This window comes from Phaseolus vulgaris, chromosome 11 (genome assembly GCF_051622355.1).
Source record: "Phaseolus vulgaris cultivar YP4 chromosome 11, ASM5162235v1, whole genome shotgun sequence".
Taxonomy (NCBI): Eukaryota; Viridiplantae; Streptophyta; class Magnoliopsida; order Fabales; family Fabaceae; genus Phaseolus; species Phaseolus vulgaris.
Window position 1 is genome coordinate 31,784,100 of NC_143508.1, and position 71,714 is coordinate 31,855,813.

Below are 71,714 nucleotides of genomic sequence, written 5' to 3' on the forward strand. Positions count from 1 at the left end.
ATCACGCTCCGACGCCCAAGTCAGAGACTGAACCACCAATTACTTAAGAGTAAAAACTCAAGAACTCTAAGGGACCGTGACTAGTTCTCTCTCAGCGTACTCAAGACTCGCAAGCGTAAAGAAACAATCTGAACGTGCGTACCTCAAAAGTTCGTTGGAAACTCTTATATACCTGGGCACTTTCTCTCTCCTGCCAGTTACACATCTGGACACGTGGCTCGCATCCAGCTGTACACGTGCCATCATCTGGAGCATCCTTGACTTGGGCGCTACTTCTTACTCTTCAGGTTTTTTGGCTAAGTTACTTATGCATGATACTACTGAGTGCATAGTTTCCTTGGAGCGTGATCTCTTCTGGGTGGTGAGTTCGGGTGCCTTCGTACACACCTTCCCTGTGGTCTCACCGGCCGCCTTCATGATCTGCCCTACCTGCTTTACCGTACATGTTCAAATAAGCTGTCTCCCGACCTCATCCTCTGGCCAGCTGGGAAATGACTATCTGCCTTCAACTTTGGCGATGTCCTTGTTTCGGCGATCTCTAATCACTTGGTCGCCTGGGTTCACATCTGGCGACTTCATCTTCAACCCGGTGACCGCCGAGGTATGCTGGAGATCGGAGCACACCAACTTAATAACTGGCGACTACACGAACCCCCCGACTTCCTTCCCTTCTGCCAGCCAGGTGTCCCATCCAACACGCCTATATAATAGCTCGACGCCACGTCAGTACTCCCGACTACCAGGTCGGTACATTTTGTTATGTAATTTTGTTTAGAATTTTTATTTGAGCTGATATTTTAAAAATAATATTTAATTAATTTTATTAAAATTTAAGAAATTACAAATATAGTTGACACATATTTTTTTAAATAAAAAACAAACCATTAATACAACTAATTATTTTTTAAACTGATAACTACCCGTGAATATCCAAAGTATGATCCTAGTATAGTTTTTTAAAATAAAAATGAATTATAATTATTATAATTATCAGTAAAATAAAGAATTACATTTAGTGATCAAAAGAAATTTGGTGGCTAAAAAATAAACATATTTGGTGGTTGATTCGGTGGCAAAAACTAAACAATTATATTTAGTGACCAAAACAAAATCGGTGGCTAAAAAATAAACAAATTTGGTGGCTGATTCGATGATAAAAATAAACAATTATATTTAGCGACGAAAACAAAATCGATGGCTAAAAATCAAACATATTCGATGACTAATTCGATAGCAAAAAATAAGCAATAATATTTACCGACCGAAATAAAATTGGTGGCTAAAACATCACATATTCGGTCGCTAATTCGGTCACAGATATCTTTTTCCCAATTTATTCAAAACAACCACCACTTTAGGGACCGATGATTTTGTCACTGTCATGTTCGGTTGCTGATTCGGTCTTAAAACTAACAAACATCATTAATAATTTAGTTGGTCGCTATTTCAATCGCATATTTGACATGACGGGTATTCGGTGGCTATTTCGGTTGCAAACTGCAACCACTTATTTTCTGTCAAGAAATTTGGTGACTAAATTGTTATTTTCTTGTAGTGTATGTTTGGAATTAAATCAACCACTTACTCAAACAACTTCTAATTTGATTTTAGCTCTTCACAATTAAAAGCAAAATAAGTAGAGTGGATTTAAGACTCCTAGAACACTAAGAACAAATTTTTTGACACAAAATAAAATTCAAAAAGCGGAATTTAAAGTGCTTAATGAATGAAAAGCGGAATTGTAAATGACAAGGAATTTAAAGGCGGATTGCTTGAAGGTAAAATCAAGAATTTAAATGTGCTGAAAATAAAGTGTCGAAATCAACTCAACGCAAATAAACACAAAATAACCTGGCTTTGATACCACATGATGTCAGTTAATTGTAGGATTGGACATTTTAATTTGTTGCTCTTGTTTTTGATTTTGAGATTAACAATTTAAGGTGAGAACCCTAAGAAGATTCCCACTTTACTACATTCAAAATCTAGGTGAAAATACATGAGGCAAGACACCCTATTTATAGGAAGGGGTGTCGTGGTGGGAAAGATGGGTGAAAGGTAGAAATGACAAGGGAGAGGGGTTGCCTAGGGTGTTGACCATGATCAAAACCGCACCTAGCTTGTAGAAGGTAGGTTAAAAACCCTAATTCTAGGTGCCTTGTCTTGAAAAATTGGGCTTAGTACAAGTCAATTTCGCTAAGTACACTCCCTTTTATGCTATGTGAATATGCTCTAGCCTATTTTGCTATTTGGACCCCAAAAGTGAGTCCAAATTATTTACAAACATGTTTTTGTCTTTTAAGAAGACCAAAAGAAAGAACAATTGACGTTCTGGTCTATGTCAAGTTCTTCTTCTAGTAAGGCCCGCCTGATATTTGGTGGGGTCTTGACTTGATTGCTTAGATGACTGTTCAAAGTATGAATTGTCTCTTGAGTCCTTGGTCATCTTCTTGGCTACTTGGATTGTATCACAAGATCACTCCAAAGATGGCATGTTTTCGTCCAACTCGCCTAGGCGAGTCCAATTACGCCTAGGCTAGAAGTCACTTAGCCTAAGCCTAACTAGGTTAAATATGAGGTGTGAGGCACAATCTTAGACATGAATTGGGAGAATAGAAGGAGATAGAAAACCCTAGAGGAGACAGTTGTCAAAGAGAAACATCCTAGATCTTCTTTTTGTGCTTTCCATGCTTGTAATGGCCAACATGAATGGCTAATTTTACCCTTTGAGATTCGGAGTAATTTGTTCAAACTCTTATTTATTGAGCTGGTATTTAAATATAATATTTTGTTCTTGATTGATGATTGGTATTGTCATTTTATTCTTAATGCTTGTTTATCATTATTTAGATCCTTAGATTTGACTGAAAAGTATCTTTAAGTTTCGGAACCAAATGATAATGCTTAACATATTTGAATTCTAGGAATAGATTTGAAATGTTAATTGCTATCAACATCGAATCGTAATGAAAAAGAGTTTTTATAAATATGCGAGGAATCGATATTCAGGAGACTCTCTTAATTTATATGCGAGGAATCAATATAAATGAATTTGATATGGGTATGAACATCAATCAAAGGATAAAATAGTACTATGTTTTTGAAAATAAGAAAGAGTAAGAAGGATGAACCCCAATTCTAATTTTCCCAATTGAACCAACAAGCTTTTTAACTTGCTTTCTTTAGAATTCTTGTAATCATAATCCAACAAAATATATTATTGTTTTATATTTATTGAATCTTATACTTGATAATTCAATTGTTTCTTGTGAATTAGATAACCATCATTAGGGAGAAATTATTACTTAAGGGTGCGGTACACTTGTCGTAAAGTAGTCATCATTCATATGGAGTGATCTTGCTTGGGCGAGTTTTCAATGTTCCAACTTTGCCTTTTCATCTTGTCTTTAACTTTTCCATTCTTCTTTAGCCATTTTACTTCCATTTCCCCTTAGATTCCTTAAATTTGGGAATAAATCGTTCATATTCATCTTAGAATCCAAAAATATATAAAATAGTTCAAATTCCTAAATTAGAGGTTGAATTATAACTATTTTATCGACTAAAGTCCTAAGTACCTATCTTTTTGTATGAAATATTACTAAATTATGACACTTATCACTATTCCTATTTTGGTTGTGGTAAATAAGAAAATATCAAGATTGAATGTCCAAATGTTTTGAGCAAAGAAAAAGGACCTGATAGGAAACAAGAGAAATGAGGGAAAGCAAGAAGAGCATACATAGGTTGGCAAGACAATGATGACAGTCTTCCTGCTATAGATCAAGGAATGATGAGGAAGAAAACTTGTTTTTGATGGCTGGACATGTATCTGAAACTAGATGTGTAAGTTCCTCTTCCTCTAAAATGTTTGAAAATTACAGTCAATTACTTGATGTTTTTAAAGAATCTCATGAGAAGGTTTTTTTTATCGAAAAAAAGAATAAATAAATAAATATGAACCACTTAAGGAGTGATCCAACCCGTATACATACTAACTACACTACTAAAAAAGAAAGACCCAATAACCTTTCCAGAACCAGGCAACACAAAAACAACGAAAACACTTAAACATAACACTAACACCAAGCCTTCAAACACAACCAAAAACTAACATAGACTTTAAATCGACATCAAACACGTAACCAAATCAAGACACCAATTAGAAAAGGAAAAACAAGCTGAAGCAAAATAAGAAGTAATCTAAGACCAAGCCTTTAATTGAGCTAAAGAAAATTATTCAGAATGATACGTCGTTTTGCCCTTGAAAATTATTCTTGTGCCTTCAAATCTCGCTAATGATTGCAACCCAAATGCTTCCCCAAGCAGCGTTTACATAGCCTAGAACATTGCACAAGATAAAGTGTAAGAAATGTGAACCAGAATCAAAATGATCTACCGACGCCATCCCAAGCCAAGCATAGCACTGACTCCAAACTAACCAAGCTATTTTGCATTCAAAAAAAACAAAGGCCTTGTAGTCTCAACTGTTAATCAAGAGTGATCAAGTGCTTTGTAAAATCCAAGTCCAATGACTTTGATGCAAGGTTGGTATTGTTGTTGTGTTTGGGAGGGATCTGGGTAAAATAGAATGTGATCCACTCCTTTGTTGAATCTAACACTGATGAGATTTAAAACCTTTTAGAAAATAAAGTGTTTTTCCAACTAAGTGAAAAACAACATGTTGTTTTGTCGAATCAACCGGTTGTTTTACTCTTAGGAGTTTTAAAAAAGTTGAAAACTATTTTAGTTTAGTTGACTTAACTGTCAAACCAAACAATCGGTTGTTTCGTGGTTTCAACTGAATGTTTCTTTGAAAATCCTAACAGAATTCTGTTTTGGTTGTTGAATGTGCTATAAATGATTTTCAACTGAATACGCTCCTTCATTAATTGCTTTGACCAATCTTTGGAAAATATAAATGGTTTGTTTATGTTTTCAAACAAGAAAGAGAAATAGATTTGAGTTTTTCAGTTGTGAAAAAGTTGATTCTAAGATTTGAACATTCACATCAAGTTTTGGGTTTTTCAAAGAGAGTGGAATAGGACTGCAATTGTATTGATTTTAGTTTGTACTGTGAACAAGTGTAATCCCTTCTCAACCTATTGTATTTCTTGTGTTGTGTTGCCAAAGAGTGTTATGTGCTCTTGAGGTGGTCAAGATCAATACTCTTGGTGTGTGTTGCCAAAGGGAGTGTGTTTCTTGAAGGGTTCTAGGTCACTACTTTGGTGGTTTGTGTGTTGTAATCTGGTTTGATTACTTAGTGGATTACCCAGTGGTTTTCTGGGGACTGGATGTAGCTCTTGGCTTAAGAGTGAACCAGTATAAATTGTTGGTGTATCTCTCTCTTACTCTAAACTCATTTAAATTTTGTTTTAAGCTTTACTGGTACAAACAACCGATTGTTTTTATGTTGCTTTGTTGTTTTATTGCTTATATTCTTGGCTAACTTGATTTTTGTTCTGGATTCACACAAAGAATTTTGTTAAACCTCAAAAAGTTTTCAAAATCCTCTCTTAAACAATTCACCCCACTCTCGTTTAAGGTCATATATTCTAACATCAACTTCATCCTGACACAAACAACAGGAGGAGCAATCAACTATAACCCCACGTCTAACCAAATTAGCCTTAGAAGCAATAGAATTACCCACCACTCTCCAAGCAGTAAAGAGAGTCGAAGGTAACACTTTAATCTTCTGAAAATCTTCGAACAAGGACGAACTTTCACTGATGCAAGACTTCCTTAAAATACTGTAGGCCAACGAACCGAGTACCCTAAATCCGCTTCATGCTTCCACACCCAAGTAATTAACTTCCCTACCTGAGACAAGATGCGAGCCTTGAAGCTCCTTCATAAGATGAAATTCCTTATCGTTTTCCCAATCGAACAAGCCTCTTCTCCACTTAAGAACCCAATTCCAAGAGTCAGAGATCCACTCCCAAAAGAATCCAAGCAAGCTTAATTGCTTAATAAAATCTATTGTAATGATAAAGATGTTTTATAAATATGCAAGGAATCGATATGTAGAAGAATCTCTTAATAATTTTGTATATGAAGAATTGGTATGAATGATTTTTACCTGGGCCGAGTTTTGAGTAGTCAAGATCGGAATGGATCACTAATGTTTGTTCGATGGCTGCCTCGAATCCTACAAGGTAGGATTGGGTAACATCTTGCTTGAAAGATTCCCAAGCCTTGGTGAGGTCCTCCCCTAAACGGGTTACCTCATTCTCCAACTCTTCAATTTTGGACAAGAGTTTGTCCTTCTCTTTTACTAAGCTCGTAGCTTCTTGAGCCTTCTCGGCCATAAGTCGCTTGGTTTCTTCTTGAATATTAGTAAGGCGTGTGGCTTCAACTTGGGCATGGTCGTTCAAACGGTTGATCTCGGCTCGTAGGTTTTTTACTTCACTTTGAAGCTCCACAACCCTTTGATCTTTAGCAGATTTCTGAATTCGTGCTTTAGAAACAACCAAGAAACCCATTGCAAAGGTTTGCCAAATTTGCTTCATGGTGTCGCGAAGCAAGTGGTCTTCGTCGAGGGCCATGAGCTTGTCCTTGTCATCCCTGTGCAAGAAGACGTGTTCACCATAAGTTGGGACGTCGGAGCTCGGTTCCCACAAGCTCTTACTCTTAGAGCTCTCCGCCTCGCCTTCTTGGATGACAATTACATCTCGGTGCGAGGCCTGGCCTTCTAAGGGAACAATGTCCTGATCGAGGGTTTGACCATCCAAGTGAGAATGCTCGGTAGGGGGAGCAGTTGCTTTCCTTTTTCTTTTAAAAGCAAGTCCCGAGGTGGTGTCCTCCTCCTGCTTAATCAAAGCTTGAGTAATGGTTACTGAAGCTTTCTTTTTCTAAGTTAAAGAATCCTTGAGCATGTTGGCAGCGACCCTCATTTTTTTAACCATCTTGGCTAGCTCCACCTTGCTAATATGGGTCAACATTCTTTTTGCAAAGTAAATAAGTAAATAATTAATAAGTAGTAGCAGCGTTATTTTCATCAAGAGTGGGAAATGAGGAGTACCAGTATAAGCTTTCAGAGTACTAGGAATGTACTCTTTGGTTATTAAGTAGAAGGTGTCGAAGACGACCTTCGAGCTCGACAAGAATTGGCAGATCCCTTGATCTTTTGGTGATAGATCCCCTACGCGCCGAGAACTCTGGAATCTGGGTTCAGGGGTCCAATATAGGGGAAATCCATCTAGAAGGGTTGGATCTCCTATTGAGGCATGATGCGAGTTGATTTTTAGATGTTTTCATTCATGGTGACACTTTTTTACTTAAGATTGGGATTTTAACAATTAAAGGTTAGGACCTAAGGAAGATTCCTATTGGACACGAACTTAACCAAGTGGTTATGTAAGTGTGAAGGTTCACTTCACAGAGTCAAAAAAGAAAAACAAGATATGGTTAGAATGAGATGCAATTGCGAAATTGAAAATGGGCATAAGGTTAACATCAATGGTGGTCATAGCCTCCCAAATGATGCACCATACTCATGATTATGAGTGAAACCCAAGAGCAACAAAGAAGAGAAACTAAGAGACAAACACATAAAATGGAATGGAGAAATGGAAGGAAACTGGAATGAGAAAACTTATGATGGTGGGTGAGAAATGTCACCCCACTTGGAGGGTGATGTGCTCCAAGATGAGTGTGTTGGCTGCCACTTGAGAGTTTCCTAATCACTCAAGATAAGACCTCAAACCTAAGAGGACATAAGCCTCACTAAGAGCTCACACAATTTGTGTAGAGTTTCTTTACTTCATTCAAATACAACTTGTAAAATACAATGAGGTAGGCCTCTTATTTATAGATGAAGGAGCCTTGGAGAACAAGCATGAAGGGTAGGATGAGAAACACTAAAAAGGGGGTAGAGTCAAACCCACACCCTAGACTTGTCCTTCTAGAAACCAGGTCAAAATGTCTTCCTAAAGGGTTAGGAACATACTAAAATGATAACTACACCCCCTATTATGTTAAAGGCACTTTATTCTAGCCTATCTTTGCTATTTGGACCCCTAAAGTGAGCCCAAATTATTTACAAACATATTCTATTTTTTAAGAAGACAAAAAGGAAGAACTTATGGTATTCTAGTTTATAGATTCTTCTTCTTTTCCTCATTCTTTCTCAAGGCTTGGTGAGGCCTGACTTTGTATCTTGAGATGACTGACCCTTTTGGGAAGTGCTTGTTGTGCCCTTAGTCATCTTTTGGTTTGTATCAAGGCTCGAACTTTAACGAATTTTCCTTTAAAATTCATATATGAAGACTAGAATAGGCAAAGCAGGGCTCTCCTAGGGGCACTATTTAGGGACACCCACAACTTACTACTTCTGTGTTTAGCTTCAAAAAAGTATAAAAAGACTTCAATAGACGACGAGATGCCAAATTAAGCACACAAAATAATAAAAACACATATGAATGCTCAAATATTAGGGTGTAGCTGGGCAGGGGTGACATTGAGCTCGGTCAAAAGCTGTTTTTCGAAGATGGACAAAGGGAGATGTAAGAGGACCTTTTTGAAAAAGGTAGGATAAAAGAAACAGAACAGACCTTCGTGGTCCGAGGACTCATCACAGCAGATGGGCTTGCCTTCTCTACAGTCTACGAGTTTTACATGACTCTCATATCTCTTACTCATGGTACAACCATTCTCTCTTAACTCTCTAAGACGTAGATGGGTGGTATAATAAGTGGTTTCTTTCAAAAGATCTTTTTTGGCCCAAGGGTACATAACATTGTAATCCATCACAGAGATAACTAGCACACAAACACAAACAAGAAACAAGCCAGGACAGAGAAAATGAATCCAGTGGAAATGACAGTTCAAACAAAGAAAGTGAGTCCAAATGAAATAACTGTTAAGACAAAGAAGGCGAATCGAAAGAAAATCCCAATTCAGAAAATGCAGTCAGTAAGGTGAATGAGTATTCGATAATAGAGATTATTTGAAGGAAAATACCTGGTCTGATAGTTGATTGGAAAGAAGAAGTGTGAAGGAAGTTTTCTAGTGAATGAGAGGTTTGAGAGTGCAAGAGTGTTGAGGTATGAAGGTTACGTGAAAAGTAAGTAGGGAAATGGGTTTTTTAGCGTTTAAAGAGGGAAATGATGCGACAATGCTTTCTGGACGTTGATGCCATGCCACGTGTATGCCCACGATCTAGTATGGTGAGACATCTCATCAGAAACGCTTCGACAACTGCGCCTCACCTACCCGCTGGGGAAAACATTGTGTCAGTCGCCAAATGCGGGTAAGCCTCTTCCTAGAAAAGCTTGACTCGAGCCTGGGGATCTTGTGTACTGGACAGGAGTGCTCGAGACCTATATCCAAATACTTTGGTATGGTCAACACGATTTTCGGTCCAACATGGGCCCAAAGGGTGGGCCAAGAGCTAGACCCAAGCACTAGAGTAAAATAACTTGAAAAATATAGTTAAAAATAAAAGGAATATTCTATTTGTTTATAGCACATACGGTAATTAAATGCAAATAAAATTTGTTGAGAATAATGTTGTTAGCACCCGAGAATAATGGTGCACATGTAAACAAAATACTGTTGTTAGCAACCGAAGATAACAGGTGCACGTGAACAAGTGATTTTTCTATTATGATTATATGACTTTCTGTTGAGATTATGTTCTTATTAGTAGAAGCTATTGAAGGGAAATCTATAAAAGGTGCTTGAGACCCCCGGTAAAGGTACGCTATTTCTGAATACTTAAGACTGAAACTGAATATTTATTTTGTATGCTCTCACTTAGTTGATTGTCGAAATGTGATCAATAGGTGGAGCCCCTCTGTTCCAGCGAAGAGTTGTTCCAGTACATCAAGAGGAGTCAGACCAGAAGCAGAGCTCTCCGTCCAGTCCAACCGAGATCAACCGGCGAGAACACAACCCACAATACTATCATTTTAATATTTTTTTCATAAGCATCATTTCCTTTTTTTTTTCATTTCATTTTTAGTGAATGATTGATTAGAGAATACAAGTGTAGGTAATTTATGAAGATTGGTGTACAAGTTATAATCATGTAGTAGGATAAGATGGCATCATAGCTATCCCACAGAGTCCTTCCGCAGCAGCCACAGCTCTTTGCATCCTAATGTAGCCTTCTTCACACCCATTCTGTTCCCCATGAGTTCTTTACCAACCAATACTTCCTCCCATCATCACTAACACCATATCCCACAGCAGTCACACCGTGATCCAACTCAGTTCCACACGAACCACTGAACACACCACTCTTGTAAAACTGAAAGTCAGATCCACTGGCATCAATTGCTAGAGAAACTGGTTGACTGCTAACAGCTTTCTCAAGGGCGCTCTCGTTGTTAACGGGGACATCTTCGCACCCATTAATGGTTGCACCATCCACCGCTTCTGCCTTTGCATTGCACTTTCCATCAATACCCTTATAGGGGTAATTCACTTCAGTGTTTATTCCATTATTTTTTTCTGATGAATTTGAAAGCATCATCCATAAAACCACCTTCACACCCTTGGTCCACACCTTTTGTGTCACAGTCAACAAGTTCTTGTTCTGACAAAGAGATCAATTTTCCAGAAGTCAGTGCATGGATTCCTTCAGTTGCTGCAACCGCTGAAAACGCCCAACAACATCCTACAAGATAAATTAATAGTTAGCAATCATTGAGTTTATAATTTGACATGGAAATGTGAATGAAGAATGAAGCATTTGCTTACCACATTGACCTTGGTCCTTCACGGGTGTAACTGCACCCTTCTGCCTCCAGTCCACTGTGGATGGAATTGCAGTCACATTTTCATACTTGAAAGTGGTTGTCCTTAGGATTGAGGAACACATGTGCCCCTTCAACCTGTTTCTGCCTGCTGTGAATTCCTCGTTGGTGAGGTCTGCAAATTGATTAGTGCCTAGCTGGTAAGGTTTATTGGCAGCATTGTTGAAGGTTTCAATATAATTCACATTTTCCTTGAATATCCTGAAACGCTTTTCCCTTTCCTCAGGGTCCTTGTACACTTTTCCATAACGAGTCATCCATTCTTCATGCCTCTCATACATTGAGACATCATCTTGGAGAGTGCGACATGTGACTTGAAAAGCCAAGAATCCCAATAAGAGAATGAAAAATTAGCTGACGGTATCTTTGAAGAGATCCTGGACCAAACCTTAATGTTCCTATGCCTCCAAATTTCACTAATCAACGCAATCCACACGTTGCCCATAATAAGATTAACTGAAGTGGGTGCATCCAGAATCTTGAAATGTTCAAAATGAGACCTAGGATCCATAAAATCGATTGATCTTACTCCTAACCAATCATAACAAAGATTCCAAATTAACCAAGCAACTCTGCATTCGCAAAACAAATTATTTGTTGACTCCTCGTACCTCCTACACAAGCAACTCAAATTACTCTCAATCCCAATTCCTCTTCTCTCCAGATTAACCTTACAAGCAACCTTGTTTTCCATCACTCTCCAAGCTGTGACATATGCTGAGGGAAGCGCCTTAATTTTTCAGAAAAAATTATATCTTCTTGAGACTTCCTCTCTTCCTTCTCCCCTTAAATACCCATAAGCGGACTTAACTGAAAATTTTGTTCACTCACTATCTTTCCATACCCATCTATCCACTGTTTCCACCTCAACCATCTTATTAGAGATCAACTCTAAGAGTTGACTTTCTTGCTCCTCTTCCCAGGCAAACAAACCTCTTCTCCACCTTAATTTCCACTCTCAGGACCCGTTCCCCCATATTCCACAATCACATAATCTTGCCTCCTTATTAACAGACAATGAAAATAACCTTGGAAATCTACTTTTAAGTTTTCTAAGTCTATCCAGTTGTCTGACCAAAACAATACCTCTCTCCCGTTACCAACTTCCAAAGACAAACGATCTTCAAACTTCCCTCCCCATTCCTCAGACCTCCAGACCTTCCTTAAATCTCTCCACCACAGAGAGACCTTACTATTAATATCTCGTTGCTCCTTCAAGCCTCTCTAACCTCCATACTTAGAATCTAATACATCCTTCCACAACCCCCCCGTTTCCGTGTTTAGGTGCCAAACCCATTTTCCCAACAAAGCCAAATTAATTTGCCTGATATTGATAATACCGAGCCCTCATGCATCCTTGGATTTACAAATCTTATCCCATGCCACCCATGCAACCTTCCTTCCATCTAACCTCCAACCCCACAAAAAATCCCTCTGCAGACACACAATCTTCTTTTAACACATTAGACGGTATCTTGAACAAAGACAAATAAAACAAAGGTATTGAAGACAAGACAGACTTAATTAAGCATATCCTCCCCGCCATCGAGATACATCTTCCTTTCCACCTTCCTAGCCTTTTCTTTACCCTGTTAACCACTTCATCCCAGAACTCACTCCTCTTATGACATCCCTCTACATGCATCCCCAAATATTTGAAAGGAATTCTCATCACTTCACAATTTAAAATAGTCGCAAAGTGAATAATTTCCGTCTGCTCCACCCCAATCCCACCAATTCTACTCTTGGAGAAATTCACCTTCAGACCAGATGCCAACTCAAAACAATTCAACATAACCTTTATATTAAATACACTTTTGCTCTTTGCCTTACAAAAGAACAAAGTGTCATCAGCATACTGGAGCATATTCACTTTTACCGATTTATTCCCAATCTCCAAGCTCTCAATCAAGTCTTTCTCAACCGCGGTCCTAGATACCCCAGCTAACCCTTCAGCCACTATAAGAAACAAGAAAGGAGCTAACGTATCACCTTGTCTCAATCCCTTCTTCGGAAAAAATTCCTTAGTAAGACTCCCGTTTACGAGTATTGACATCGACGCTGATTCCAAACAAGCTTTAATACAGGAAATCCACTTTTCTAGCATGTAATATATAAAATCCCACCTCACAGAGTCGTAAGCCTTCTCATAATCTACTTTGAAAAACACACAACTTGAAGATGTTTGATTTGTTGCAAATAATGCCTTTCGGATACCATCTAAACAAAACCCCATTGTGTTGATTTGGGATGAGAATGGTATACGAAAAGTCTTGAGAATAAGCTCTTGAGTTGGAATGTTCTAGGATGTGAATGATCTGTGTTGATCCTATAAATCAGCCATGAATATATAGAGAAATGAATAGATAAGACACCATTAGATGGTTAGATGGAAGGAGGGTTACACAATAGGAGTAATTGGACCAATTGAAAGACAAGGGCACATGGTGTTGTCTGATTAAGGTTTCGTAGTTGCTGTCTGTCACTGTGATACTATTTGATGATACATCCAAGAGATATATGTAGTTTTGAATGGAAATATATTTGATGATACACCATTAGATTAGCTTTATGGCAATGCATGGACAAACATGAGGCTACCAGGTACTAGTCCCTGAAAATGACTTCTGCGTCCATACCATGTGATGTTGTTTTCTTGAGTCATCTCATGGCCAACAGTGAACATTATATATAAGGTTTGGCTCTGTCCTATACCTTATAGCTCCACTGTGATCATAAGAGAACCAAAGTTGAATAATTGTCCATATCACAAGGCATTATGAACCACATTTTATGTACACCAAATTTTAAGAAACACAACATGAAATTTGAAAAACCCACCACCCTGAATAAGCTAGTGTCGATAAGAGCAAATTACACTTCTTTTTGGTAGATCCAAAAGGTGGGTCATTTCTATTATTTACATGCTAACATGATACGTTGATTATTAAGAAAGCCCTCAAAGACAACGCCATATGCCATGTCTCTCATTTGGTCCCATGAGTCCTATTTTATGTCCCTCCTTCACCAATAATTCAAGTAACGAATTAATAGTTTTTGCATAACCTTTTATCTGTATATATATTCACTTATTCAAGCATTTAGGATCAATACAAATCATTCACATCCGAAAGCATTCAAAGTTCTCAAGACTTATCCTAAATCCATTATCTTCTGAAATCAATACAACAATGGGTTTTCGTTTACCTGTTATCAGAAAGGCCTTATATGCAGCAAATCAAGCATCTTCTAAAGCAGTGGATACACAAAAGGACCATCTTGCAGTCTATGTTGGAGAGGAAATGAAACGGTTTGTGATCCCCGTAGCATACTTGAACCAACCTTCGTTCCAGGAGTTGTTGAGTCAAGCTGAGGAAGAGTTTGGATATGATCATCCCATGGGTGGTCTCACAATTCCTTGCAGCGAAGATGTCTTCCAACGTATAACTTCATGCTTCAATTGACCTTATATATCTCATTTTTTAGGAGACTAACAGATTGGTAGAGGCATTTGGCACAATACGGATCTTCTGAGCTTGTAAACATCTCCTTTTCTTGTAAAAGAGGGAGAGAAACCGAATTACAAAATCCTTGTATATGATTTTTTTTTAATTAAATTGAATTCAACCACTCAAGCGGCTCCTCCGTAGTTTCATTTTAAGTTTAAATCTGCACTTGAAGACCATGGTTCAATTCTGCTAAAAAGCAAGACTTTATACTGATAAGAAAAAATTAAAATTGTGCTTTACATGAACATTTCTTCTTTTATGAAAAATAGAGGTTTCCCACTCCTGTTACGAAAGCTTTCTCTTATATCATTCATGAATGCTATGCCTCATTGTAATCCTATGCCTTGAAACTATGTTCTTACAATGCAAGAAGCACAGGTTTAAAGTTATCAAACGAATAGATGGTTTTATAAGTATGTAATAAAAAAAAAGCAAAATTTTGGAATGATGGTGTTATAAGTATATAATAAAGAAAAAGCCATATGTACAAATCTTTCTTTAATCTATTTGTATCTCCATCAGCAAAATTTGCAGATCATTCAAAGTCACATCTCGCACTTTGCACTTGTTATTAATCAATTTATCCAATGGAAAAGAGTCACAGTTATAATTTAAAGATTTATACATTACAAATTAAATAGAAAAGTAATAATGAAGAGATCCAGAAAGAGAGTGGCAAATGAATTCCCTGCGAAAGAATTCTTACTCGGTTCAATGATGTATAGCGCTATATGTATCATTGACATAGTATTGTTAATTAATCAAGTAAATATATGCTATACGAAATATGAATTTGTGATTCTAAAGGTTTGTCCATAGAAAGGGAGATGTTTACATTTTGAGAAGACGCCCATTGTTAGTCTCCTAAATTGTGAAATTAGTTATCCATTAAGCAAAAAGTACAGACGGAAACTAAAACAGAAAATAGGTAGGAGCTGCTTTAGTGATTGAATTCATGGCATATAAACAAAAGAATTATACAATTTGATTTTGTCATTCTGTTTCTTTTCCCTCTTTCTCGAGTAAGGGAAAAAGGATTACAAGCTAGGAGATGCCTATTGTACAAAATTTGTCCACTAATCTATGTCAGTCTTCAAGAGTGAGATATATTGTCAATTCAAGAAAGAAGTTATACGTTGGAAGACGTCTTCGGTGCAAGGAATTGTGAGGCCACCCATGGGATGATCATATCCAAATTCATCTTCAGCCTGACTCAACAAGCCTTGAAATGAAGGTTGGTTCAAGTATGATATGGGAATCATAAACCGCTTTTGTTTTTCTCCAACATACACTGCAAGATAGCCCTTTGGGACTTCTGAAGATTTTGAAGCTGCTTGGCTAGCTGTGAATGATGCTCGTCGAATAGCAGGTAATCGGAAACCCATTTTTTGTGCTTGATTGAATGAAGTAGAAGAATCTCAAATCTTGAAGGAAGGAATCCAAGTGTTGAAGCTGGAGAGTTGCAATGGCATGTGTTGTTTGTGAAGACAAGGGATAGTGTATATATAGTTTTTAAGATTGTGTGGGAAGGAAACCCAAATCCCTGAGAAGAATAGTGTTAAAGGATATAGAGGGCATAGGCATGAGATATCACATGGTATTGTCTTCAGTGCCTCTATCAAGGATAGAGTTGAATGGACGTGTGAAACCCCACCTTATTAAACAATGATCAACATAAAAGTCTCCACCTATTGTTCATTCATTCATCGGTATTCCATAATTTTATAGACATGCTGTAAACATGTTTTCTCACATTATGTTGTTTGCAGCTGGAATGTATTTTGTTGGTGATGAATTATAAAGCAAGGGATACCGAAATATCATAGATCATTATATATGTTTCTATGGTTACATTTGTAGTTTCTCCAATGTTGTAGGTCATGAAGGTTTTTATTAGGAAGACTACAGGAGTGGAGGAAAATGAATGAAGAGATTATTTACATGCAAAAGAATAAGCCGCCATGGAGGGGTGTAACAACCTAAGGATAATCGGTTGGGGAAGTAGGAATGCAGACATGTTTCCGATTCAAATATTCTCAGTCTGAATGCTTCCCAAAGAGGTTTTTGCACGAGAATGGTTCATTCATTTGCGAAGAGTAGGATTGGAGGGACGGGGATGGACCAGGCCACACTTCAGAGATTTGCAGCGATTCTTAGTTGTGATACGATAGCCCCTCCGTTCATTTACTTGGGTCTGCCTGTCGGAGGGAGCCACAAGCGCGGTGCGTTTTGGAACAGGGTGATTGAGAAAGTGCAGGCTAGGTTAAGCAGGTGGAAGGGTAGAAGTTTTTTCGATGGCTAGGAGAATTTGTTTGATTAGGTCTGTGCTTTCTTCTATTTCGTTATTTTATATGTCTTTGTTCAGATTGCCTACTGGGGTGGCAAGGAAGTTGATCAAGTTGCAAAGGGATTTTCTTTGGGGATGGGGTGCAGAAGGGAGGAAGATTGCTTGGGCTTCCTGGAACCTGGTGTGTAAACCTCGTGAGTTTGGGGGGCTTGGAATAACAGACCTAAGATTGTTTAATTTGGCTTTGTTGGGAAAGTGGATATGGAGGTTGGGTTCGGTTGAGGTAGGTCTTTGGAAGGACATCATTTTCTCTAAGTACCGGGGGTGGAGAGATCTGGGGGTGGCAAGTAATGGTAATAGTTGTTCTCTTTGGTGGAAGGATTTGAAGGAAGTTTGGTATTCGAAGAGGAGGGGGAGATGTTTCGAAGACAGTTTTGAGTGGAAGGTTGGGAATGGGATGGACATTTGTTTCTGAAAGGATAGCTGGTTGATGGGTGAGGCGTTGAAGAATGTTTTTCCACGACTTTTCTCAATCAGCTCTAACAAACATGCAAAACTGTCGGATCTTGGGTCTTGTTCTGATGGGAGATGGGTTTGGGGATTTGATTGGAGAAGGCCTTTTTTCGAATGGGAGAAACCGGCGGCGGATCGTTTAAGTCAGCTCCTGCTTGGGGTTGAGGTTGTTCTTGGAGAGACTGATAGGTGGATTTGGAAGGGTGGGGGTTTTCAGTCTTACACCGTTAGCTCTGCTTACAACCTTATCAGGAAGGATATTGAGGCGGTTTCTTCGCAGGAGCTTAGGAAGTTGTGGAGGAGTAAAGCAATTCCTTCTGCAATGGTTTTGGCTTGGAGGGTGTTGAAAAACAAGCTTGCTACCAGGGTCAATCTTAGTAGAAGAGGGGTTCTATTAGAAAGCTTGAGGTGCGTGTTGTGCGGGAAGGAGGAGGAGTCGAGTAGCCATCTGTTCTTTGGTTGTTCGTTTGCTTGGCGAGTTTGGTGTTTATGTTTTAAGTGGCTAGGAATCCAGTTTGTGACTCATATTGAACCAAGGTGCAACTTTGATCAGTTTAGATTGTGCCCTTCGGAGACGGGTCTGGTTGCTTGGAACACGATCTGGGTTGGGGTGATAAGTGAGATTTGGAGCCACAGGAATCGTATAATTTTTAATAGAGGAGTGGCAGACGAGAAAGAGGTCTTTGCGTTGGCACAGGTAAAGGCTTGGTCTTGGGTTTTAACAAATTCCCGGTTAGTTTCGTTTTCTTATTTTGATTGGTGTTTGGCTCCTTTGGAGTGTACGAGGTTAGTTTCTTGAGGTTTTTTGCTTGGTTTTGTAAGGGGTAGAAGAGTTGGTTTGGTTTTTGGAAGGCGTTTGTTGGAGCTAGTTTAACTTTTTTTATGTATAAGGGTTGAACCACCCCTGAAGTGGTTCTATTTTATTTTATTTTTTATTACCGATAAAATAAAATTTATTACGGGATACATTGCTCGTTGGCACGACTTCACATCCAAGAAGTCATCCTAGGGGCACACGCCTTTCATTTAGTGGTCAACACAGACCCTTTGTCAAATCCACAATTTTGATTGAAATCAATTTGTATAAAAATAGTATGGAACTTAAACAACTTGATTAATTTTGGAATTTATGTTTAAGTAAAGTCCTGCTAAAATTGCATGACTTTAGTATAAAATTAATACAACTCTCACGCGCTGCGCTACAAACAATGCTTATTTACAAAAACTATGTTCTCACAATGCTACAATTATAATTTACATTTTAGAGTAAATGAGGAGGAAAAATCAGACCCTCAATTGCCTAATTATTGCACTAAGAAATCTCAAACATTCTTGATTTTGTAAATTAAAGTACCCCTTCCGTAATTCTATGATTCAGTTTGATTAAGGCTAGTCAAGTGCCTTATCTCATGCTTCAGACTCTTGCCAAAAGATGACATATTGGTTTAGGATTTTATTCATTATGTACTTAGATTGAGAATGAAGTTGTTACACACCAAGGCCTAACAGCATGCGAGGCACGTGAGCCCAAAAGACAACCAAATTCGATGGTGGATTTGGTAATAGGATAAGCCTGTCTGAGCCTAGTGTAATAAATCATAGGTTGTGTTGTTTAAGTTTAAGCATTGTAAGGCCCATTTCACTCCTATTAAAAGGATTGATACATATATGAAAAGGAGGTGAATTCTGAGTGTACCCTAGTATAAAATAGTTGATCTCCATAGCTAAGGGATTCTTAGAGTACAAGTAAATTGGTGTTTTCATTGCCTCCTCATGCCTCCCAAACCTCAATCAAAGGACGTGGAAGAGGTTTTGCACAAGATTGTTTGACTACCATTCAAGTCTAGATGGATGAAAATGTTGAACAAGGGCTTTGATGTCTCCAAATCCATGCATGAAGTTTGGTTAAAGGCTTAGTTGTAGCTTTTGTGTGTTGGTTATGGGTAGTTTGAATTTGTAATCCCCTATTGGTTAGAATCCAAATCTGATTTAAATCAAAACCTTTTTGAAAAAGAGTGTTTTCTAAAGAAGTGGAAAAACAACCTGTTGTTTTATTGTTTCAATCGGTTGTTTGACACTTGGTGGGTTTTGAAAAGGATTTGAAACTATTTGAATTTGGTTGACTTTGTTGTCAAACAAATTCAATCGGTTGTTTTAAGATTTCAACCGATTGTTCTTAGAAAATCCATAACAATATTTTGTTAAGTTTGGTAAATTTGTTTTAAATGTTTTAAAACTGAATAAGCTCCTTCTTTAAATGTTTTTAACAAACATTTGGAATATAAAAAGATTGTTTAACGCTCCTAAGGAATATACTACAGATTAGAGAATTCAAATTGAGCAAAGTGATTTCATTTTTCAAAGATTTACTTCAAGCTTTTGGGTTTTCTCAAAGAATGGAATAGGATTGTTATGTAATCTTTTTATTTGATTTTGATCAGGTGTAATCATTTCTCTTTCTCTCTTGTATTTCTGGAATACTTGTGGTGTGTGTAGAATCAGAGGTTGCTCTGAATTATGTGGTGTGGTTGCCAAAAGAAGTGTGTGTTCTTGAAGGGAAGATCACTTCTTTGGTGTGTGTGGATTGTAATATGTGATTGATTGCATAGTGGAATACTCAGTGGTTTTTGGGGACTGAATGTAGCTCTTGGAATAAGAGTGAACCAGTATAAATCTATTTATGTGCTTATCTCTTTCCCTGAACTCTTTAATATATGCTTTAAGTTGTTTTTATTCACTGCAAAAAATCAGTTGAATCGAAAAAACAACCGGTTGATTTTCTGGAAATCAACTAAAACAGTTTTGTTGTTTGGTTTCCTTAGTTTCTTATTTTGTGATTCTTCATTGACTTTCATTATACCTTCAAAATTTGCGAAAATCTTTCATAAACAATTCACCGCCCCTCTTGTTTAAGGCCATAAATTCTAACAGAAAATCTCACCTGCCAGACTACACTAGAAGCTTGGAGTGACAATCTCAAATCCAATCCCGCCATTCTCATGGACCAGGTATCTTCCGTTGCTTACCTAGACACAAAATTACCTCCATTGAGAAAAGCACTCTCACACCACCTCTTACTAGTGTTGTCCACCAGGCCAACCCTCACATAACACAATCCCACTTCCAATACCAACCCCGTCCACCCTCTACACTCACACCACCTAAACTGGCTTTACCTTTCTTTGATGGAAATGAACCATTTAACAATTATTTTTTTTAATAATGAAATTTCCTTGCATATTATTATTATGACTGCATATTGTTTTAATTTATGTAATATAATGATTATTAAAGTTTCGTTTCAAAATTGTTAAAAGACTATAAACTTTAGATGATACTTTGTTAACTTTTAAATGTTGATTATTAAATTTCATAATCACATTTTTCTTAACAACCTTAAATTGGAATGTTTGAGTAATAACAATTTTTACAACAAAAAAGTACTGGCACGTCATACAGTTTGTATATCAATAAGTTTATACAACATATAGACAATAAAACTATGAGTAATTCTTTTAGCTTCCAACTGGAATAACTTATATTCTTCTTTGGATATATGTTTATTTACTAGATACCTTCTTCTTCCCTGCACACGTTTAATATCATAGAATGATGTTCCAAGTGATATAAGAAAATATAAATGTTAGAAAATGAAAATAAACTGCTATTTTGTGCATATCAAATTATACCAACACATTAGCAATAACACAGTATATATGGAAAAATATAATCCTAATCATATATGTTAAAATTTACTACAAAGTAAAGAATAATAATGTGGTAAAAAGAACAAGATTTAAGTGTTAAGAATTTGTACAGTCAATTTATACCAACACATTAGCAATAACAGCGCATAGGAAAAATATAATCGTAATCATATGTTAAAAAATTAGTACAAAATAAAGAATAGTAACGTGGTAATAAGCACAAAATGAACAATATTTAAGTGTTAAGAATTAGTAGAGATAAATAATACTTAATGCTATACCAACAATAGAAGGAATTTATATGAACAGTAATAAGGTTTGATATACCGACCACTATAGAGTGTTGAGCACATATAAATATGCAACACATTGAGTTGTAGTTAAATAATGCAGTATGTATAAAATTCTTTTGTAAAGCTAATACAAAAAGTGTCTTTAATATGAAGGCGATCTTACTCTGCTTTGAGCTTGCTTCTGATCTTAAGGTCAATTTTGTGAAGAGTACTATTGGTGGGTTGGGGTTGGATCAGAGCTTGCTTCAGAGTTTTGCGGCTATTCTAAATTGTAAAGTGATGGTAACTCCTTTTGTTTATTTAGGGTTGCCAATAGGAGGGTGTCACAAACGGGGTGCGTTTTGGAGTAGGGTGATAGAGAGAGTTCAGGGTAAATTGTCAAGATGGAGAGGCAGGTGTCTGTCGTTGGCTGGGAGGATTTGCTTGTTAAAATCAGTTCTTTCCTCAATCCCGTTATTTTTTATGTCATTGTTTAAGTTACCTTCTTTGGTGGCAGAGAAGTTAGTTCGAATACAAAGGAATTTCCTTTGGGGATGGGGTTTAGATGGTAGGAAGATCGTTTGGGCCTCTTGGAAAAAGGTTTGTGAGCCTCGTGACTATGGAGGTCTAGGTATTATTGACCTAAGGTTGTTTAATTTGGCTCTATTAGGTAAGTGGATCTGGAGGTTGGGTACGGATAAGGGCGGTCTGTGGAAAGAGATCCTTGTTTCTAAGTATGGGGGGTGGAGAAGCTTGAGAGAGGAAGGTAAAGTTGGTAGGGGATCTCTTTGGTGGAAAGATTTGAAGGAGGTGTGGGCTTCAGAGGGTTGGGGAAGAAGTTTTGAAGATGGGTTTGAGTGGGAAGTTGGTGAGGGGAGGGCTATCCTTTTTTGGGAGGACAGTTGGTTGAGTTGTGGCGCGTTGAAGAGTGTTTTCCCGAGAATTTTCTCTCTTAGTGTGACAAAAGGTGCAAAGGTGGCTGAACTAGGGAATTGGATTGATGGTGTTTGGGTGTGGCACTTTGAATGGCGTAGACCCTTTTTTGAATGGGAGAAACCTCTGGTGGAGCAGTTCTTTCAGTTGCTACAAGGGGCGAAGTTGGAATCGGGGAAGGCAGATTGTTAGATTTAGAAGGCAGGGGGGTTTCATACTTTTACAGTTAACTCAACCTATTTTCAGGTTAGGAAGGATAGAGTTTGGGAGGTTTCTCCAATTTACAGTAAGTTGTGGAGGTGCAAAGCTTTGCCTTCCGCTTTGGTCACTGCTTGGAGGGTGATGGAGAATAAGATTGCTACTAGGGTAAATTTGGAAAGGCGAGGGGTGGTGGTAGAGAATCTGGTGTGTGGTTTGTGTGGGAAGGTGGAAGAGTCGTCCAGTCATCTGTTTTCCGTCTGCGAGTTTACCTGGCGGGTGTGGTGTCTTTGTTTTGAGTGGCTTGGAGTGTCACTTGTTATTCACAAGGACCCTTTGGTAAACTTCCAACAATTTAGGTTGTGTTCGGCTTCTAATGTGGTTAATGACGTTTGGGGGGCGATTTAGGTTGATGTTGTGAGTGGAATTTGGAGACATAGGAACTCAGTGACCTTCGACAGGGGCGTGGTAGATGCGCTTGAGGTATTTGCACTGGTACAGGTAAATGTTTGGTCTTGGATTTTTGCAGAGTCCTGTTGTAATTCCTTTACGTACCCCAACTAGGTTTTGAACCCAATGGATTGTATGAGGCTGGTTGTTTAATGCTTTCTTGAGTTGGTTTGGTTGTTCCTTATTTAAGTTGGAAGGTGTTCCTTAGTTGGAGGTTGGTAAGATGCTAGCTCTTTATGTATAAGGGTTGGACCACCCCTGAAGTGGTTCCCATTTATTTATTTTTTATTGCTGATAAAAAAAATGTATAAAATTCATGATAAGCAAATGACTAAATTTATTCTCTAAATAATTAAAACCACTGTGAAGTGGTTCCCATTTATTTATTTTTTATTGCTGATAAAAAAAATGTATAAAATTCATGATAAGCAAATGACTAAATTTATTCTCTAAATAATTAAAACCACTGTGAAGTGGTTATCTTTTTATGCTTTTGGGTTTTCCTGCAGAATAAATAAGTTTACCCAAAAAAAAAACATTGGATAAAAAACAAGAATATAATAGACATAAATATTAACAATGTTTGAGCAACCTATATGATTGACGACATAAAGTTCAAATAAAATTAAAAATACTGTCTATTTTGACCAAGGCTTAAAATATTGCCTGGATCAAAAAACTATTACGATACATATTAATTTTATAAAAATGACCCTAGTGTGTGCACATGGATGGTCATTATCTACCTCAAAAATAAGTTGATACTCTTCTCGAAGTGAGTGTTCCATGCAAAATTCTTTCCATCCGCTTTCAAATTTGACATATCTTTTAGGAACGTGTATGATAAGAACTTTGCATTTAACTTGTTTGTTTGAACCATGCAAATTCACATTCTTGAACCTACCTCTTTGAATATAAACCGTGAAAGGAAGAGGCAAATCCTACAAAACAATAAAAATTAAATATATGCATGTGTGGCAAATAAAATTACATTTTAACTAATATAACTGTTAGATATTATTAGATATAATTAGATATTATGAGATATTGTAGATATTACTAGATATCTCTATTTATGTAATGGGCTTAGTCCATATGATTCTTTTCCTATATAAACATGACCCTATGCATTCAATATACACAAGGGATTTACCCAATTCTTTCTTTTCCTTTTAATATGGTATCTAGAGCATAGGGTTAGGGTTCAATTTTTTTGGTGAACCCACTGTTCACTGGAATTTTCCAGCCACCGCCCCACCGTCTCGCCGGAGCCGTCACTAGAATCTCGTCGGAACCGCCGCCGGAGACGCCTCTGGAATTGCTGCCGGAACCGCTGCTGGAGCCTTGATCTTTGCTGCTCCCGCCAATTGACCGGTGACTGGATTTGTCCTTATCCTCTATGGCTTCTTCCGCTTTCGCTGCCACTATGGTTTCTTCCGTTGCCGTTGTTGCTACTTCCGCTGCCATTATGTCGGATCCATCTATTTATACTAATTATGTCAATGTTCATATCTCAATTGACAAATTGGATGGAACCAATTATGACACTTGGGCCTCAGATATTAAGTTATGGCTTAAGAGTCAAGGTTATGTTGATCATATTACCCATCCTAATGTTGCTGAAAATGAGGTTTCTCGTTGGTTAAAAGTTGATGCTCAAATATGCATTGTTACCAAATCTACCATTCACTCATCTTTAAAACAAATTTTTCGTACCTATGAGACATGTTCAAAAGTTTGGGAACAAGAAAAATTATTATACACCAATGATACTCAACGTCTTTATGGTGTGTGTCAAAATCTCCTCACAATTGTTGCTCCCAAATGTCTTGATGGTACAATGGCGGAATATCTGGGTAAGCTTCATGCTCTTCTTCATGATTTTAATGAGTTATTACCTCCTACCCCCACTCCTTCTCAAGAATTAGAACAAAGATCGAAGTTCTTCATGTTATTTGGTTTACATGGCCCTCCTGATGATTATTCTCATGTTCGTGATCAAATTTTGGGATCTCCTATCGTGCCCAATTTTACTTCCACTTGTTCTACCCTTCTGCGTGTGCCAAGTAAACACACCATTGATATAACGTCTCATGTTGATGACACTTCTGCTTTAGTCTCTCAGTATAATGATCGTACTCGCCTTCACAAATTGGGCAAAGGGCGTCACAAGTGTGACCATTGTGGCAAACTTGGCCACAAAATTGATAGATGTTATGCCTTACATGGTCTTCCTCCTAAATCTGTTGTGATTGCTCAAACTGTTCCTGTGCAACCTTCTACTGTGGACCATACTTCAATTGATACCCCAGGCCAACCTGCTATTTTCAATGAATTTCTTAAATGGTATGAGGATCGTCAGAACTCTAGTTCCACGGCTTCTATTGCACATTCAGGTACATCTTTTGTTGGCCTCACTCACTCTACTTCCCTTGGCCCTTGGGTTCTACATTCAGGTGTCACAGATCACATTACTGGTAATCAATCTTTTTTCTCTTCCCTATCTACTACAGGTTATTTACCTTCAGTTACCATGGCCAATGGATATAAGGTACCGTCACATGGTGTTGGTACTATTAACCTTTTTCCTTCTTTATCTATTAATAATGTTCTTTATGTCCCTAGGTCTCTATTTAACTTATTATCCATTAGTCGTCTCACTCATTCCCTTGATTGTGTTATTTCTTTTACCAAAGATTTTGTTTCTTTACAAGATCGGAATTTGGGACGGATGATTGGCACCGAATTTGAGTTTTATGGACTTTATCAACTACATATCTTTGCTCATGTTGGCACGATTATGGATTCTCCATCTCTCATTCATGCTCGGTTGGGTTATCCTAGTCTTGCCAAGATGTAGCAGCTTATTCCAAGTTTGTCTAATGTGTCTATTTTATCGTGTGAGTCGTGTCAATTAGGGAAACACATTTGTAGTTCTTTTCCTAGTAGTGTTTCACAACGTGTTTCATCTCCTTTTGCCTTAGTTCACTCTGACATTTGGGGACCAAGTCGTATTAAGTTTAATTTAGGATTTCAGTATTTTGTTACTTTTATTTATGATTATTCAAGATGTATTTGGGTGTTTTTAATGAAAAACCGTTCTGAGTTGCTTTCAATATTTCAAATATTTTACAATGAAATTAAAAATCAATTTGGAATTTCCATTCGCATTTTGCGCAGTGATAATGGACATGAGTATCTTTCTCATTCTTTTAAAAATTTTATGGCTTCTCATGGTATTCTTAATCAAACTTCATGTGCTTATACATCTCAACAAAATGGGGTAGTTGAGCGCAAGAATAGACATCTTGTTGAAACAACTCGTACTATTTTAATCCATGGTGATGTGCCTCAGCGCTTTTGGGGTGATGTTGTTCTTAGTGCATGTTATCTCATTAATCGCATGTCATCTTTAGTTTTAGATAACAAAATTCCTCATTCTATTTTATTTCCACATGACCCTCTCCACTCTTTACCTCCCAAAGTTTTTGGGTCCACATGCATTGTTCATAATTTTAGTCTTGATCTTGATAAATTATCTCATAAGTCACACAAATGTGTCTTTTTAGGGTTCACTAGATCACAAAAAGGATATAAATGTTTCTCACCTTCTCTAAACCGTTATTTATTTCACCGGATGTCACCTTTAGTGAATCTTCCCTTTACTGTAAGTCTTGTCCTTCTCCTTCTATTTCTTCATCTAATCAAGTTAATATTGTTAGAATATATGGCCTTATACGAGAGGGGGGTGAATTGTTTAAGAAAGATTTTCGTAAACTTTTAAGCCTAGAATGAAAATACTTCAATAAAACCTTGATTAAGAAATCAGTTTTTCAAAACATAAAGCAAATGCACAATACTGGAAAAACAATCGGTTGTTTTACCGAAACAATCGGTTGTTTATACCAGTTATTAAATGACAAAACTGAATTTAAAGAGATAGGGATAGAGAGATTGTACACAGTTGTTTATAGTGGTTCACTCCAAACCCAGAGCTACATCCAGTCTTCTCAGGAACCCTGAGGAAATCCACTAAGCAATCACACATTGATCACTTACACAACAACTAAGAGAATGACCTTGAACACTTCAAGAAACACACTCTCCTTGGTCAACACACCTACACCAAGATTGCTGATCTTGATCCCCTCGAGAACACACAACCAATCTTAGCAAACACAGAAACAAAACTTGTTTTTACAGAGAGTACAAGGATTACACTTGTTACAGAAGATAATTTGAAATCAATACAAGCAGAATCCTATTCCACAACTTTGATCAATCACACACTCTTAGCAATCTTAGCTCTTTGAAAAACTCAAAAACTCTTAGCAAAAACTTGTCAAAGATTGATTGTCAAATCTGTTTTTCTGAATTTATTCAAAGATGTAGTTTGTTATCAAATCTTAACAAACTCTTAAATTGCATTAAAAGATTGGTCAAAGAATTTAATGACTGGAGCGTAAGCAGTTAAATCATTTAAAGCTCAGTCAAAGAAAAAACAATTTTTCTGTTATGGTCCCAAAACAAACAATCGGTTGTTTCCTCGAATCAATCGGTTGTTTTGGTTCTTAACAGTTCAACCATTTTAAAAACAATTTTCAATCTTTTTCTCAAAACACCTAAGTATAAACAATCGGTTGTTTCGACAAAACAATCGGTTGTTTTAACTTAGTTTGAAAACATTTTACTTTCACAAAGATTGAGATTGCCTATGCTTTAGATTTAATCAAAGGGTGGATTACAACATATAAACTACCTCAGAACTAAGCTAAACCAGCACAGCAACACCAAGCACAGCAAAGGCTTCAACATCCTTCAAAGGGTTTGGATTCTTCAAAGCTTGAACATCACTTGGTTCAACAAATATTCCTCTTGTTGTGCCTAGTGCACCGAAAGATTCACCCCCGCCACCAACTCTTCAGGTGTATAGTCGTCGTCAAACGTCTCATCATCCATCAGATGACTCTGTTCTAGTGCCAACACCTCATCCCCCTCCGACTCTAACAGTTGAACCCCGACAGTTGAACCTGATCTTCCTATTGCTATCCGTAAAGGTATACGTTCTACCCGTAATCCCTTTCCACATTATACTGCTTTGAGTTACCATAGACTATCTCAACCCTTTTATACTTGCTTTTCGTTGATTTCATCTGTATCTATTCCAAAATCTGTAGGTCCTTAAGTCCTCATGGTTGGCGTCAAGCCATGCTTGATGAAATGAATGCGCTTCAGAATAATGGAACTTGGAAACTTGCTCTTTTACCATCTAGGATCTGTTGTTGGTTGCAGGTGGATTTTCGCTATCAAAGTTGGTCCTTATGGTACTATTGATCGTGTCAAAGCTCGTCTTGTGGCTAAAGGTTATACCCAAATTTTTGGTTTAGACTATGGTGATACTTTTTCTCCAGTGGCAAAAATGGCTTTTGTTCGCTTATTCATAGCCATGACTGCTCTTCAACAATGGCCTCTTTATCAACTGTATGTCAAAAATTCCTTTCTTAATGGGGATTTGCAGGAAGAAATTTATATGGAGCAACATCCCGGTTTTGTTGCTTAGGGGGAGTCTTCTGGATCGGTATGTCGTCTTCGCAAATCCTTATATGGCCTCAAGCAATCTCCTAGGGCTTGGTTTGAAAAATTTAGCAATGTTGTTCAACAGTTTGGTATGACTCGCAGTTTTTAATCATCACTCGAGTGCTGGGTGTATCTATCTTGTAGTATATGTTGATGACATTGTTCTTACAGGCAGTGATCACTATGGCATCTCACAAGTAAAACAACACCTTTGTCAAAATTTCCAGACCAAATATCTTGGCAAACTCAAATATTTCCTGGGGATTGATGTAGCACAATCCAATACTAGTATTGTTATCTCTCAAAGAAACATTGGATATTTTAGAGGAAATTGCACTAGTGCAAAAAGAATAAAAGGATACGTTTTATTTAGTGCGGCTTTTGCGCTACCCGCTTTCGTAAAAAACGCGGTGGCATTTTTGAAATTATTTTGATTTACGAATGCGGTTATTTGAGTAGCCGCATTCGTAAATCAAAGCACTTGATTTACGAATGCGGTTATTTGAATAACCGCATTCGTAAATCAAAATTCTTTGATTTACGAATGCCGTTTTACCTTTAACCGCATTCGTAAATCCTTTTTCACCCTAAATTTTGAAGCGCGCCACACACAATTTCAAACTTTATTTCTCGTCTTTGCCTTCGTATTGTTAGAAAAGATGGCTTTAAACTAGAGGGCGGGTGAATTGTTTAAAGAGGTTTTCGCAAACTTTTCAAAGCTAGAATGAACTTATTTCAGAAACCAATTGATTCATCTATTTAGTTAGCCAAAACAGCAAGCAAAACTGTAATATCAGGAAAAACAATCGGTTGTTTCTTCGAAACAATCGGTTGTTTATACAAGCAAACAACAAACAAACTGAAATTAAAGAGTTAGGGATAGAAAGATTGTACACAGCTGTTTATCCTGGTTCACTCCAATCCAGAGCTACATCCAGTCTTCTCAGAAACCCTGAGGAAATCCACTATGCAACCACACCTTGATCACTTACAACAACAACCAAGAGAATGACCTTAAACACCTCAAGAAACACACTCTACTTGGCCAACACTAAGATTGCTGATCTTGAACACCTCAAGAACACACAGCCAATCTGAGCAACACATACAAACAGAATTGTTCAACAGTTTACACAAATTACACTTGTTACAGATGAATATCTGAAATCAATACAAGTAGAATCCCTATTCAGCACCTTGATCAATCTCTCAACTCTTTAGCAATCTCAGAATACTTTGAAAAACTCTTCTTGGATCAAAACTATGTTTCAAGATTCTTAATATATCAAAACTGTTTTTCAGAATATATCTAAGAATATAGTTTGTTATCAAATCTTAACAAACTCTTAATTGCATTTAAAATAGATTAGTCAAAGCATTTAATGACTGGAGCGTATTTAGTTAAAGCATTTAAAGCTCAGTCAAAGAAAACAGTTTTTCTGTTATGGTTTTAAAACAAACAATCGATTGTTTCCTCGAATCAATCAGTTGTTTTGTTACTTAACAAAAACACCATTCAAAAACAGTTTTCAAATTTTCTTAAAACACCTAAGTGTAAACAATCGGTTGTTTCGACAAAACAATCGGTTATTTCAACTTAGTTTGAAAAACATTTTGCTTTGATAAAATTGAGATGCTAATTGCTTTGAGATTTAATCTAAGTGTTGATTACAACATAGAACTACCCCAGAACAAGACTAAAACAGCACAGCAACATCAAGCACAGCAGAGGCTTCATCATCCTTCAAAGGGTTTGGATTCTTCAAAACATTGAACACCACTTGGTTCAACACGTTTCGCGTTCGCACTTTGAGTTCGTCTCCTTCTGCTGCATCTGCATTCCATTTGTGCAATGTAAGTTTCTTGAACTCTCTTTCTTCCTCTTCATCTTCACAAATATATGCATAAATGTTTTTCGTTTTTCTTATATATTTTTTTTCCTTGCATTGGTGGTCTCGAAGCACTATTTCGTTGGCTGACATTCGTTTTTCTTACATTGTTTGGTTTCTCGCATTGCTCATTACTCTTTCATTGTCTTCGTGGTTTCTTGTGGATTTTTTGGTTTGCTCCGTTGCTGCTTCCCTGTCCGCCGTCGCTTCTGCTGTCGTCACCGTTGTTGGCGCTTCCGTGACTCTTCATCAACATTGGCTTCACACAAGATTGACGATGTTTTAAAATTTTTAATTTTTTTTTAATGATTTGGCATATACAAGTGCGGTTAAAGCAAATAACCGCACTTGTAAATGGTATTTATAAATGCGGCTATATAGCCGCATTTATATTTCTTGATTTACAAGTGCGTGTTGATCAAATGCGGCTATAAAGCTGCATTTATAAATTCGAAATAGCCGCATTTGTTTTATGTTTCTGCACTAGTGTTGGGTTGATGAATTCGAAATCTGTTAATACTCCCATGGATCCCAATGTCAAGCTTCTACCCAATTAGAGGGAGCCTCATTCAGATCCTGAGAAGTTTTTTTTTTTTTATCAGCAATGAATAAATAAAATTAAAGGGATACTTCAGGGGTATCCCAACCCATATACAGTAACCAGAAGTGGACTTCCTATATCATCCACAAAAGAAGCTCTCCTTTATGGTTGGAGCAAAACAACCTTAAAGTGAGGAAACCGTACCCAAAAATATAACCAGCAGGTTACCTCTAAGCAACACCCAACTTTACCGGAACACCCAGGACCGAGGCCACCTACATTCAGATCCTGAGAAGTACAAGAGATTAGTTGGAAATTGAACTATCTCACTGTTACTCATCCTGATATTTCCTTTGCAGTCAGTGTGGTCAGTCAATTTCTTAATTCTCCATGTGAAGATCATTGAAATGCAATCATTCATTTACTGAAGTACATTAAAGGCTCTCCTGAAAAGGTTTGTTATATGATCATAATAACCATACTAGAGTTTTTTGTTATTCATATGCTGATTGGGCAGGATCTCCATTTGATAGAAGATCAACTTCCAGTTATTATGTCTCCATTAGTGATAACTTGATCTCTTGGAAGAGCAAGAAACAAAGTGTTGTGGCGAGATATAGTGCAGAAGCAAAATATAGAGTTATGGCCTCAATTACTTGTGAGCTTTTTTGGCTTAACAATTACTTAAAGAATTGCAATTTGGAGAAATCACTCAAATGACACGTATATGTGATAATCAGGCTCCTCTTCATATTAGCTCAAATCCAGTTTTTCATGAAAGGACCAAACATATTGAGATTGATTGTCATTTCATTCGAGAAAAGATTATATCAGGAGATATCAAGACTAAGTTTGTTAATTCAAATAATCAATTAGCAGATATTTTTACTAAATCCTTACGAGGGCCTCAGATTAATTGATTATATTTGTAACAAGCTAGGTACATATGATCTATATGCACCAGCTTGAGGGGGGTGTTAGATATTATTAGATATTATTAGATATTATGAGATATTACTAGATATCTCTATTTATGTAATGGGCATAGCCCATATGTTTCTTTTCCTATATAAACATAACCCTATGTGTTCAATATACACAAGGTTTTTACTCTATTCAAGGTTTTTACTCTATTCTTTCTTTTCCTTTTAATAATAACTAAACCAAAAGTTTGTTAAAAAATTACCAAAATGACTTGCGGTGAACTGGTAAGCAGACATGGTTATTGTAAAATGTACCAGATGATTATAGGTTATCGTAGTATGTTCGCTCACCTTACCTTTAAATATTGTTATATGAAAATAATTTTCCCCCACGTAATGGAAGATGATGTCATGATATCCTTCCAAGACATAGAACTGACACTCTTCATCCCAGCCTTCAATGACCATCGAACAGTGCATGTCCATATTGTAAGTTACCTTGTGTAAATTTTCTTTATGGTCAACAATAGTCCATTTAGAACCTAGTTCTCTATTAAATATTATCGTAAACTCATGGTGGACATTACCTTCAAACTTGTAAAGTGAAAGATTAAAAGCTTAAAAGTATTAGGAATCAGTAAAAGATTAAAAGCAATGCATAATAATAATATAAAGGAAGTGCAAAATAAAACATACCTCATCACGTACAATGATTGTCTTGAACGTACCCATTGTGTTTCGGCTTACAATGTCAGATGGGTTCTCCATTTTAGTTGGTTTACAAAGTAAGTAAACAAAGGTTTACAAAAGGAAGAAAATATACAGAGGGGAGGGGATGTTAGAGTTCAAAAACTTGAGTGTGGAAAGGGCTGTAATTTAGAACTCATTTATATTACAAATTAATAATAAAGAATAAATTAATTTATAATATATTAAAAAATTTATTAAAAAATACAAAGGGAAAAGAGTCCTCACGGTATTCAATTGGTGAAGTGAAATTATCGGAAATGACAGTAAGCATTATCATAATTACTATAACTGACGTTAGGACTTTGCAAAAGAAAACTATTGATCTTCCAAATCAAACCCCAAATAATTTTTCAGAAGCTATAATTATAATAACTTCATACTGGAAAGGTTGCACACCAATTTAAGCCAATGAGGAGTAAGTAAGGTATATGTTCATTTGAACTTACGCAACAACTTTGCAAAAGAAAAAACTTTCTCTACCAAATCAAAACCCAATTTCTTTTTGTGTCCCTACTACGTTTTTTTGAAAAAGAAGGAAATTTGACGAATTGTGAAGAAGAAGAAACAACAGTGTATTTCAGAATACTAAAAGATTTTTCTATTTGCCAGTATTTGGTGTGTTGATCAATCAGTCAAAGCATAGGTTAAATAAGCAAGATCATAAATAAAAAAAAACACAGAAATCCGTAAATATAAACTAACAATAAAACTTTGCTTTAGCTGCCAATGTTGTTGTGTGCAACGAATAAGAATCAAAGGTTACACAATCTGAATATCTAACAACATATATTCAACGAATAAGATTCAAAGGTTACACAATCTGAATATCCAACAACATATATTCAACAACATATCTGAGAAAGCAATTACAAAATAGGAAGGGAAAAGACTCTATGCTGCACAGAATGATTAGAAATCATAATAATTATAATTATAACGTGACAACTTTGCAAAAGAAAATACTCTTGATCAACGAAATCATACCCCAAATAACTTTTCAGAAGCCTTAATCATAATAAATTCGTACTGGAAAGATTGCACATTCAATTCAGTCCAATAATTCACTACCACAAATTATTAATACTACGACACAATACATCGGTTATAATAACACCATCGTTAAAAAAAACATGGGGAAAGTAGAAAATCATGGTGTTTTTCCCTGTGAACCGTCGCTATAGGTGTACATAGAGTAAAAGACAATGACGATTCTCCTGTGAATCGTCGTTAATTATGTGTTTTAGGAAAAAACTGCAACAGTTTCCCTATGAACCGTCGTTATTTTCGTGGTTTTTATTTGCACCCACTCTTTCACATATTTCTTCATTCTTCATTGTCGCGCTACCTACTTCCTTCTTCATCTTCACACTTTTCTTCACTCTTCACTGCCAAGACAAAGCTCCCCCGCCCGCACCATCAGCTCTCCACACCTGACCCGTCGCCACGACCCTGTTAGTCCCTTGCGGTCGACAACCTCCATTGCGCGTTGGAGCCTCGTGACCTTGCTTGTGCCACTACACCGATGTCAGCGCCTTCCGTGCGCCACTGAAGTGCTGCTAGCTTCCTTTTCGCGTTACTACACCCCGACAAGTTCCCTCCGTGCGCCCTAAGTGCTACACTTGCACCTCACCGCCAGGGTTCTTCTTCCATTTTTTTGCGCTCCACTTTCAGGTTACTGTGTTTTTGTTTATTATTTAATAATATATTAAATTTGACTACGTATATATTGATCGTGTGTATTCTATGTTTGGGGTGTTCGACCTTCAACAATTTTGATTTAGTTTTTAATGATTAGATATTGGTTTTACACATTGAACGCCCTGATTCTGATTCCGGAAGTGTCCGACCTTCGACAATTTTGATTTAGTTTTTAAAGATTAGATATTGTTCTTACATATTGAATGCATTGATTCTAAGTTCGGAGGCCTGGGATTGGACAACTCGACATCGTCCCAGGCCTGGATGACTCGACATCAGCTCGGGCCCAGATGACTCGACATCAGCTCGGGCCCTGTTGACTCGACTCCAACCCTGGCCAGCTCAGCTCGATATAGACCTGGGATTGCTCGGCTCGACATCGGCCCGGGCTCGGACGACTTGACATCAGCCCGGGCCTAGACGACTCGACATGAACCCGGGCCCGCTCGACTCGACATCCCGCTCGACTCGACATCGGCCCGAGCTCGCTCGGCTCGACATTGACCCCGGTCCGCTCACCTCGACATCGGCCCGCGCCTGCTCGACTCGATATCCACCCGAGTACACTCAACTCAATATCGGCCTTGGCTCGCGAGGCTGGAAATCGGCCCGGACCTGCTCGGCTCGACATCGGCCTGGCCTGTTCGGCTCGACATCGGCCTGGCCTGTTCGGCTCGACATCGGCCTGACCTGTTCGGCTCGACATTAGCCCTAGCCCGGTCATCTGGATATCGGCCCGGGCCTGCTCGACTCGAGCCGAAAGTCTTAGCTTGACTAGACAATGGCCTGGGCCAACTTGGCTCGACATCGGCCCCGACCGACTTGAGTCGACTCAATATTGGCCACTCAACTCGACTTGGCCCAGGGTTGACTCGGCTCGACTTTGGCCCAGAATGACTTGGCTCGACTTTGGCCCATACCGACTCAATTCGACTTGGGCCCGAACGACTCGGCTCAACGTGGACTTGTGCTGACTTTGCTCAATCTGGACTCGAATTGTCTTGGCTCAACCTGTATCGTGTTAAATCAAAATCCAACCCAAAATGCAATTTGGATAATCCAAAAATGTATCCAATATATATCTTATCCATATCCAATTAAATGGATTAGATTTAAAATTCAAAAATATGGATTTGGATTTGAGATAAATCCATTTAAATGGATTAAAACTAATATGGATTTGGATAATTAAGGATTGGATTTTGTAATTTGAATTTTTTTCCCACCAGTATTTATGAGAGTGTCGATCTCACGAAGTTTGCTGAGTTGCTGCGGATTTTATTACTCATGTTCATGTTCTTGTTTCGGTAAGTTTAAAGAGTTGTTGAGCTGCTAAGGTCCTATTGTGGTTTAGGTAAGGCTTGTTGTTTGTGTTAATGCTTATTGTTGCTATTTAATTTTTTTGATTGATTCTCACTGGACCCAGTGTTCAAGGAATAAACACAGGCAATTTTGGTTGTTCTAAAGTTGGTCAAAGTAAGAATTTGGATGTTATTATTGTGCGCTATTTTTCTGTACGTGTTACACCATTTCTTGAATTCTTTTCTTTCATTTTAAATCCACTGTCCTTCTACTGATGTTCCCTAAACAACACATTCAGGTTCAGGTTAATTAGGGACTTTGAGAGTACTTGCACCTAGCTTGCTGTCGTCTCCAAATAGCACTATCTTTTAATTACTTTCACATTCCACTATATTTGAATTGGTGATTTCCCCACAATTAATACTCGTTGGAATTAAATAGTAATAATTTGGGCGCCCTAGCCCGCACTGATGTGTGACCTTTCTGACTTTGTTTTACAATGCAGCTTGTACCCTGTAGAACTGCTTCACTCTGTTGCTGCTTACCCTTGTCTGCCACAAGATCATAGCTCATGTATTCAGTAAAATTAGTGTAGTGCTTGAATGGTTCCTGTTGCGGGATTTGAGTATATTATATCTGACTTCTTTCTTCTTTTAATATGTAGATAAATTAACCAAATGTTATATCTATGCAACCACATTTTACTGCATTATATCTTGTTTTTAGTTATTGATAGTTTTTACATTTTTGTATTGAGAGAATAACTTATATTTCTAAATAAATACAAGTGGGTGAAAAAATGAAGGGGTGTATATTTTAAGAAATATAGCAATGTATGTTGACTTTTGAAGAATTTTAGTAGTAACCATAGAAAAGAAGTTGATTGCAGAAGAAGAGAAGGACAAAATTGGTGGATATTTTGGTTGAATTTTTAATGGTGGTAATAAAATCCATGTCATAACTTTGAGAAAATCATTTTCCAGTGAATAAATGATGATGTCACTTTATGAAAGATGCACAAAATAAATCACCAAATTAATTAAAAAAATTAATGAAAAAAGGTTTAGTCAGAGCTATTGTTATTGTAGTGTTATTAGTGTTGAATACTTTTAACTATATTTTTCATATTAATTTAGGCCCAAAATTTGTAGAAAAAAGTTCATAAAAAAAATCAACAAATTATTTTTTATGTGTCGGTCAAATCCATTAAAATATATTTATTTCTTTTGTGTAGACTAAATACATATATACAAAAAAAATTAATATTTTGATAATAAATTGTGTAGGTTTCATGTAGGCTAGGTCGACTTTACTTGCGTCTTGTGTGGATTTAATGTAGGCTAGGCTGACTCTACTTGTGTCTTGTATGGACAACATGTAGGCTGATATGTTGACTAAATCTTTGCATCCTCGATTATTTCGTGACGACTTATTCAAGTTAAACATGAAAGATATACATGTTTCAGCTTGTGGAACACTATTAGATGATAAAAATGATTTCATATAATATTTTAGATTTTCAGTTGTAATTTGTAACTGTTTTATCAATATAAGTTATTTTTTATTTTTTTTATTTAAATCCTTTTATGTGCTATATAAATATAACATTCAATGAGTAACAATTCTTGATTAATAAAATATATCATTTTTTTTATTTTTTTTTTCCTTTTTCTTCTTTTCTCTAAATGAGATATATAAAACTAATAATAACATTGTTATGTAGATATAAATAAGATTCCTATACTACTCTAAGGTCAGGGTGGTAAAAGCCTACTCAATACCAATGACAATGATGCAACACGTTAAAAAAACTTTCAAAATCAGGTAAAACAAGAAATTGAAGAGGTTAGTAAAATAACTCCAGCAACTTCCTTTTAACTATGTCGAGTGTTACCTATGTGAATGCAACCGAAGACATTATTTACATGCCCATGGCTTCCGCCAATCCTTAACAAATTTAAATTGACATGTATCCGGCTACCAGCCTATAAGTTGTTAAGTGTAGTAATTTTGTTGGAGATACTGTAAAATCATGGTAATGTATGCTATCGTTGCCCTATATTGTAAACATATTTTGCAATTTGTGGTGGTTCTCTTGCATAAACTACCTTGAACGGGGTCAAGTCGATGTTAGTATGATATAATGTATTGTACCAAAACTCTGCCCACGACCAATTTTGAGGAGAGTCATATTAAATACATTTCCAAGCATCTATTCAAAAGCCTCTAACTGCCTATCCGATTGCGGATAATATACATTACTCATACTCAAAGTGGTGTCACTCAACTTGAAAAGATGTTGCCAAAATTGGCTTGTAAAAACCTTATCTACAATTGTCATTGGAAAATTTCACCACGATTGTCAAAAAAACTTAGCCAGTAACTTACTTATATAAGAAGTTTTTCAATTATATGTTTGTTTCCAGTATATTTTTAGTATGTTAAATTGTTTCAATAAGCATATTAAAGCTCAAGAATTAAAAAATCAGATCATAATTTTCCTTTTTGAGAGTTCAATGCAACAAAGATGAAGATATACTTTAAGCCTATAAAAAGAGAACGAAAACACGTTGAAGATACAACAAACATATGATAAGCGTCATGAGTTAGTGATATTTCATGCAAAAAGTTAGACATTAGTTTGACATTTCTTGATTTTAATTGTTGATTAAGATATGATTCATACTTAATTTGAAAAATTAGAATTTAATATATATTTTGGAGTTATAAGATTAATAGAAATGACTTATTCCCAATTTTGTGTTATTTTCAAGAATTTAAGGAGAGATGAAGCAAAGGGATAAATTATGAATAGAGATGTCACTTAGCCTAATCTCAATTAGGTTAAACAAGGATGTGAGGTAGAAAGAGGGGAGAGGGAGACACAATAAGAAAATCAAGAAATAGAAACCAATTTTTAGATACCAAAATAATTAGTTGCCATAGTAACTAAATTAGAGATCATTTTAGAAACTAAAAACAAAAATTGGTTTCTAAATTAGTTTATATTATTGTTAAATAGTTTCTAAATTGGTATCTAATTAGCAACCAAGGTTTTTGCTACCAAATTTAGAAACTAAATAATTTGTAGTTAAAACATTGGTTGCTAAATAGATACCAATTTAAAAACTATTTAACAATAATATAAACTAATTTAGAAACCATTTTTTTTTTAGTTTCTAAAATGATCTCTAATTTAGTTACTATGACAACTGATTATTTTGGTCTCTAAAAATTGGTTTCTATTTCATGATTTTCTTGTAGTGAGGGAGGAACCCTAGAAAGAAGTCATCCAAGGAGAAACATTTTGGATCTCTTTCTTTTGCTTTGGTGCATGTAATGGCCACCATGAGTGACTAATTCCTTTCTTTTGGGATTGATTGTAATCTTTTCAAACATTGATGAATCTTGGTAGTGTTGATATATGATATTTTCTTCTTCTTTTGATATTGGTATTGTAATTTTATTCTTAAAGCTTGAAGTTTTATTCATGAACTTTATTTTGTATTTTGTGTTTAAAGCTTGAATATTTATTCATGAAATTGATTCTTGAATTTAACTGAAAAGTACTTTTAATAATCTGACTTAAATGAGAATACTTGATATGTTTTGATACTAGACATAGATTAGAATATATGAATTGCTATATAACATCTTTTCTTAATAAATTTTTTTTCTAAATATTTGAGAAATTAATGGCTATGAGAAAATCTTAATAATTTCATAATTGAGAGATCAATATGAAATACTCTTATATGTTGCATCTACATCAATTAATTCAAAGTATTGTACGAAAGATTAACTTCAATCCCAATTTTATCAATTGCTATTTTAATCATTTACTTTGTTTTCCTCTAATTTTCATGCAAATTTATTTTTACAATACCAATATTTTCTCAATTAAACTTTTCACATCGTTCCATATTTAGTGAATGTTATACATTAAAGTCTTAAAAGAACGGTTCCTTGTGGGTTTGATTTTTGTCTTTTGAAGGCAAATTATTACTTCTGACTCAATACACTTGTGAAACCTGTAATACAAGCCTGTAATTCTTCTGAATCAATACACTTGTGAAAATTATAAGTCAACAACATACAAGCCTGTAATTCTTCACTGTGTGAAGCCTTACCTTGTGAGCTTTACTTATGCTATTTCTAAGAGTGTTCTTTTGTTATCTTGAGTGGTCTTGTTCTCTGGGTGAGATAAAGTAGATAAAATCAGAAGTGGTTGGTGTACTCATTTGTAACTTGAAGAAGTTAGTGTACTCATCGTAAGCAATTGTTTTGTTCAGTGAAACCTCTAAAGATGCCTATTTAAGCGAGAACTGGACATAGTCCAATTTTGAAGTTAACCACACTAGTGAAAAATGTATAAACAAGTGCGGTTTATTTCGTGTGGCTTTACGCTCAAACGCTTTCATAAAAAACATGGTGGCATTTTTGTAATTAAGTTCATTTACAAGTGCGACTATTTGTACAACTGCCCTTGTAAATCAAAACGCTTGATTTACAAGGGCGGCTATTTGTATAGCTGCCCTCGTAAATAAAAAACGCTTGATTTACAGGGGTGGCTATTTGTATAGCCGCCCTTGTAAATCAAAACGCTTGATTTACAAATGCGGCTTTAAAAATAACCGCCCTTGTAAATCAAAACGCTTGATTTACGAATGTGGTTTTACAAATAACCGCTTTCTTAAAACCTTTTTAACCCTAATCCAGAAACGCGCCACTTACGTTTTGATACTCTCATTTCTCTCGCGCTTCGTTTCTCTTATGTGCCTCCTCCATTAACTGTGTTCCCTCTTTTCTTCCTCTCTTCTTTGCATTGTCTTCGTGCCATCGACAAGCATTGTCTTCCTCTCTTCTTCTTCACCATTGATTTTTGTATTTTTTGCGTTTCTCTTATGTTTTGTTTTATGCCATTTCTAAGGTGATGCTTGGGAAGGTTTTTGTTTGCGCTTTCTGTTGTGCCTTCCTCGTCGTTGTTGCCACCTTGCTCCGTCATATATTTGTGTTTCATTGGAGAATTTTTATTTGCGTTTTCTGGACGTCTATTGGGATGAAATACGAAGATGTGTAATATGGATGCACCAAGAGATCAAAAGAAATGATAAAATAATGACCATGTTCTTCGAAAAAGATCAAAGTTAAGAACATTGATTAGAAACTCAATCAACAGCGAAACAGAAAAGAAACCCTAAACGTCTCTCGTAAATGCGATTTATAAATGCGGCTATGTAAATAGCCGCATTTATAAATTGAATTTACCAATGCGGCTATATATATAACCGCCTTCTTTTCTCTTCCATTTACAAATGTGTGCTCATCAAATGTGGTTATATAGTCACCCTTATAAATGTAAAATAGCAGCACTCGTTTTGCTTTTTTACACCAGTGCCAGTACAAATCTTCATTGTGTTGTTTGTTGTTTGATCGATGATCTAGTCTAGTTTGTTGAAAAGAGTTTACAGGTTTTATTCAACCCTTTCTAGAGCTAGTTGTTTCAATAAAAAAGCAATATGTGAATCAGATCCCCCTGCCTCTCTCCATAACTAAATATTTATATATTGGTCCCTGCGCACTCATAATCCTTGTTAAGTAGAGTGAGTGTTTTGATTCTTCCACTTATTCCTATTTTCTATGCGCATTTGCGGCCACCTGGCCATCAGTCATCACCTCTTCATATCCTTTTGTGTTTTCCTCGTTTTCCCTTTCTATATTTTTACTGGTTATATACATATAACCATACAACAAAGATTAATAAACCTAAACGTATCTTTACTTTCACCTTTAGCAAACCTATATTTCAATGCCATGCTTTGAAGTTGATTTTTCACTCTCAAACAGCTATTGGCTCAATTTTTCTTCAAAAAATTTAAGTAATTTCATAAAAGGTAGGAAAAGGTTCAATTACAGGAACTCAAACGGATGAAACCTCGTAATACAATCATTTTCCAACCTTAAACAAACTCTCCCCGCTTCCTAATCATAAACCCTTTCTTAACCTATAACCTTCCTCTAACAAGCCATTAATTTATAGATTGTTTCCTTTTCTGCCAACATATTGATTCATTTTCAATCCAAATAAATAATGACTACAAACCTAAATATAAGTCAGATTATATTTGTTAAAGATGTTGTTATACTAAATATTGGTCAAAGCAACAGACGTTTAAACAATGTCTAATGTTGGCATTCACATTTTGAATCTTCGAAAAGAATTATACCAAGAAACAAAGAAAAAATCCTCAAAATAAAAGAAAATGCTTTCTGCACAAAAAAATTTCATCTAACTATCTATATGTCTGCATCAGTCTAATTTACAGGTCACTCAAGTGAGAGATGACGGTTAGGAACTCATCCTCCTTTGTGAGACAATCCATTGGATGGTGATACCCAAATTCCTCCAAAGCTAGTTTCAAAAAATCTTGAAAGGAAGGTTGGTTCAAGTATGATACAGGAATGAGAAATCTGTTCATTTTCAGTCCAACATAGACTCCAAGGTAGCCCTTCGGCACATCCACAGCTTTTGAAGATGTTTGGTTTGAAACAAACAATGTCTTTCTAATTCCAGGTAAAGGAAAACTCAATGTCATCGTTTGTGTTTACACTTGGGAAGGGAATGTGAGAAAGGCCTGTGTGAAGAAGCTTCAAGTCTTTGAACTTCAAAATGTTTTAGGATATGAACGATTTTGGTTGTCCTAAATGCTTGCATCAACGAACATATATATAAAAGAAATTATTTGTAACAGATCGTTGGCTACATGAATCAAAGAGGTAAGAGAACTGTGACGCAAGATTCATGGGAGCAACAGGGAGACAAGGACTTTCTCTACTGCTTGAAATATAACAGATGCATTCCACATAATGATCTACGATATTTCGTTATCCCTTTCTTTATAATTTATCACCCACAATATACATTCCAGCTGCAATCCAACATAATTTGAGAAAACATGTTTACAGCATGTCTATAAAATTATAGAATACCGATTAATGAATGAACAATAGTTAGGATTCAGTTTTGTTACATGTGGAAACTTTATGTTGGTCAATGTTTAATAAGGTGGGGTTTCACACGTCCATTCAACTCTATCCTTAATAGAGGCAGTGAAGACAACACCATGTGATATCTCATGCGTATGCCCTCTATCCTTTAACACTATTCTTCTCAGGGATTTGGATTTCCTTCCCACACAATCTTAAAAACTATATATATATCCCTTGTCTTAACAAACAACACATGCAATTGCAACCCTCAAGTTCAACACTTAGATTCCTTCCTTCAAGATTATAGATTCGTCTACTTCATTCAATCAAGCACAAAAATGGGTTTCCGATTACCTGCTATTCGACGAGCATCATTCACAGCTAGCCAAGCAGCTTCAAAATCTTCAGAAGTCCCAAAGGGCTATCTTGCAGTGTATGTTGGAGAGAAACAAAAGCGGTTTATGATTCCCATATCATACTTGAACCAACCTTCATTTCAAGGCTTGTTGAGTCAGGCTGAAGATGAATTTGGATATGATCATCCCATGGGTGGCCTCACAATTCCTTGCACCGAAGACGTCTTCCAACGTATAACTTCTTTCATCAATTGACAATATATCTCACTCTTGAAGACTGACATAGATTAGTGGAGAAATTTTGTACAATAGGCATCTCCTAGCTTGTAATCCTTTTTCCCTTTCTCGAGAAAGAGGGAAATGAAACAGAATGACAAATTCAAATTGTATAATTCTTTTGTTTATATGCCATGAATTTAATCACTAAAGCAGCTCCTCCGTATTTTCTGTTTAGTTTCAGTCTGTACTCTTTGCTTAATGGATAACAAATTTCACAATTTAGGAGACTAACAATAGGCGTCTTCTCAACATGTAAACATCTCCCTTTCTATGGACAAACCTTTAGAATCACAAATTCATATTTCGTATAGCATATATTTACTTGGTTAATTAACAATACTATGTCAATGATACATATACCGCTATGCATCATTGAACCGAGTAAAAATTCTTTCGCAGGGAATTCAATTGCCACTCTCTCTCTGGATCTCTTCATTACTACTTTTCTATTTAACTTGTAATGTATAAATCTTTAAATTATAACTGTGACTCTTTTCCATTGGATAAATTGATTAATAACAAGTGCAAAGTGCGATATGTGACTTTGAATGATCTGCAAATTTTTCTGATGGAGATATCAATAGATTAGAGAAAAGATTTGTACATATGGCTTTTTTTTTATTATATACTCATAACACCATCATTCCAAAATTTAACTTGATACATATATACCAGCGTGAGTCACAATTTTGATGCAAATGAAGAAACGGTTTTGCTCATGACTCTTGTTCTATTCGTTTGATAACTTTAAACCTATGCTTCTTTCATTGTAAGAACATAGTTTCTGAAGGCATAGGATTACAATGAGACATAGCATTCATGAATGATATAAGAGAAAGCTTTCGTAACAGGAGTAGGCCACCTCTATTATTCATAAAAGAAGAAATTGATGTAAAGCACAATTTTATGTTTTCCTTATCAGTATAAAGTCTTGCTTTTTAGCAGAATTCAACCATGGTCATACAAGTGCAGATTTAAACTTAAAAAGAAACTACGGAGGAGCCGCTTGAGTGGTTGAATTCAATTTAATTAAAAAAAGTTATATACAAGGATTTTTATCATCTTTACAAGAAAAGGAGATGTTTACAAACTCAGAAGATCCTTATTGTGCAAAATGCCTCTACTAATCTATGTTAGTCTCCTAAAGAGTGAGATATAAGGTCAATTCAAGCATGAAGTTATACGTTGGAAGACATCTTCGCTGCAAGGAATTGTGAGACCACCCATGGGATGATCATATCCAAACTCTTCCTCAGCTTGACTCAACAACTCCTGGAACGAAGGTTGGTTCAAGTATGCTACGGGGATCACAAACCGTTTCATTTTCTCTCCTACATAGACTGCAAGATGGCCCTTTTGTGCATCCACTGCTTTAGAAGATGCTTGATTTGCTTCGAATAAGGCCTTTCTGATAACAGGTAAACGAAAACCCATTGTTGTATTGATTTGAGAAGATAACGGATATAGGAGAAGTCTTGAGAACTTTGAATGGTTTCGGATGCGAATGATTTGTAGTGATCCTAAATGCTTGAATAAGTGAATATATATACAGATAAAAGGTTATGAAAAAACTATGAATTGGTTACTTGAATTATTGGCGAAGGAGGGAAATAAAATAGGACTCATGGGACCAAATGAGAGACATGGCATGTGGCGTTGTCTTTGAGGGCTTTCTGAATAATCAACGTATCATGTTAGCATGTACATAATAGAAATGACCCACCTTTTGGATCTACGAAAAAGAAGTGTAATTTGATCTTATCGACACTAGCTTACTCAGGGTGGTGGGAGCGAGGAACTTCTTTTATTCAAATTTCATGTTATGTTTGTTGGAATTTGATGTACATAAAATGTGGTTCATAATGCCTCGTGATGCGGACAATTATTCAACGTTGGTTCTCTTATGATCACCAAACCTTATAAGGTATAGGACAGAGCCAAACCTTATATATAATGTTCACAGTTGGCCATGAGATGACTCAAGAAAACAACATCACACGGTATGGCCGCAGAAGTCGTTTTCAGGGATTAGGACACTGAGTGAGAGAGCATTGCGATAATGATCGTGAAATTACTCACCTATGTTTGTCCATGCATTGCCATAAAGCTAATTTAATGGTGGATAAGCTTTAGACATACCACATACTTCCTCAAATATTTGAGATGACATTTCCATTCAAAACTACATATCTCGGATGTATCATCAAATAGTATCACAGTGACAGACAGCAACTACTAAACCTTAATCAGACAACACCATGTGCCCTTGTCTTTCAATTGGTCCAATTACTCCCATTGCGTATCCCTCCTTCAATAATTCATGCAGCCAATGATGTCTTATCTATTCATTTCTCTATATATTCATGGCTAATTTATAGGATCAACGCAGATCATTGACATCCAAGAGCATTCAAAACTCAAGAGCTTATTCTCAAGACTTTTCGTAAACCATTCTCATCCCAAATCAACACAATGGGGTTTCGTTTACATGGTATCCGAAAGGCTTTATTTGCAACAAATCAAGTATCTTCAAAACCAGGGGATGTGCCAAAGGACTATCTTGCAGTCTATGTCGGAGAGAAAATGAAGCGGTTTGTAGTCCCCTTATCATACTTGAATCAACCTTCATTTCAGGATTTGTTGAATGAAACTGTTGAAGAGTTCGGATATGAACATCCCATTGGTGGCCTCACAATTCCTTGCAGTGAAGATGTCTTCCGACGTATAACGTGTTGCTTCAATTGACAAATAGTAGTATACTTTTGGACACTGACATAGATTAATGAAGACATTTTTTAACATAGACGTCTTCTCAACTTGTAGAGATCTCCCTTTCTTGAGGAAGAGAGGGGAAAGACCATTCAAATGACAAATTCATATTTCTTAGAGCATTTCTTTGTATGGTTAAACCGCACTCTGTCAATACTATATACACACAAACCTTCCTTCTGTGTCATTGTAATGATTTACAATTGTTTCATACAATTTATTTTCTCTCTCTCTAACACCTGTGCCTTCCTACTTTTCTCTTTGACTCATTTATGGTCCTGATTCCTTTAGCTTAAAGTCTACTTTGTATCAGAATGCAAAAACTGGGACATCTTCCTAGCCAGTAATAGTTTGCAGGATCATTGACTTCTTAACGCCATATCAGAATCTATTTTTAAGCCCGTTTAAATTCACTTCTAAATAGTTAGTCTAGAAAATGTGTTCTGGAAGTTTCTATATGATTATAAGTATTTGATGGTATTTATAATCAATTTTACGTTGAATATTAAACCAATAATTATTTGTCAAGTGGCTGTTATACAGTGTGGGAGTGGTTCAAAGTTAGGAATTATAGAAGTTTGGAAATTTGATTGTTTCAAGTGCATGCATGCATTCTGCTAATGCATAACCGAATATCTATATTGGGAATGACTGTCCTCTCTACCAAACAAAGGGACTATTTACTGGATAATTACAAAATATTTTATCCATACATCCATACTGGGAATATGTTATGATATTATTATTAATTTAACATTGTTATTATATAATAATTTAACATTGTAGTGATTGAAAGTTTTATATAAGTATCTATATGAATATAATTATTAGCTTAATTATTTTAAAGTGTATATGTTTTTGTATTTATGTTCGATATAACTTAGAAAGTAAATATGTATTATAAATTTGATTTAGAAGATTCCAAGTTTTTATTTGATTATGCATTAGCAATTTTCCTGCACAGTTGATAAATCTTTGAAAGCTCCATTTTTTATTGCTCCAAAACTTTTCCAACACGCACAGTCCTCTTGAAAGCTAGTTTGGCAGTATGGTTGTTGGAAGCATCTACGCTTGACAAACAATTTGTCCATAACAGCACAACAAGAGTCTAATTTCGTAGGTACGTGCTTTGAGATTTAAGTATAAAGCTTAAAAACTAATTTAGAATTCAACGTTAACATACCTATATAAACACCAGAAACAATCCTAAATACCATAACAAATCTTTCACACACTTCACTCAGCGGCAAAGTAGTTATTCCAATTACTGTCACACTACACAAGCCACCATGGTTTCAAAAAATCAATTCTATCATATTTCATTGGCGTTGCTTTTCTGCATGGGATTCTGGGGTTTTCAAGTCACATGTCGCACTCTCCAAGATGATGTCTCCATGTATGAGAGGCATGAAGAATGGATGACTCGTTATGGCAGTGTGTACAAGGACCCTGAGGAAAGGGAAAAGCGTTTCAGGATATTAAAAAAAAATGTGAATTATATTGAAACCTTCAACAATGCTGCCAATAAACCTTACCAGCTAGGCACTAATCAATTTGCAGACCTCACCAACGAGGAATTCATAGCAGGCAGAAACAGGTTCAAGGGGCACATGTGTTCCTCAATCCTAAGGACAACCACTTTTAAGTATGAAAATGTGACTGCAATTCCGTCCACAGTAGACTGGAGGCAGAAGGGTGCAGTTACACCCGTGAAGGACCAAGGTCAATGTGGTAAGAAAATGCATCATTCTTCATTCACATTTCCATGTCAAATTATAAACTCAATGATTGTCTAACTATTAATTTATCTTGTAGGATGTTGTTGGGCGTTTTCAGCGGTTGCAGCAACTGAAGGAATCCATGCACTGACTTCTGGAAAATTGATCTCTTTGTCAGAACAAGAACTTGTTGACTGTGACACAAAAGGTGTGGACCAAGGGTGTGAAGGTGGTTTTATGGATGGTATTTCAAATTCATCATAAAAAATCATGGAATAAACACTGAAGTGAATTACCCCTATAAGGGTGTAGATGGAAAGTGCAATGCAAAGGCAGAAGCGGTGAATGGTGCAACCATTACTGGGTACGAAGATGTCCCCGTTAACAACGAAAGCGCCCTTGAGAAAGCTGTTAGCAGTCAACCAGTTTCTGTAGCAATTGATGCCAGTGGATCTGACTTTCAGTTTTACAAAAGTGGTGTGTTCAGTGGTTCGTGTGGAACTGAGTTGGATCACGGTGTTACTGCTGTGGGATATGGTGTTAGCGATGATGGGAAGAAGTATTGGTTGGTAAAGAACTCATGGGGAACAGAATGGGGTGAAGAAGGCTACATTAGGATGCAAAGAGATGTAGCTGCTGCAGAAGGACTCTGTGGGATAGCGATGATGGCATCTTATCCTACTGCATGATTATAACTTGTACACTACTCTTCATACCTAAACTTGTGTTTAACACTGTATTCTCTAATCAATTATTCACTAAAAAGGAAATGAAATTTAGTCATGTGAGTAATGATTTTATGGTGATGCATAATTTATATATGCTTTATATCTATTTATTTAATTAGTAATTGTTAACGAACATCTAACGCGCGCAATAGTATAAAAGGTTAGGCTTTCCTCCCTCATTGTGTTCGGAAACAATGGCAGAAGAATTACCAACCACGATTCCGTGTTGAATAAACTTTAACATAATAAACTTTCAATGTTAGTTTGTGAGTTTTAAAATTAGAAGTTGTTCCGTATTCTTTCATAAGTCCTTACTGACTTGTGTCGGAGTGCAAACTGCCATAAAACCTCCTTTGTCTCTACAGGTAAAGCCTCCAACAACCAAGAGAAGTGCAGATTCAAGGGGAGACAAGCGGAGCCTAAACTAACCATCAGAGTCAACCGACGACCATGTCAACCGGCAAGAACATTTGGCGTCCACCGTAGGGCCCGATAAAACTAGGACCCATCCACATTGGTAAACAAAGCAATCGAAAGGCATGAGAAATACTCGACAAAGCGGTCCCGCTGGATCTGAAGAAGGCGATGCCCCCACAACCCAGCAGCTTATGGAGATCATCACAACTCTCCAAGAGACAGTGGCGACAACCAGGGCTGAGCAGGTTCAAAACCAAGACCAGTTTAGGACTGAGTTGGATGCATTGCAGGAAGCTAATGAGGAACCAAGCAGAGCTAATGAGGAATTGCACAGGAATTGGAAGTGCGCCACGGGCGATCAGTACCCACCTGTCCAAAATAGGGCCCGCACAATGCCCTTCTTGTAAAACAAGCAATCACTCACACTTGAATTTTCTCTCTAAAGAACACACTCTTCTTTGAATTTCTCTCTATTGTATTTCTTTTTGTGGTGCATATTACAATTGAGAGAGCATCCTATTTATAGGCTTTAGGAAGCTCTTCTAGAAAAATCTTCATTATGGCCTTAAAACCCCACTAACAACATAATTAAAATCCCACTCACAACCTTTGACCTTTTACATATCCAAACTCTCATTCTACTCTTTTCTAGTAACTTCTAATTTTAAAACCCACAAATTACATTAAAGTTTATTCAACAAAACTCCCCCATAAACTTAAATGTTTCTACCATCCATCATGCCAATCATCTTCTTGAATTTGTCGAAAAGGACTTTCGGTAGTGGTTTTGTGAAGATATCCGCAACTTGATCCTGACTTGCCACATGCACCAATTCCACACTTCCTTTCTTCACATGATCACGAATAAAGTGAAAACGAACGTCAATGTGTTTGCTTCTTTCATGGTTCACTGGGTTCTTTGCCAACTCAATTGCTGATTTGTTATCAACTTGAATCACGGTTGCACCTAGTTGCTTTAGCTCCATCTTGCTCAACAAGTTTCTAAGCCATATCGCATGACATACACACCAAGATGCTGCCACATATTTAGCTTCACACGTCGATAGCATCACGATTGGTTGCTTCTTTGAAAGCCAAGAAAATGCTGTGTTTCCCATAAAGAATACATATCCCGATGTACTTTTCCTATCATCTATGTCTCCGCACCAATCTGTCAGAGTAACCCACCAACTTGTAATCTTCTGCTTTTGAGTAGAACAATCCGAGTGATACAGTACCTTGGATGTACCGTAGGACTCGCTTCAAAGCCTTCCAATATGAGTAAATCGGTTCCTCCATGAATCGACTTATGATGCCGACACTTAATGAAAGATCCGGTCTCGTGCATGTGAGATAACGAAGGCTTCCTACCAAACTCCGGTATCTACTTGCATCGAAACGTTCTCCTCCATCAAACTTTGAGAGTTTCGCACCTGGTTCCATTGGTATTGATACTGGGTTGCAATTTTCCATCTTGTACTTCTTCAAAATCTCTTTTGCATATGTCTCCTGTGATACAAAAATACCTGTCTTTTCTTGTCTAAACTCCAAACCAAGGAAAAACTTCATCAATCCCAAATCTGTCATCTCAAATTCCCGTCTTATTGTGCCCTTAAATTCTTCTACCATCTCATTATTGTTACCCATAAAAATGAGATCATCAACATAAAGAGCAACAAATATCATGTTACCTCCATCGTTCTTTGTGTAAAGAGCATGCTCGTAAGGACATTGCTTGAACCCGTTCTCCTTGAAGTATGTATAGATACGAGTATTCCATGCCCGCGGTGCTTGCTTCAACCCGTAAAATGCCTTCTTTAATTTTAGCACCTTCTTCTCCTCTCCGATTTTCATGTACCCGGGTGGTTGTTCGATGTAGACTTCTTCTTCAAGCACACCATTCAAGAATGCCGACTTGACATCCATTTGAAATATCGTCCATTTAAATTGAGCCGCTTGGGAAATGAGCAATCGAATTGTCTCCATTCTTACAACGGGAGCAAACACCTCATCGTAGTCAATTCCCTCCTTTTGTTTGTATCCCTTTGCAATGAGTCGCGCCTTGTACCTCTCTATCTCACCTTGAGCATTCATCTTTTTCTTGAATACCCACTTCACACCAATGGGTTGACTTCCCTCTGGCAATTCTGTTAGCTCCCATGTGTTGTTTCAGTCAATCGCTTTAATATCCTCATCCATGGCAGTTTGCAACTTCTTGTCTCACACCGCCTCTTCAAAGCTGATATTTTCTACATCTGCCAAAAGACATACAAGGTGTACCTCATTTGTCGAATCATACAAATCATGCAAACTTCGAATTTTAGGTTGTCGTGGTTCATCTTCATCATCGGTTGTTTCGGAATTTATACTTGTCGGTGCAACTATTGATGATTCTCCAACATCAATCATAACCTCTGAAGAATTGTTCCAATCCCACTTGCTTGTTTCATTTATTCGCACATCATGACTCACTATCACCTTCTTGCTTATCGGGTTAAAGAGCTTGTATCCTTTTGTCTTCTCATCATACCCAATAAAAACATACCTTTTGCTTTTGTCTTCGAGCTTCGTTCTTCGTTGATCTGGTACGTGTGCATAAGCCACACTACAAAACACTTTGAAATGAGAAACTGTTGGCTTTTGTCCGCTCCATGCCTCTTGTGGTGTTTGATGATCTAACTTCACATGTGGACATCGATTTTGCACATAGATGGCACATTGCACAACTTTCGCCCAAAATTCCTTTGGCATGTTTTTGCTCTTAAGCATTGATCGAACCATGTCGACAATGGTCCGGTTCTTCCTCTCAGCCACACCATTTTGTTGAGGAGTGTATGGTGCAGTTAGAAATTGCCTTATGCCTTGCTCCTCGCAATACTCCATGAAAGTTGTTGAAGTATACTCGCCACCTCTATCAGATCGTACAACTTTGATCTGTTTATCAGTTGCCCTTTCCATCATCACCTTGAACTTTTTGAACACCTCAAATGCCTCGGATTTTTCCTTCAGAAAATAAACCCAAGTCTTTCGTGAGAAATCATCGATAAAGGTAATGAAATACCTTTTACCGCCGAAGGATTCTGGAGTAATTGGTCCACATATGTCGGTATGAATCAATTCGAGAGGTTGCTTAGCCCAATATTGAGCCTTCTTTGGAAACGAGGTTTTCATATGCTTGCTAAGCACACATTCTTCACAAAATTTTCCCTCGTAGTCCATGTTCGGTAGCCCGTGCACCATATTCTTCTTCGCTAACTCTTTTAGACCACCATGATTGAGGTGACCAAAACGGAGATGCCACAGTGATGCCTTATCTTCTATGTTGACTTGCAAACATTTTTCTCGTATGCTTCTCAAATTAAGCATGTACATCCGATTTCTTGCCATCTCGATTTGAGCAACCAAACGCCCTTGCTTGTTCTTCAAGTGTAGTAGCCGATCTTTCAAAAAAATCGAGTAACCTTTCTCCGTGAGTTGCCCCATACTCAAAATGTTGGTCTTGAGGTCTGGTACGTAATAAACATCTTGGAGTGACCCAATTAAGCCATCCTTTTGTAAGTAGCAAACGTACCTCGCCCTTTGACCTCCACCTTTGATGCATCTCCAAATGACGCATGACCATCTTCAATCATTTGCATATCTTTGAATAGGTACTCATGACCGCACATATGGTTGCTTGCTCCTGAGTCGAGGTACCACAGAGTGTCACTATTAATGTTGACTTCATCTTGAGCCATCAAGAGAACACCTTCATTCGTTTCGACTTCCATGGCTAGGTTGGTTGTTTCTTCTATCTTTATATCAGCTCGACAATTTTTTGCAAAATGCCCCACTTTATGATGAAAATGAAGATGAAAAAGAGGCCAACATTCAAGAAGAAGAAGACGAAACTCATGGAGAAGCCCAAGCCCACTCCAATCAAAGAATCACTAGGAGCATGGCTAGATCATTGGGAAGATATTGCTAAATGAAATCTCTCTTTGTAATATCTCTTGTATTAAATTGTAAATAGGATAGGATAGCCTTAGGGAAGTGCCTAAATAGGAAAACAAAAGAAACTATGCATGTAAAGGCACTTTTAGTCACTAGTTACTTAGAAATGGCTAGGAAGGTCACCATTTGGCCTAGTTAGGCGCCTTTTGTTCATAGAAGGAACTTGAAGGAGCCTTTCCTTCCTTCCTTACCTAGAGGGCCGGTCATCTCTCACCTTATAAAAGGAGAGCCTTGCCTCATTGTAAAACAAGTTGAAATTGAAAGTAATGAAATTCTAGTGAATTTTAGAGAAAGTTGTGAGGCTTGACTCTTCTTCTCTCCTTAGTCTCATCTTGTGAGCTCTTGGGACTCTCAAGTGGCGGCACCACCCACTCATCTTGGAGCAAACCACCCTTCAAGTGGCGTGAAGATCCTCCCTTGGTCTACAACCCCATAAGTCACTTTTTCCATCTTCCGTTTTCTTCCATTTTTGTGTTTCTTGCTTGTGTTTTCTATTCCATTCGGTGGAATCTGTTCTTTGTTGTTTTCCCTTTCATTTTCTGCACTTTATTTCTCCTTTAAGCAGTGCAGTTTGGTTGTTTCCTTGCTGTTCTTGGTTCGTCCCATTTTGGTAATTACATGTGATAATCTTGTTGTTTTCAAGTTCTTTTCCATGGGTTATGTTGTTTAACTTGTTTCAATCGGTAGTTCTTTGTATGCTGCGTTAATTTCTGTTCTTGGCACGGTTCTTGTGTTCCTTGAGCTGTTCTTGAGTAGTTCTTGGGTTTTACTTGCTGTTTTAGAGTTACCCATTCATTCTATATCCATATCATGTTATTGGAATCGCATCATGCGGTATCATGAGTCTTAGGTTTGTTCTTGTGTGTGTTTGAGTTGTTTTGGCACTTTTAATTCAAGAACTTTACATTCTTGTCTTTACCTTTCTGTTTTATGTTTATTTTTTGACTATTTCTTGCTGTTTTCTTGTTCTTATTACATTGTGTTTGTGTCATTTTGATTTTTGAATCCTTATTAGTTTTGTCAAAGTCATGTTTCTCCAAAATGTTATCAATTCTATTTAGTCTTTTTGTTGATAATTTTGGTTTCTTGATTTTGTGTTGAGTACAGATTTATGTGTTTGTTTTCTTGATCCTTTGGTGCTTTTTCTTTTTAGTTTTGAGTTCATACTTGTGTAATAGACCTATACAAATTCTTAAACATCACTTCTATTATGTCTTTTGAAGTTCTTAATTCTGTTTTTCATTCCAGTTAGGTTTCCTCTGTTTTCTTGAAAACGTGCTGACTATTTCGATTTATTGAAATTTCTTTGCTTACTGGAAATTTCTGAAATTCTGGATTTGAGTTCTTCAAAGTGTTATAAAAAAGTAGAAAAAAGAAGTACATCAAAATTCCATGTACAAAAAAAATGATAAATGAAATACGTCCAATGTGTAATTCTGGCGAAAAAAATACGGTAATCTGGCAATGATTTTGCAAAATTTATCACAATTAATTGGCTTACTGTTTTTGTGTAATTTCAGTGCCATTGTTGAGATAAGATCTTGAACTTTCTGTGGTTTAAAATTCATAATCCAGTTTGCATTATACAGTTCCAGATAAATCTATAAAGTCACGCACAGTTTATAAAAAAATTCCAGTAGTTCTTTTTTTTTCTTCATCTATTCTAGTGCTTTTCTCTAGGTTTCTTTTGTGTGTCATCCTTTAATTGAGTACCTTATTTTTCTTGCTTGTCTTTTTTTCACTATTCTTTGAGTTTGTCATATATCTTGTATTCCTTTTTCTATAGCCTTTCTTGTTTACACCTTTTCTTGCTTGTCTTTTATTGTTCTTTAAGTTTTGTGGTGGATGCACTTGGATAAAGTGGGTGAGTGCTTTGACATATTTCACTTGAGAATCACCAAACCACAAGATTAACTTGGAAGAGAATTGAATTCTTTTTGGAGTGGATTGAGTGCAAATTTTGTCACAAAACCGCAAACATCTTTGCCATTTTTCACTTGTTTTACTAACTTTGTTTTCTCTTAATTGTTTGTTCATTTGTGTACTGTTTTGTTATTAAAATGGAGCATTATTCAAGTAGTGGTTCATCCGAGTCTAACTCTGCACCAAAAGCATACATTAAAGATGAATTGAAGGATGCCAAAAAGACCATTGCACAAAAAGATGAAGCCATAAGACAATTAGAAGCAAGGTTGCAAAGGCTTGAAGAAAATCATGCCACATCCAACAATTCTGCACATGGAAGGCGCCATTCACATAGAAGTCCTTCAAGAGGCGCTTCTAATCACCTTGGCCATGAAGAAGAATCAGATGGAGGACGATACCACCAAACTCACCAACACCACCGCCATCATCATAGAGAAAGAAGGCACCATGAAGAAAGGAGGCACCATGAAGAAAAACCTTACTTACCCTATGTAAAATTACCTACCTTTAGTGGGGAAAGACATCCTAATGTGTACTTAGGATGGGAAGCAAAATGTGAGCAAATTTTTGATGTATATAAGGTCAAAGAAGACCAAAGGGTACATCTAACCACTATAGAATTTCTAGACTATGCTTTACAATGGTGGCATAAGACACTCATGGACATTGGACTTAGAAGGAGGCCTCACGTGGACTCCTGGGATGCTTTAAAAAAATGTATGCGCGATAGGTTCGTTCCACCACACTTTAGGAAAGACCTAATGTTGAAGCTCCAATGGCTTCACCAAGGCATGCTAAGTGTGGATAGTTATTTCAAGGAATTAGAGATGCTTATGCTTAAAATAAATTTGGATGAAAGTGAGGTAGCAAAGATTGCTAGATTTATAAGTGGTCTTAGAAGGGATATACAAGATGTTGTAGAAATTCAAGAGTATTCATCTTTACAAACCTTAGTTCACCTTGCCATCAAGATTGAAAATCAAATTGCAAGGAAAATGGCTTTCAAAAATTCTACTCATGTTTGTTACTACAACAACTCTTGGAAAAATAAAAACAAATCTTTTTCAAAGTTCCCTTCTAAAGATTCATCTTCTAAAGCTATGGATTCTAAGCCTTCCACTTCTAATCATAAATCACCAACCAAATCCTCAAGTAAAAAGTGTTTTAAATGTTTAGGATATGCTCACATAGCGGCTAATTGTCCTTCTAAAAGAAATATGATGATAAATGTTAATGGGGAAGTGGTGAGTGAACATGAATCCGCAAACTCTAGATCATCCACACCTCCTAGGACTCCAAGTGAGTATGAGAGCGAAAGTCCACATGAAGGTGACTTATTGATGATAAGGCGAATGCTGGGAACAATTCCAAAATCATTGGATGATACCCAAAGAGAAAATATTTTTCACACCTGCTGTCTTATCACCAACAAGTTATGTTCCTTGATTATTGATGGGGGTAGTTGCACTAATGTGGCTAGTACAAGAGTTATGGAGAAGTTAGCCTTACCCACTATTTCTCATACCAAGCCTTATAAATTGCAATGGCTTAGTACCGAAGGTGAAATCATGGTTAACAAACAAGTCCTCATTAACTTTGCAATAGGAAAGTATAAAGATGAGGTTTTATGTGATCACTACAAAAAACAGTGTACATTGTGGCGGTTATTTTCGTATATTATGGCGGTTTCCCAAATCGCCATAGAACTGGCTGCCACAAAGTTTAATGTGGCGGTTTTACCCTACCCGCCGCAACACCCACCACTTTAAACATAATGTAAGTAGTGACGGTTTTTATATGTAAGTAGTGTCAGTTATAACTGTCGCAATTTACATTCATTGAAGAAGATTCTGGTGTCATAGTATACGTAAGTAGTGTCAGTTATAACTGTCGCAATTTACATTCATTGAAGAAGATTCTGATGTCATAATATACGTAAGTAGTGTCAGTTATAAGTGTCACAATTACATTCATTGAAGAAGATTCTGACGTCATAATATACGTAAATAGTGACATTTTTAACTAACGTAATTTTAATTCTGAATAAATAAAATTTAACCACCACTTTTTAATAATCTGTTTTATACAATTATAAAATTTAACCACCACTTTTTCATAATAAAATAAAATAATGTATAAAGTTATAATCATCCATTCTTTTCATTGAAAATATAAACACACATAATAATGTCCAAAAATTTATATGTAATTGAAAATTAAAACACATAAAAAGTTCATACATCCCTAATCAAGTTTAAAATTACAACACATAATTGTTCAAAAGTTCATACATCCCTAATCAAGTTTAAAATTAAAACACACATCCCTAATCAATTTTGCTTCCAGCACTTGATCCTATTACTTGATTAGGTGAATGAGCACCACTTCCATAATCTGATGCCTGAAATAAATAATTTTAAGTTAATGAATGTGTATGTTTATAATTATAAAATAAAAGACACCAATAAATATTTAAATATATTAATATCTCATTGGTGGATGCATGTTACACTTTATCCTTCACCATGCAAATACCAAGTTTTGTAGTTCTGAGGGAAAGCTGTACATGTTAAGTGTTCTTGAACTACATCCATTGTTTCCTTGCTGTTCTTGGTTCGTCCCATTTTGGTATCAAATTACATGTGATCATCTTGTTGTTTTCAAGTTCCTTTCCATGGGTTATGTTGTTTAGCTTGTTTCAATCGATAGTTCTTTGTATGCTGCGTTAATTTCTGTTCTTGGCACGGTTCTTGTGTTCCTTGAACTGTTCTTGAGTAGTTCTTGGGTTTTACTTGCTGTTTTAGAGTTACCCATTCATTCTATATCCATATCATGTTATTGGAATCACATCACTTTACCACAATTGTAACATTTGTCAGAGTTACAATCCTTCGCATAGTGACCATATTTTTGACATTTGTAGCACTCGATGTTGGAATAATTCGATCGGCCGCCTATTCCTCTACCACGTCCTCTTCCACGCCAATTTGGTTGGCTCAACTGTTCCTTCTCCTTATAGTACCCTTCATGGTTGTTGCCTTTTCCACCACGACTGTTTCCACGACTTCCACGACCACGCCCTCTATTTTGAGAATTTTGATGATAGAGTACCTTTTCGTCTTTGATTGACGCCTTGGTTTGAAGTGCTTGCTCGAGTGTTTCCTCCTTCTTCTTCTTCTTTCGTTGCTCGTGTGCCTCGAGAGAACCGGCAAGCTCGTCGACTGTGAGCGTCGTTAGGTCCTTTGACTCTTCTATTGCGCAAACAATACTCTCAAAATTGTCAGTTAATGTTCTCAAAATCTTCTCCACAACTCATGCATCGGTCAACTTTTCACCATTTTGGTTAAGTTGATTCACCACAGTCTGTACACGCGTAATGTAGTCAGATACACTTTCCGACTCCATCATCTTCATGCTCTCCAACTCGCCACGAAGAGTTTGTAGACGCACTTGCTTAACTCGGTCGGCTCCTTTGAACAACTTTTTTAAGATGTCTCACACTTCTTTTGAAGTAGTTGCACTGACAATCTTCTCAAAGCCCGACTCATCAACCGCTCGGAACAACATGTATAGTGCCGCCTTATCCCTTGATCACATCTCTTTCAACACTTTGGTTTGAGCCACCGTATAACCCGTGGTATTTGTTGGTTCTTCGAAACCTTCTTCGACCACATCCCATGTATCTTGAGAACCGAGAAGAGCTTTCATTTGAATGCTCCAATTATCATATGTGATGTGATTCCAATAGCGATATAGAGAAAGGTTCTTGACCTTCTTAGGAATCACCTTGAGTTGGACATTATAGAGGCACTTTTCTTAGAGTTGGATCATTGTTCTAAGACAAGAACTCACCAAAAACTAGCACCAAATCCCAAACTCATTTGGATGAACCAATTTTAGTCAAATTGAACCGAACAAAAGAGTAAGAAAAGCAAAGGAACAAGATGAATGGACAGAATTATAAAACTGCTGAACCAAAATACTCATAAAAACAGCAAGAACACCAAACCAAACAAAAGAACACAAGCTAACAAAAACAAATGAAAGAGGAGAAAGGAAGGAGAGAAGAAATGCTCATGAAGATGGAAGGAGGATGGATGATCTCGCCACTAGAAGTGTGGAATGCTCTTAGATGAGAGTGATGCCGCCACTTGAGGACTCCATTGATCCATCAAGATAAGACTAGAGAAGAAGGCTCAAAGCTCTCCAAAGTTCACTCAAAATTTGAGTAGAGTTTTCTTAGATTAATTCCAATCTGAATTTTACAAAGGAAGCACCTCTATTTATAGCCTAAGGTGCTGAAAAATAGGTGGGAAATTTCAAATAAACTCAATTGAAATTCCCACCAAAAACAAGTCACATGGGAGGTGTGACCTTTTTCTACTATGACACCTCCCAAAAACTACACCTACACCACTCTCCTAAGTCACATGGACAATGTGACTTTATTTTACATTTTCACTTACCTTTATTTAATAACCACACCTCCTAAAACTATACAAGAGTATTTCAAAGCTTGGCCTTGCCCCTCATGGGATGGACTTGGGCTCTTTGGGCTTTGGCCTTCTTGGGCTTGGGCTTGGGCTTTGGGCTTGGGCCTCATCTTTATTTTATGTCTTCTTTTAATCTTGAGAAGACTAGAAGGAAGAACTTCAAATGTGAGGGTGGATGTCCTCTTCCTCCATTAATAAAAGCCTCCTTTATTTGATTCTCATCAATATGTGGTCGCCTTTGTTAACCGTGGTAGCGGTATTTGACCCATCACATTTGCCATTGGCTCTGATACCAAATTGTAAAACAAGCAATCACTCACACTTGAATTTTCTCTCTACATAAAACACTCTTCTTTGAATTTCTCTCTATTGTATTTCTTTTTGTGGTGCATATTACAACTGAGAGAGCATCCTATTTATAGGCTTTAGGAAGCTCTTCTAGAAAAATCTTCATTATGGCCTTAAAACCCCACTAACAACATAATTAAAATCCCACTCACAACTTTTGACCTTTTACATATTCCACAAATTACATTAAATTTTATTCAACACTTCTCACAAGAGATCTTAGACGCAATTGTGCCAAAAAACATGACGACGCCTAAGATCACTTTCACTGGTGTCGAAGATCCGGACGTCCACCTTGCAGCCTTTGAGGCCCAAACAATGATTCAAGTTGGCACAAATGTCGCACATTGCAAACTATTCACGGGCACACTCTCAGGCACAACACTGAAGTGGCTTATTGGCCTACCCAACGGCCTTATAACCACTTTTGACCAGTTCTCCACATTGTTTAGGGAATAGTTCATGGTGAATCAAGCACCACCCACTGTTCCTTTTGACCTCTTTGGGGTGATTCAAAACAAAGGGGAATCTGTGAAGGACTTCCTAAATCGATTTGGAGTGTTGGTGGTACAACTCCACACCCACGACGAGGGATTGATAGTACATGCCTTTGTGAAGGGGATAAGGTCGGGGCCTTTTAGCAATTCTTTGATAACAAATCGACTCAGGACGCTGGTAGAGATCAAGCGGCGAGCAGTCGCCCACATCGAAGCTGAAGAATCGATGAGCATGAAGCGTGGGAGCATGGGCGTAGGGCCAACCAAGGCCCAGGAGAACTGTCGTACCCAACCCTTGAGGGTACATGAGACCACAACGGAGAAGAAGCCAGCGCGGAAAAAACCCTATGAGTCCAATGGGACCCAATCCAGGGCGAGGTCAAGCACCAACCCGCCTCCCCAGCCTAAATTGAAAATGCCCTATAGGGAGTTACTTGCCATCCCGGCTATTGCGAAAAAATTGAAGTCCCCACCAAAGACCGATAAGGTCTTGGGACCGAGAAAGAATACTTGGTGTGAGTTCCATAAGGCTTATGGACACGGCGTTGAGCACTGTTTAGCTTTGCGCTACCAGTTCTCAAGACTGTTGAAGGATGGTTTCATGCATGACTATATGTAGGGAGACCAAGAGGGGACAACAAAAGAAGCACCGACGGGAGAGCAAAGGCACAAGGTGCCCATCCACGGTGAAATCCATACTATATCTGGAGGGTTCTCTGGAGGAGACTCTTAGAATATATGGCCTTAAACAAGAGGGGAGTGAATTGTTTAAAGGGGGTTTTTCAAAACTTTTTCAGGTTCAATGAATATTTTTGTATAAATCCAGAACAAGAATCAAGTTAGCCAAGAACTCAAACAGTTAAGCAGCAATACACAAAAAAAACAATTAGTTGTTTATATTAGATAAACTATAAAACAGAATTAAAAGAAGTTCAGAGTAAGATAGAATCACACAAAGAACTTATACTGGTTCACTCTTAAACCAAGAGCTACATCCAGTCCTCAGAATACCACTGGGTAATCCACTAAGCAATCAAACCAGATTACAAACACAAACCACCAAAGTAGTGACCTTGAACCCTACAAGAAACACACTACCTTTGGCAAACCACACCAAGAGTATTGATCTTGAACACCTCAAGAACACACAATACTCATTGGCAACACAACACCAGAAATACAGTAGGTTTAGAAAGGATTACACCTGATCATAGTACAATCTGAATTGAATACAATTGCAATCCTATTCCACTCTCTCTTAAAAATCCAAAGCTTGATGTGAATCTTGAAAATCATAGAATCAAATCTATCAAACTTAATTTCTCAAAGTTGTTTCTTATTTGTTTGAAAAATAAAAAAACCATTTATATTTTCCAAAGATTGGTCAAAGCATTTAGTGAAGGAGCGTATTCAGTTAGAAAACAATTAAAACAGATTCACCATTCAGAACAAAATTCTGATAGGATTTTCAAAGAAACAATCGGTTGAAATCACGAAACAACTGATTGTTTTGGCTTGACAGTTAAGTCAACCAAACCAAAACAGTTTTCAACCTTTTTCAAAACTCCTAAGAGCAAAACAACCGGTTGATTCGAGAAAACAACAGGTTGTTATTCACTTAGTTGGAAAAACACTTGATTTCAAAAAGGTTTTAAATCACATCATTTTTAGATTCAACAAAGGAGTGAATCACACTCTATTCTACCCATATCCCACCCAAACACAGCAGCAACAGTAGCCTTTCATCAAACATCTTGGATTTGGATTCTTCAAAGCACTTGATCACACATGATCAATAATCTCCCCCTATTTGATGAAGACAAATCCCTAGTTGTTTGTGTTGATCTTGATTGAATCTGAAAAAACACCTGCAAAACAAAAAACTATGCAATGCAAAGCATCTCTCATAGCAGATTATAATGGCACATAAACTAGTTTTCTACACAATCATAACAGTAGAAAAGCCAGCCAAAAACCTCAGCTGAAACTGTACCGTCCCGTACCCAAGCGTTGACAAAGTCAAGGTCAAGGTCAACGTAAAGGTCAAAGTCAACGTAAGGTGTCGCCTAGGTGGAGGTGACGCCAAATACAGACCTCACCAAGAGAAAGCGTCGCCAAGGTAAGGCCTTGCCTAGCAGGACGTCGCCAGGATAGGGCGCCGCCCAACTGGGTGTCGCCAAGATGGAATGGCTCAAGGGCAAGGTGACCACAACGCTGCTCCCCGATACCCGTGGGTAGGAAAGACCATGGAGGGGGCGACGCCGGGGGAAGGCCCCAAACCTGGATAACCAGGGAACAGTAATAAAGAGAAGAGAAAGGTGGCTTCAAGGCCATAGAAATAGCGCCAGTATAGAGCAACCTGCCTCGTGAAGTGCACCTGCCATCCAGAAACGCCCTTGGGATAGGTATGACCCAGGAGAGGGGTCACGCCCGGGGGCAGCCAGGCACAGGGCACGAGAGGAAGGTAGATACGCTCTCACAGTGAGTGACTAGAGGCTTGGGGGCATGAGTTGGCACCCAAAAAGTCACCCCTTGCGCAGTTGCACTCCCAGGTAAGAGGACTCACGCGAGGAAACACCCTCAGATAGGGTAACGGTGCTGTGAGGCCCTCCACGTGTACAGCAGCCAAGTCAGGATGGAGACGCCACGTTGCCAGGTGTGAGGTAATTAAGGTTATTTAACACATTTTCCGTTTCGAGCGTTTAAGGTACTGTAAATGCTCCCGCACGTTTCAAACGTCTTAAATGTGCTGAACAGTTTTATAATTAAATGCGCTTTGAATATGGGAAGAGCTTAAATAGCGCTTTGAATGTTGGGAACGGGGTTCGAACTTTTGGCAAATTTTCCAGAAACACTCTAGTTGCTTGCTCGAGCCTTGAGGTTAGGCACAAGGGACTAGGGAAAGATTGTTTGCCAGAACGAGAATATACACACAATACACAGTCCATTTTTAAGACCTTCAGAGTGCCATACGCGGTGCTCAGAGACGGAGGTGCACAGTTTTGGTGTTTCTCGCTGGCTGACTTGAGCGTCGGAGTGCAAACGACCGCTAGGGCGCCCTCTTGTCCTCTTTTGCAGGGATCCACAGGTAACCAGTGGGAAGGAGTCCCTAGCTGACGATTGAGGTCGCGCACGAAGACGTCCCAGTCAACCGGACGGAACATTTGGCGCCCACCGTGGGGCCGATATAAAACATTGGTCCCATCGCAAGTTCGAAAAGTCTATCAAGTCACGATCGCATTTGAGGAAACAGAGAAGGATGGCCACCACTAGACGAGGTACCGCACGCGCTGCGGGAGAAGAAATGTCCATGCAGCAGGTCCTGGAGATAATGCGAGGGCTGCAGGATGATATGGCGGATTCGAAGATAGAGCAAGAGCGCATGCAGGCGGATCTTGACGGCTCACATGTGAGAAACGACGAGCTCCGTCGCGTGAATGAGGAGTTGCGTCGGAGTCTGAGGAACAATCAGGTGCAGCGCGAGAACGAAGAGGGGGGGCATCTCACTCCACCAAGGGAGTTCTCTACTCCCTTCTCGCAGGAGATCCTGGACGCGCCGATCCCCAACACCTTCGCAGGACCTAAGGCGATTTTCACTGGGATGGAGGACCCTAAGGCGCATCTCACGGCGTTCCACACACAAATGGTGTTAGTGGGCGGTTCTGACGCCGCAAGGTGCAAGCTCTTCATGAGTACTTTGATAGGAATGGCCATGGATTGGTTTATCAGCCTTCCTAGCGGCCATATCACCTCTTTCTAACAGCTGTCCCAGTTGTTTAGAGAGCAATACCTGGCGAACAGGGCCCCTCCGCCGGTATCTTACGATCTGTTTGATGTGAAGCAATACCAAGGGTAAAGTTTAAAGGAGTATATCAACCGTTTCGGGTCCCATGTGGTGAAGGTGGGCATGACGGAGGAGCCCATGATTGTGTATGCCTTTAGGAAAGGCGTATGTCCTGGCCCTTTTTGCGAATCTATTATTCGCAATCGACCAAGGACTTTCGCTGAAATACGACGTCGGGCAGTGGAGCATATCGCCTCTGAAGGAGAGGTGTGCGAGAAGCGCACCAGCGTGGTACCTTCGCGCCCGAGAGCGCAAGCGCGGGCTCAGCCTGTCAGGGTCAATGAGACCACGACGGGGAGAAAAAAGCCAGAGGGGAGACGCCCCTATGAGACCAGGAAACCCCAACCCAGGGGTCCAGCAGGAGGGGATCGCCCAGTCAGAGAGAGGGCGAGACCGGCGAGGTACAACTTTGCGGTGGAGCTGAAGGACCTGATCGTCGTGCCTAATATAGCTGAGAGGCTGAGGCGACCGGCGAAAACTGACAAGGTGTTAGGGCCACGGAAAGACTCCTGGTGCGAGTTCCACGAGGCTTTCGGTCATCACATTGACAACTGTCTCTCATTGGGTTATCAGCTTGATGAGCTGGTGAAGAGCGGGTTTCTGAAGGATTACGTCGCAGAACCCGCCGCGACCGCCGCCCTGCCGGCGCCAACAGAGGAGCAAGCACACGAGATGCCTTTACTTGGCGAGGTCCACACCATTGCTGGAGGTTTTTCCGACGGGGGACCCACCGCCTCCCAGCGGAAGAAATACGCGAGGGGGGTCAATTCAATCGAAGAGAGAATCTCGGGTGAGCCATGGGAGTCGGACCTCGTGTTCACGAGAGGAGATCTCCGAGATATGGTACCCCACGACAACGACCCCGTTGTCATCTCAGTCGTCACAGCCGGAAGAAAGGTGCATAGGGTTCTGGTCGATCAGGGAAGTTCAGCAGACGTCATGTTCTTGTCGACATTCAACAAGCTGTGATTGTCCCCTGACCTTCTGAGGCCCTACACAGGCTGCCTATATGGGTTCGCAGACAACCAAGTGGAAGTCCGAGGCTACTTGGAACTGCGGACGACATTCACAGATGGGGAAGCCTCGCGCACCGAAAGCATACTATACTTGGTCGTGAACGCTCATTCCGCCTACAACATCTTGTTGGGGAGACCGGCGCTGAATAGGCTCAATGCGGTATCCTCCACACGTCATATGAAGATGAAGCTACCAGACCTTAGCGGCAAGGTCATAGTTATCAAGTCGGATCAGGAGGAAGCGCGAAAGTGTTATGAAAACAGTTTAAAATCGAAGAAGAGCGTGTTCATGGTGTTTGAACGACCGCCAAGTGTCGATGCGACGATGATAGAGGCAACGCCCTCCGGGTCAACGCCTGTTGGGGCCACGCCCGAGAGGGCGACGCCCGAGGTAGATACACTGATGGAGGAGAGACCTGACGATACGACGCCCGTGGAAGAGGTGGCGCTCATCCAGGGAAATAGCGGGGATCAACAGGCGGCTAATGCCGTGGAGAGGGAGATTGGCGGCAAGACGTTTAAACTAGGGCGTCTGCTGGGCCAAGAAGAACAGGAAGCGGTGGCAGAGGTGATCTCACGCCATTTGGACGCCTTTGCGTGGTCTGCCTCGGACATGCCTGGCATCGATCCTGATTTCTTATGCCATCACCTCAGCATGGACGCCACGGTTCGCCCCGTGCGCCAAAGGAGGAGAAAGTTCAATGAAGAGAGGCAGCTGGTGGTACGCGAAGAAACGCAGAAGCTGTTGAAGGCTGGCCACATCAGGGAAATCCAATACCCCAAGTGGCTAGCCAATGTCATTCTAGTAAAGAAGGCGAATGGGAAGTGGAGGATGTGCGTGGACTTCACAGACCTAAACAAGGCGTGCCCAAAGGACTCGTACCCGCTGCCCAGCATTGACGCGTTAGTAGATAGCGCCTCCGACAGCAAGGTGCTAAGTTTCCTAGATGCTTTCTCAGGGTACAACCAGATTAAAATGCACCCGAGAGACGAAAGCAAAACCGCATTCATGACGGAAACCAGCAGTTATTGTTACAGGGTGATGCCTTTCGGTTTGAAAAATGCGGGCGCCACCTACCAAAGGCTGATGGACAAGGTCCTAGCACCTATGTTAGGAAGAAACGTATACGCCTACGTGGATGATATGGTAGTGGCGTCGAAGGATAGGGCACAGCATGTGGCTGACCTGGAGGAATTATTCGTCACTATATCCAAGTACCGCCTCAAACTAAACCCCGAGAAGTGTGTCTTTGGGGTAGAGGCCGGGAGGGTCCTAGGTTTCATGCTCACGGAGAGGGGGATAGAGGCGAATCCCGACAAATGCGCAGCGATCATCGCCATGCGAAGCCCGACGTCAGTAAAGGAAGTACAGCAACTGACGGGGCGGATGGCGGCGCTCTCGAGGTTCGTTTCTGCCGGAGGAGAGAAGGGGCACCCATATTTCCAGTGCCTTAAGAGAAATAGTCGTTTCGCATGGACGGATGAATGCGAAGTGGCTTTCATCAAGCTAAAAGAATACCTGGCGGCGCCACCGGTCCTCTGCAGACCGGTAGAGGGCGTGCCTCTCCGACTGTATTTCACGGTGACGGAACAAGCTATCAGCTCTGTGTTAGTCCAAGAACAGGACCAGATTCAAAGACCTATCTACTTCGTAAGCAAGGCCCTACAAGGTGCGGAGATGAGGTACCAGGCATTGGAGAAGGCAGCGCTGGCGGTGGTGTTTTCCGCCAGGAGGCTTCGTCATTACTTCCACAGCTTCACGATGGCAGTGATGACCAACCTCCCCATACAGAAGGCACTGCAAAAGCCCGATGTGGCTGGAAGGATGGTGCGCTGGGCGGTGGAACTTTCAGAATTCGACATCCAGTATGAGCCCAGAGGATCCATTAAAGGGCAGGTATACGCAGATTTCGTTGCAGAACTCTCGCCCGGAGGCGAACAGGAGTTGGAGGCAGGCTCGCAGTGGTCGCTCTCAGTGTACGGCTCTTCCAACCAGCAAGGAAGTGGTGCGGGAATAGTCTTGGAAGGACCAGACGGTGTACTGATCGAGCAGGCCCTGCGCTTCGCTTTCAAAGCCAGCAATAATCAGGCTGAGTATGAAGCCCTGATTGCAGGAATGCTTTTAGCCAAAGAGATGGGCGCGCGGAACCTCTTAGTGAAGAGTGACTCTCAACTAGTTACAAGGCAAGTGTTGGGTGAGTTTCAAGCGAAAGACCCGCAGATGGCAGCATATTTAAGGTACGTCGAATCGCTAAGAGGAGCCTTCAGTGCTCTTGAACTGGTGCATGTCCCAAGGGAGCAGAATGCCAGAGCTGACCTGCTCGCCAAGCTGGCCAGCTCAGGCAAGGGGGGCAGGCAGAGGACCGTAATCCAAGAGACGCTTAAGGCTCCGAGGAAATTCATAGAGGATAACAGGGTGGATGTCCTCCACGTAAGCGCCGCGAGAGGAAGGCCAAGAAGTCATCGTTCCTTGACTCAGGATACGTTGAAGGCACCTCACATTAGTGTATACACGGACACGCCCGAAGGAGGGAGGCGAGCGCAGATACATGTTTTAGCCGAAGGAGACACCTGGATGACCCCCTACAGGCGGTACCTGGCGGATGGGGTTCTCCCAATGGAGCCTGAAGAAGGTAAGAAGGTTAAGAGAAATGCGGCAAGGTACACCCTGATAGACGGAGTGTTGTTCAGACACGGTTTCACTCACCCTATCTTAACATGCGTAAGCGGCGACGAGTGTACCAGGATAATGACGGAGCTCCACGAAGGCGTTTGTGGGAGCCATGTAGGCGGAAGGTCCTTAGCTTCTAAGGTGGTGCGCGCAGGGTTTTATTGGCCAACAGTAAAGGAAGATTGCGTGTGACACGCCCAGCGTTGTAAGCAATGCCAAAAACACGCAGACTGGCACAAGGCGCCGCCAGAGGAGCTGCGATCCATATACAGCCCATGGCCTTTCCATACCTGGGGGATCGACATCCTAGGCCCGTTTCCGTTGGCGATAAGGCAGATGAAGTACTTGATCGTCGCCATCGAGTACTTCACCAAGTGGATAGAGGCGGAGCCCGTGGCCCAGATCACTGCGCACAAAGTCCAGCATTTTGTGTGGAAGAACATTGTGTGCCGCTTCGGCATACCTAGACGCTTGATATCCGATAATGGGACCCAGTTTGCCAGTCAGCAGTTGAGAAACCTATGTGCTGAAGTAGGCATCAAGCAGGTGTTCGCATCAGTTGAACACCCCCAGACTAATGGGCAGGTAGAGTCAGCAAACAGAGTTTTGCTGAGAGGGCTAAAGAGAAGGCTGGAAAAGGCCAAAGGAGCATGAGCGGAGGAGGTGCCAAGGATCGTGTGGGCATACCACACCACGCCCCAATCTTCCACCATGGAGACGCCTTTCAGCTTGGTGTATGGGTCGGACGCGATGATCCCGGTTGAGATTCACGAAAGCTCACCACGTTTCCAAAACTTTGTGGTGGAAGAATCCAACGAAGAAAGGCGGGTGAACCTAGACCTACTGGACGAAGCCAGGGAGGAAGCCAGAATAAAGGCCGAAGCAGTGAAGAGAAGAGTATAGCGACAATACAGCTCTAAGGTAAAGCCGCGACAGTTTCAGATTGGCGACCTAGTTGTGAGGAAGGCTCATCCATACGAGCTGGAGAATAAGCTATCTCCCAAGTGGACCGAACCCTTCAGAATTACCGAGGCTAAGGGCAATGGTTCGTACAACCTAGAGACCTTGGAGGGGGGTCCCATCCCACGCAGCTGGAATGCAGCCAACTTAAAATTTTATTTTAGTTGACTTATGTAAGCAGCCATGTAACAACTTAGTTGAAGGGGACACTCTTTTTCCCTCTCGGGGGTTTTTTAATGAGGTCACCCGAATAAAAGAATAAAAAACAAGTTTGAGAAAAAGCCGTGCCTTGGTTTTCAGCCTTTACTTTTCTCCGTTTGAAGTAGTGTGAGTCGTCGCCAAGTCAAGGCGTCGCCTAGGTGAAGGCGTCGCCGAGAGAGAAGGCGTCGCCAAGAGAGAAGGTGTCGCCAAGAGAGAAGGTGCCGCCAAGAGAGAAGGCGTCTCCAAGAAGACAGGTGTCGCCTGAGTACAGGCGCCGTTGAGGAACATGAAGAAGGAAAAGCGCACAATATACGAAACGTATGCAAAGTAAAGCGGCGTTGCAAAAAATCAAGTATGCTATAGAAAAGTTGACGTTACAGGCAATGTTCGATACAAATGGGCGTAATGCGGTTAGGGCAAATATTACAACTCATGCAAAATACAAACGAGCCACTTCTCAGTGGCCATCGGAGTCAGCACTGGAGGAAGACGAAGCCCTGATCCCAGCCCGCAGAGCTCGGGCAAGTCGTGTCCTCCTCTCTTGGTTTATTTTCGAACCTGCACCAAAGGATATAAATGTGTCAGAGACACCAGGAAGCAAGACATGCACAGATAGAAAGCAATAAAAGCCGAAGTTTCTAGGGCAGTGACTCATACATATGTACTTTTCGAGAGTCCCAGTGTTGAACTCCAAGCTGATCAAGGTGGCGGAGTCAAAACTTCCCGCCTCAGCAAGAATCCGGCAGGCCACCTGGTCATTTGGGGCCAGCTTCTTGAAGGGCTTGGTTTTGAGAACCCTCGCCTCTCTCACCCAGTACAGAGGAAAACCATCCAGAGCGGTGGGAACGAGGTCAGTGCAGCAGATCTTGAAGAACCGGCCTTTCCACCCGGTAAATGAGTTTTGGAAGGGGGTGAGGAGAACTCTCCCAGGAACGTTACTGAGAGTTACCCAGAGGTTGTGCCTTTGCCTCTTCACCTCAAAGAAGTGAAGAAAGAGGTCAACCGAGGGAGCACAACCCAGAAACCCGAAGAGGATGTCAAAGGCTTTGACAAAGGCCCAGCTGTTGGGGTATAACTGGGCCGGAGCGACATTGATCTCCGTCAGCAGTTCCTTCTCGAACCGAGAGAAGGGCAGGCGCACGCCGATGATCTTGAAAACCACCTGGTAGAAGTAAAAGAAGGGGACCCCATCGTTGGCCCGTTCATCCCCGCATACTGGCTCCTCTAGAGTGCAGGGGAGCACAGCAATGTCGTCATCATGCCTCCTCGCGAAGGCGCGGTGATCATAGGAGCATGAATCCCCTTTGTGTTCCCTTATTGCCCTGGTGGCGAGTAAGCATGAGCATTCGTCAAGAAGCTCACTCGAAGCCCAAGGGTACAGGTCCTTGGGATTGACCCTGGGAGAAGTAGCATGTGAGGACATTCTTTAACAAGATCAGGGATTGTCGAAGGCGTATGACCCGCCGGTAACGCAAGAGTCGAGCGATGGTGGGAGCGAACGCTGGAAGAACCCTTCGCGAAAGGAGAAAGGGTGCAAGAAGAGAAAGTGTAAGTAGGATACAAAGAGTGCAGAAATGATGAGAACAATTTCAGAGTTTGAAGAGTTAAATAAAGCGGTTAGAGCGCCAAACGACGCAAGTAGAAGTATTGCAGTTAGAGCATTAAACGACGTGAATGGATGCACCGCACGATCGAGCCACGTGGCAGAAGATGAAAGGATGGCCCTGGCACCGCTGGTTAAACTCAGAAAACGTCGTATCGACAGAATACCCAGTGGTACGATGCGCCGTCGAAAGTGGGTCAGGGGAACAGTAGGAGTCAGGACTCAGTCGAATGACTGAACGTCCCATCAGCCATACAAGAAGCGCCACGTGGATGGCACCGGCGAAACCTCGAGCTTTTCGCTGTCCTCAGGAGTCGACCAGGGCCAAGGTCAAAGTCAATGCCAAGGTAAAGACGGCGCCTTTGGCGACGCCAGCATGAGACGCTCGAGGCGTCGCCTAGAAAGACGCAAAGGGTGACGCCAGCGTGAGACGTGCGGGCAAAGTCAATGCCAAGGTAAAGACGACGCCTTAGGCGACGCCAGCATGAGACGCCCGAGGAGTCGCCAGGAAAGACGCAAAGGGCGACGCCAGCGTGAGACAGTGCGGGCGTCGCCAACCCAAGTATCAGTAGCGTCGCCGATACCCACAGGCAGGAAAGACTGTGGAGGGAGACGAAGTCGAAGAAAGCAGAGCTAGTTAGCGGCGTCGCCTCCCCGATACCCACAAGTAGGAAAGACTATGGAGGGAGACGAGATCGCCAAACGCCAACAAATCACTGGCAGGGTTGTTCCCCGATACCTATGGGAAGGAAAGACCATGGAGGGAACGACCCCCCCCAGAGCACTCGGCGTTTTAGACACCAGGGGATGGTACGGCGCTGCTGTAGCAGGCCTCTCCTTAGGCGTGGGCGCCGGGCATTAAGAATCAAGGGACGGATCGCTTGGTGTTGAGACACCCCATGGACGATACGGCCCCATTAGACAAGCCTCTCCATGGGCGTAGGCATCGACGCGTAACGAGTATAGTACAGGCAAAACAACTGAAGCACGTGAAGTCAAAGGACGGAAGTAAAACCACACATGCGGAATTCTATATCACAAAGACACGAAGGTAATCATACAAAAACCCAGAGTTGTAACAAACGCGCAGACAGTTCAAAGAATCACAAGTTCAACAGAAAGAGTCAAAAACAGAGGTAAAGAGTAAAAGGAATAAAGCTTGAAAGGTAAAGGTGGCGGGTGAGAGACAGCGGTTCAGTCATCCAAGTCCATGGGCACGACCTTCCCGTCGATGACATGGTGTGTGGGGTCGCAGTTTGAAATATTGATGCCAGGGTTCTCGCAGGACGCCTGAGTCAGAGCCTCTTGGAAGCCCTCTTCAAACGCGCCCGCCATCTCCCCAGTCAATTCTTGGACCTCCCCCTCTAGTTCCGCAACCCTAGAGTCCATGGATGTCAACTGCTTCTCCAGAAATTCCTTCTCCACGCGGAGCTTGTTAGCCTCGGCTTGGAGAAGGCTCAAGGCTTCGACCTTCACAGCCAAGGCGTCCTCTCTCTCACCTAGTTTCTGCCTCCAAGCAGCATCCAGTTCTTCAAGTTTTCTCCGCTGCACTTCGGAGGCAAGAGCCGCCTCTTGGAGGCCAATGCTTTGGAT

At 39.2% G+C, this 71,714-nt stretch overlaps 6 protein-coding genes and 2 pseudogenes across 8 annotated transcripts; 5 read left to right on the forward strand and 3 right to left on the reverse strand.

The window, feature by feature from the left end:
- Positions 1 to 9,775: 9,775 nt before the first annotated feature.
- Positions 9,776 to 13,055, reverse strand: LOC137823635 (senescence-specific cysteine protease SAG39-like; annotated as a pseudogene). Its single transcript, XR_016517365.1, has 2 exons — positions 10,708 to 13,055; positions 9,776 to 10,624 (listed from the first exon to the last, which is right to left on the reverse strand). The product of XR_016517365.1 is annotated as a senescence-specific cysteine protease SAG39-like (transcript).
- Positions 13,056 to 13,860: 805 nt separating this feature from the next.
- Positions 13,861 to 14,424, forward strand: LOC150023182 (auxin-induced protein 15A-like). The gene has a single exon (XM_090297457.1). It carries the CDS (start codon positions 13,955 to 13,957, stop codon positions 14,225 to 14,227), a length of 273 nt encoding a protein of 90 aa, XP_090153583.1. The 5' UTR covers positions 13,861 to 13,954; the 3' UTR covers positions 14,228 to 14,424.
- Positions 14,425 to 15,210: 786 nt separating this feature from the next.
- On the reverse strand, positions 15,211 to 15,804 carry LOC150023183 (auxin-induced protein 6B-like). Its single transcript, XM_090297867.1, has one exon. It carries the CDS (start codon positions 15,655 to 15,657, stop codon positions 15,385 to 15,387), a length of 273 nt encoding a protein of 90 aa, XP_090153993.1. The 5' UTR covers positions 15,658 to 15,804; the 3' UTR covers positions 15,211 to 15,384.
- An 8,616-nt stretch (positions 15,805 to 24,420) lies between these two features.
- Positions 24,421 to 25,383, forward strand: LOC150023184 (uncharacterized). The gene is made up of 2 exons (XM_090297676.1): positions 24,421 to 25,109; positions 25,346 to 25,383. Exons 1-2 carry the CDS (start codon positions 24,473 to 24,475, stop codon positions 25,381 to 25,383), a joined length of 675 nt encoding a protein of 224 aa, XP_090153802.1. The 5' UTR covers positions 24,421 to 24,472.
- Positions 25,384 to 42,564: 17,181 nt separating this feature from the next.
- LOC150023185 (auxin-induced protein 6B-like) lies at positions 42,565 to 43,085 on the forward strand. Its single transcript, XM_090297354.1, has one exon. It carries the CDS (start codon positions 42,641 to 42,643, stop codon positions 42,911 to 42,913), a length of 273 nt encoding a protein of 90 aa, XP_090153480.1. The 5' UTR covers positions 42,565 to 42,640; the 3' UTR covers positions 42,914 to 43,085.
- Positions 43,086 to 43,948: 863 nt separating this feature from the next.
- On the reverse strand, positions 43,949 to 44,470 carry LOC150023186 (auxin-induced protein 15A-like). The gene has a single exon (XM_090297428.1). The coding sequence runs from the start codon at positions 44,369 to 44,371 to the stop codon at positions 44,099 to 44,101; it is 273 nt and encodes a 90-aa protein (XP_090153554.1). The 5' UTR covers positions 44,372 to 44,470; the 3' UTR covers positions 43,949 to 44,098.
- An 833-nt stretch (positions 44,471 to 45,303) lies between these two features.
- On the forward strand, positions 45,304 to 45,944 carry LOC150023187 (auxin-induced protein X15-like). The gene has a single exon (XM_090297607.1). It carries the CDS (start codon positions 45,410 to 45,412, stop codon positions 45,680 to 45,682), a length of 273 nt encoding a protein of 90 aa, XP_090153733.1. The 5' UTR covers positions 45,304 to 45,409; the 3' UTR covers positions 45,683 to 45,944.
- A 1,000-nt stretch (positions 45,945 to 46,944) lies between these two features.
- LOC137825211 (senescence-specific cysteine protease SAG39-like) lies at positions 46,945 to 48,185 on the forward strand (annotated as a pseudogene). The gene is made up of 2 exons (XR_016517362.1): positions 46,945 to 47,437; positions 47,522 to 48,185. The product of XR_016517362.1 is annotated as a senescence-specific cysteine protease SAG39-like (transcript).
- Positions 48,186 to 71,714: the final 23,529 nt, after the last annotated feature.

What these genes read in the sequence shown, in the direction of transcription:
- LOC150023182 (XM_090297457.1), top strand. Translation starts at nt 13,955, where the DNA reads ATGGGTTTTCGTTTACCTGTTATCAGAAAGGCCTTATATGCAGCAAAT.
- LOC150023183 (XM_090297867.1), bottom strand. Translation starts at nt 15,657, where the DNA reads ATGGGTTTCCGATTACCTGCTATTCGACGAGCATCATTCACAGCTAGC.
- LOC150023184 (XM_090297676.1), top strand. Translation starts at nt 24,473, where the DNA reads ATGGCGGAATATCTGGGTAAGCTTCATGCTCTTCTTCATGATTTTAAT. An exon ending in TGTCACAGATCACATTACTG is followed by an intron (nt 25,110 to 25,345) that starts GTAATCAATCTT and finishes GTTTCTTTACAA; the next exon opens with GATCGGAATTTGGGACGGAT.
- LOC150023185 (XM_090297354.1), top strand. Translation starts at nt 42,641, where the DNA reads ATGGGTTTCCGATTACCTGCTATTCGACGAGCATCATTCACAGCTAGC.
- LOC150023186 (XM_090297428.1), bottom strand. Translation starts at nt 44,371, where the DNA reads ATGGGTTTTCGTTTACCTGTTATCAGAAAGGCCTTATTCGAAGCAAAT.
- LOC150023187 (XM_090297607.1), top strand. Translation starts at nt 45,410, where the DNA reads ATGGGGTTTCGTTTACATGGTATCCGAAAGGCTTTATTTGCAACAAAT.